This window comes from Cloeon dipterum, chromosome 2 (genome assembly GCF_949628265.1).
Source record: "Cloeon dipterum chromosome 2, ieCloDipt1.1, whole genome shotgun sequence".
NCBI lineage: Eukaryota > Metazoa > Arthropoda > Insecta > Ephemeroptera > Baetidae > Cloeon > Cloeon dipterum.
In genome coordinates this window covers 31,252,180-31,310,490 of record NC_088787.1, presented here as the reverse complement: position 1 = coordinate 31,310,490, position 58,311 = coordinate 31,252,180, and the positions used below count along the sequence as shown (strand labels likewise).

At 41.3% G+C, this 58,311-nt stretch overlaps 1 protein-coding gene across 1 annotated transcript; it reads right to left on the bottom strand.

The window, feature by feature from the left end:
- Positions 1–10,625: 10,625 nt before the first annotated feature.
- On the bottom strand, positions 10,626–31,567 carry LOC135935911 (polycomb group protein Psc-like). The gene is made up of 9 exons (XM_065478540.1): positions 31,390–31,567; positions 17,714–17,879; positions 15,678–15,774; positions 15,506–15,609; positions 15,271–15,391; positions 14,199–14,271; positions 14,029–14,130; positions 13,836–13,916; positions 10,626–13,246 (listed from the first exon to the last, which is right to left on the bottom strand). The coding sequence occupies exons 2-9, from the start codon at positions 17,832–17,834 to the stop codon at positions 11,093–11,095; spliced, it is 2,853 nt and encodes a 950-aa protein (XP_065334612.1). The 5' UTR covers positions 17,835–17,879; positions 31,390–31,567; the 3' UTR covers positions 10,626–11,092.
- Between the last annotated feature and the right edge of the window lie 26,744 nt (positions 31,568–58,311).

Genomic DNA, 58,311 nt, shown 5'->3' with positions numbered 1-58,311 from the left:
GATTCGCTTTACAGGAAATTCTGTAAATTGACGAAAAAGCAGAAAATTTGTCAGGTAGCCGGTTATAGATTTGTGAGAAAATCGGCTCAAGTTTGCATGCTAATCAAGCATTATGTCTTCCTACTATAAAATCACGATTTACTACACAATTTGTGGAAATTTACCACAGAACTCGCGACGAGAGGGATAGAAATGAAGCGAAAAATCATTCTATTATCTCTTCTCTTTATGCGACAGTCACTTGGCGACTAAGTCTAACAGTATATACAAGGACCTTTAAACAGAATTGATAATCGACTTTAGAATTGACAATTTAAGAGATTTGACTTGAAGAACAATTTAAAATTAGAAAAGAATTTACCCAAATGAGCCGGGTCCTTCTCAATTAAATGCTCGGAACAATTAAGATGCGACTCGTTGGCTTGTGTGTCCAGCGAAAACTAATTTAAATTCAAAATCTCTCTCTGTTGCATTAACGAATTTCTAACAAATAACGTCTAACAATCATTAAAAACAATACCCTAGACCAAAAATGAAAAAGGAGTAGGAGCTAGGCTCCGCAACCACTACATATCTAAGGGAAAATTGGCAAAATCTGAAATTTATTGCTCCTTGGTCCTGCCAATTTTATTATTGTTAGTTCGTGAGGCTCTAATTATAAATTCGATCAGCTATTCACTGCCTAAAATCGAAAATTATAATCAACTATTGCGATTTCCCCGCTCCCGCCCGAAAACCTTCCCTAGAGTGCGAATCACCGAGGGCGGCGGCGCAGTTTCGGAAATCGGAGCCTGAGCATGACGTGTCTTCCGCTGCTTGATCAGCGCAAAGCAAAGTGCACCCTTCGCTCGCTCGCGGCACCCCCGTCGCAATAAAGGCGAAGAGGCAATCAGGAACATCGCCATCATATATCATTAAAACTCCCCTCCCTCCCAGCGAGGCAGACAGCGCGTTTACAACTCCCCCGTGCTGTCGCTCTCTCCCACAATTTGCATCGAGGAGGAATCGGCCGGCCGTCGGCGCATTCCATGCTTCCGCGATCGATGCGGCGCGGCGCTGCTGCTGCTGCTGCTGTTGCGGCGGCGGCGGATTGATTGCCACCCTGTCTGCCTGCTGCACGCCAGTGGCGGCGCTGGCGTCGCGCCGACGCTCGCCATAGCGCTGTGGAGGGAGAGAACTGGCAACGCCGCTGCCTCCATTAGTAGTCGAGGGCCGCGAAGCAGGCCAGCGAGCGAGCGAGCGAGTGAGCCGCTTTTTCAGCTCGTTCGACGTGGCAGCCACCGACCGACCTAGCTGGGGAAAAAAAGAAACGGCGTCGTCGGGCCGCTGCTGCTGCTTTTAACAAATGGTGGAGCTGCTCGTGACGGTTGCACACACAGGCAGGGGACGAGAAACGGGAGACACGATAAAATAATATGAGCGAGCGAGCGTGCTCTTCGCCGCAGCGATGCGGAGTTAAATAAAATACGCGGCGCGGAGACGCGGTTTTTGGCTCAGGATTTCGGCTCCGTGCCCGTCTGATAGCGGGTTTCCAAAGCCCACGTTTTGTTTTATGGGATGGTATATTTTTTAAATCGACATCTTGCACGGGATGGGAGAAAATCAAGGTTTTACGTCGCATTTTTAGGCCGACATCCGCGCTAAAAGCCCTTCCAAACTTTTCAGATTTCTGGAGATCTGCTTGAGATTTTTCATTGAAATTTCAGTACTCGGTTCTGAAATGATTTCAGTCAAGGATGGCTAAAGAATTTTGACGAAATCTTCAACACACCAATCTAAAATCGGATTCTAATGCCCGCCTCTTTTAGAACGAAGCACAACTAAATTTAAAGCGTATTTATGACATCTCCAAACTTAGTCTTCTGGAACTTCTGCATCACATTCTCCAAATTATTAAATACTCGACCTGAAAATTTGACACCTCTAGCTCAATTAGAAAGGCCGATTTTGGAAAAATACTACGCCGCTAACCAATCCCGAGGCGCCGCGTGTTTTATGATGTTGCACACAGACATTTTTTCGTGATGTCACGAAATGATTTCGAAATATATAAACTCACGTGCGTGTTATCTCCATGGGTATTTTTAGTCAAGAAAGCGGATGCGCGTCAAACAATGAAAGCGATTACGCCGGTTGAAAAAAGCTCTTATAGAAGAGGCGCTTTCTCGAATTTTTGGCCTACGAAATGTGCCGCTTTCTCTGATATTTGGCATGATTTCCACTTCCAGATTCGTATCACGCGGACGCTTGTCGTTTAACTGTCCAACTGCGCAGTTGTCCAAAGACATTGGACGCACGCCCTTCTGGACGCAGCACCTTCAATAAATAATTAGCTTGATCCATTTCTTTGATTGTGCGAAATCAGTTCATAGTTAATGCGCCTGTTGCTAGTTTTGAACAAGCACGCAAATATAAAACATGAAAATCCCCATTAGCTATTTTTTTAGCTGCGTGGTTTTTCCCAAAAGCCATGATATTGTGGTTGTCCGCAGCGTCCAATTGTTTCCCTTTTTAAAAATGTAGTTGTCATGTCGCTTGACGGATTAAAAAGTTGCTTTTCTCAAATAAATTTTGAATTGGTACAAATTGCTCGGGGTGTATTATGTGGAATACACTTATTTTTTGTTATTGATTTTACTTTACAAGAATTTGTTGAGAATCCTGCTTAGTCCAAACAATTCCATCCAGCATAGCTTTGGCCCTAGATTTCACTGCAGAAGACATTTTCCGTTATCTATAGATATAGTATCAATCGCCAACGTTGACTTTTGGATTAACAAATGGTGACACTTTGTGATGAAGTGAAGTCATTGGGTATGGCTGACCCCGGGATGAAGTGTCTGACAACCTGGGAGACGAGCCCGGTCAACGGCTTGCTGTCCCGAAGACAGTTTTGAAGATGTCGTTTGATTGTCTTGTTGTTCAACTGCCTTTCAATCGTTTTATACGTTCTATTTACATTTGCACTATACTTTTTGCTGTTCTTATATTTGTTTAATTGCAAAATATTGCGGTTTCCACTTTCAAATGTTTAAATATTTCAAAAACCTTGTCTATCGATTAAATTATCAATATTATTAAAGCACCGTAAAAATTCGGCAGCGAAAACGAGAAGCAACACATATGAAAACAAATATAGTGAAAATTGTAAAACAACTTTTGAAAAGTACATATACAAATATGGAATTTTGGTATAAATCATTCACTCTCATTTCTGTAACTTTTAAGATATTCCAAAGCAAAATTGATTACATAAAAAAAAACCATTGAACGTTGCGAAATTACACAAAATGTCAATTACATTTTAATTTTTTTAATCGATCTTGAAGGGACAAAACGTTGAAACGTTGAGGTGTCGCGATTTCGAATAGAGAGATAACTGGATGATCTTTTTTTAACCTCGCTCTACACATCCTGTGGCCAATGAGTTTATTTATGTATAAGTATTATTTTACTTATTTATTTATAAATTGCACTAAGATGTAATCACTTAGTGAAAAGAAACGATTTTATAATTTCTGGGATAGTTTTTTAACCGTTAGAATTCCAGGAACTCTTGAATGGGAATACTCTGTTAATGAATGTTATATATAAACTCAATAGATTAAATTTAATCTTCTACAGGGCTTGACCAGCATAGTTGCGGATTCACCGGACCTTTTATTTTAGCTTTACTGACTCCATCTCCTGCATGACGAATCCGCGCAATTTTTGATTTCTCGGTGTATCAAGACAGTTCAGAGTCGATCCTTTCATACGTTGCGTACTTCCCTCACAGCTAAATTATTTATAAAGCTTTTGTTTTGTGGCTTTTTCTGGGATATTTCTTCAAAAGTTATATCGGATATCTCTGCTCTCATTTTGGACTTCTTAAACAAACTAATCAGTCCACGGAGGGTTTGAAAACAAAATAATATGCGCGCGGGAGCGATTTCTCGTTTACTTTTTCGCAGCATTTAGAGATCGAATTTCTCAAAGCGTTTAATTTTGTTTCAATCAAGCAAACAAGCAGGACGAACGAAATGTTCATAAGTTGTTCTTTTCGCGCAGATTGGACTGGACTCATTATTTCGTCAGCTGTACATAAAACCGGTAAAGTGCATTCGGGCGACCTTTGAATATGGCGTCTTTTATATCAAAATTCATTTAGTATCACTTTTATTGTGTTTGAGCCAATATTTTACTAGGACGACTCATTAAAATGAGTCAAACTTATCCTAAATATAATAAAAACTATAGAGAGAGTATTAATAAGTTACAATGTTAAGTCCGAGGAAATTAAAGAACTCTGCCACGGCGTATAAAATTGGAAAGTGTACCAATTATTTTGACAGCTTTTAGACACTCTTGGTCTTCATCAACTAATTTAATTTTGACTATAGCAATTAAGGTATTAAAAATCCCCGGTGCCACACTAGCCGGCGGGTTCTGGGCGCACATAGTGGACAAGGTTTCACGCGAAAAGGTCCCTTGGGGGAAAGATTTATATTATGGCTGCATATCTGGTGCAAGGGCCAGATTCGAGTTTATCACGCGCCGATAATGGAAATTTATCTCTATTCTTTTGACCAAGTATTTCATTCATTCGTAAATGTACAGAGAGTATAGAGCTAGAATTTCATATTTAGTAAATAATGGTCTGCAAGATTTAAGAGCGGTGTTTTTCCTCCATATAGACGAATCTATATTTATAGATGTTTCGTTTCGTTATTTGCTCTCAAAGCTTTTTTCTTAAAGAACCTTGCGTTGTCTTTTAATTTGTTAAAAAGGCAAATCGAGTTGAGCATTTTAAAATTGATCATATCCAAGAAAATAAAAAAGGGATGAGTTTCTTACATTAAATATTCACAGCTCTCAGTATAGATCATTTCTAGATGTCTCTCAACCTCAACTGCGTAATTGTAGGCGGCGGAGCGTATGGCTTTTAATATGGAACACAGATCGCTTCGATATTTTTCGAATATTTATTTTCATAACATATCGTACGTACTTTGCAAAATGGAGCTGTTTTATTATTAGATAAACTTGTTCTCTGACATGAAATAAATGAAATTTTAAGGGTGAAATACATTGCGTTGGAGAGTGATCGGGAAATAATTTATTAATTTTTAGTACGTGTTCTGTGCGCTTTAAGAAAAGATGGTGGGTCATGCCATATGTACACTCCCCAATTATTATAATCATTTTCGAGTCTGGTTACAATAATTTAGAAATACTGCAACAAATCTTAGTGTTGTACACTCTTTGGCCTAATACTGACCTTAGAGGCGGCATGACCAGGCGCCCGTATCAAGAATCGTTAAATATACAGAATTGGCATTTCTTTTCAAAGCGTGAGACGAGCAATATTTAAGTTGAACGTAGTTTTCGCGCCCTCAGCGGACAAATTGTCAGAACCAACCACTGACTGACGCGTATATACAACTGGCAGCCAAATGCACCCTCTCCCCCGAGTTATCGGGCTGTTTCTCAGAAGGTTTTCCGACCTCTGTCGAGCAGCAACCCCTGTGTGCGCCAGCCAGTCTGTATAAGCATTTTTCCAAGTTTTTTTTTTGTCAAAGTCTCGTCTGCGTTTTAATAGTTTAACAGTAAATATAGCCAATTTTGCGATTCACTCTCGCCAAAACGTCGCGAATTTAATCTTCTTTCGTCAAGGTCGCAAAATTTCTACTTATTGTTTGTCAGCTCGCATGTTTTTCTTGTCAGTTCGCAAATTTTCTTGTCAGGTGACCCCCCAAAATGCCACAAATTAGCAAAAAACAAAAATCAAATCTCAAATCTGTGTTTCGTTGTGCGGAGAGTACAATCGCCGCTGCCATGGCACCAGCAAATTAATAAATGTTCTCGGCTCATTCCGACATGTTCCGTCGCAAAAATAAATTTGTTTCAGGATTAAACCTTCAAAAATTGCTGCCCTGCTTGTATAGGACTCGCTCGTTTCGCTTTAAGTGAAAAGAACGATCCTGCTTCAATTTTACTTTAGCGCGTTTGCGTACATCTTCAAAGAATATAACGCAAACGGCTAGCAATTAAATTATATTTTGGCTCGTTTCACTCTATCAATGAAAAAGAAAGAAATCCGGCTCGGAGGACCATTTAAGTATTGAGTTTAATTTATTATTAGTTTTCCTTCGATTTAATTACCTATTTGATTGCACCATTTATAGCGAAATTGATTTTATACTATTTGCTGGTATACATTACAGTTCTTTCTGGCTTTTTGAGAGTTCAAAAGTGAAAAAAATCCTTTAATTTTTCTAATATATTACGCTATCTAAAATTTAGGGAAAAGCTAAAATGTTCCCAGTTTGCCGTTTCAATTTTGAGAGCCAAATGATATAGGCGGACGCAACACATTGTGAAACGGAACGGGAAACGTTCAATGCCAACTTTTTGCTATTTCCTCCTGATTGTTTCCGACACCATGCGTGAATTGAATGAGGCTCGTGCGCCCATTGAATGTTATTAGGACGCGAGTTGTCCGCTAACAGGAGGTATACCGATCAAAAACGTAATTAAAATTTTATAATTGACCGTAAAATGCATTTTGAATTCCTGTTCAGCAAAACTCTAAATTCGAAATTAAAATACAAATCATCGCACAATCCACATGCATTGTTTTATAATGCGTGTTTTGATGGATAAAAGCGTGCGTTCACAATATTAATATATTTGATTAGAAATAAGGAAAAAACACCGGCGGCCTACTTAATGTGTGTGTATTTGGGCGCCGTTCATTATAGCTACTATTTATAAAAGGAATTAGACCTTTTCAAATGAAAAACAAACAACGCACGCAAGAAAACGGCTCTCATCGCGATCTATCGTGATGTGTTTGAGGACGCGCGGAGTTGCGCGCTCTTTAAAAGTGACTCGCTAATTGAGCCACACGCTTTTATGGTCCAAGCTCTTTTGTCCTTTTATCCACGATTGGCATTGGCAGCCGCTTTCCTCGCGTGAGATTTGAAAATTATTGATTGCAACTTGAGCTAAATCGATATAGATATTGGACAGGTCGAATTTTGTATAATAAATAATTTGTTTAACACGCGCGGGAGTGTATACATATATTACAAATGAAAAATTGGCAGGCATGACCTGGCGTTGTTTGCGAAAGAGACCGACTTCCACTTCTTCTGGTCAACCATTGCAGGGGTGACAAAAATTCACGATCTACTTGAAACATCACAAAACAAGAGATAGAAAATTATTCAATGCGCATAATCGACAAAGAAAAGCTCAAGTCGAATTATTTTTTTTAATGGAATGAATTGTATTTGCACAACGCAGCAAAATTGTTTCATTTATAGTAAAAACTAGAATTAAAACAAATTTCTCTATCTAAACGCTGCAGTAAAAGGGAGGAAATAGGTAGTATATATTAGTGCTTTAAAATAATTGCTGTGCCTTCAGAATTTTTATGATTCTGGTGAATTCTTTGATTTTGTAAAATATAAAGCTTTAATTTTTGTGTGTATTTTGTTTGTACTTTGCAATTGGGGGGGGGGGGGTGTAATTAACCATATATTATCTGATGTATGACCTCACCAAAAGACAAATATATAAAAAGATATTATTACTATATTCGAGCTTAGAATTATATATAGCTCCTCAGCGCCATTTTTACCGTCATTGGCTATGCAATTACATTAAATCCACAGCAAAATTTAAGCATTAAATAATTTAAAATGAGGCTTTTTAATCTCTATTTTCTCGTATATGTCCCCTCTAATTGGTCGACTTAAATTTCAACACGATTTTCATTAATTTTTGCTGTTAACATTAATGAAAAAAATTCTTTAAAGGTGTGGGTAAAAAATGAATTAGTAATAAAAGTTCTTTATTTACCAAAGTTTAAAGTATATGACGCACTTTCTATGCGAATAGTTGTGCGGCAGCGAACGCAAAGTTCTAATATTATAAGGAAAAAAATCCCCATTCAGCAGATTTGGCGGGCTCTCCTTGCGGTATAGAAGTGCCGGTGTTGCAGAAATAAGACTGGCGTGTCGAATTCGCGAACGTTTAGAGAAAGACAGCGCTTATATATTGAATCGCACATTATATATATATATATATATACAGCCGCGGCGAAATTTTCTTTCTGTATTGTGTGAGTGAGTGGTGCGCGCGAGGTGAAAGTCGCTTTTAGCTTGGCCGCTCGTCGGCGAGTCGAGAGCGCACCAAAATATTTCTCTTTTCGCAATCAGCGAGTGCTGCGAGCTAGCTAAAAGAGCAGTGTGTGTGTGTGTGTGGTGCAACCTCAAATGAATGCCCACCATTATGCCGTCCGAGCAGAGCAGAATAGCCGCAGACAGCCGCGCGCCGATACAAAACCAGAGTAATTGTGCGCGGTCCTTACAGCCTCGCGTGCGATCCGCATCAGCATTTGCATTTTATTATCAAATATCAGCCCGAGCACGATTCCCATCCTTGTTAACATAAAAAAGGCTCTACTTTCGAGTACATATGCGCTTCCTGGCGCCAATAAAAAGGCTTTCAAATGTTTTTCAATAGTGTTATTATTAATTTTTAATTTACAGGGCAACAATGAACAGCATTTTGCATCATTTGCTCTCATAAAAAAACACATATACATATTTCAATTTCAGAATTTGTCAAATTTATCGAAAGATTAAGTGATTTTTCGTTTGATTTCGATTCCTCTCATCGCGATCTATACAGCCGTGAGCGAATTGAAAGGAAACATTCCCTAAATTGTGAAATAAATCATGTTTTCACAATAAGGAGACAACTGACGAGTTGCTCACGCCGCTTAATTAGTCGATTTTCTCACAAATTTAAATGGCAACCTGGCAAAATTTCATCTTTCGTAATTTTGAATTATCAACAAAATAATTTGACACAATGGTTACTTTTAAATCACTCAATTAATCTAAATTCAACAGTTCTTTTTTGCATTTTTAATACTTTTTTAAATTTAAGATTAAAAAGTAAAGCCTTGAATGGCATTTTCAGCTACATATAGAATTCAATTATTAAATAAAAGGTTCCACATTATTCTTCTCATTTCATTGCAGCTATTAATGGCTAATATATATCATACTTTCTTTATTCCAATAATTGATGATATTATGGTTTGCGCAGTTTAATATCCGTGCGCCTTTTCCACAGCCGGTTTATTTCATAGAAAAGAAACACCAAGAAAAAGAAACTCCGTTTTTTATGGGGATTTTCTGAAAATTTTCTCAGAAAATTATCTAACTATTTGCAAATTTAGAATAATAGCTATGGATTTTTAAAAGTAAGGCATGCAGTTCATTTATTTCTTCAGTTATGGAATAAGCATAAACTCTATGGAAAAATTCATTCAATAACGTTTGTTAACTAATAGAAGCGCTATAATTCGTCAGTTTCAATTCATTCTTGTTGGAAAAAATATATTATACCATGTCAAACTATTAAAAACATGAAAGCATTTCTGTACAATGCAAAAAATCAAAACAGACGTAAACTAATTTAAATATTCTATTGCGTTTTTTGGTCATTTGAAAACCGATATCGATATTTGTGGCATCTCTTGTATGCCCAATGTAAAGTCTAGATATATTTCTCTTTGAAAACTGACGTCAAAGAAATCGGCAATTTTCTATGGAGCGTAATAGTGGATGGTAAGTTATTCCTAATTATTTTCGGAAAAAACCACTGGACAGTCTTTTTGTCAATTGTCCGCCCTTTTGCCAAAATCTGGTTAGTTTGTTTCATGTAAAATAATAGAGGTAACTTTTTTACTCTCGGCTATAAATTACCTTGCGGGTAGAATTGTAATTCGAGCTTTTCATTAATTGTAACCGAATTTACAACCGCAGCTTACCTGCTTTTACACGCCGGTCGGCTTCTTGAATTGCGCTGGTTCTCCTCTTAACGATATAAATGGAAGGTGTATAATATTTCTAGCGTGCCATTTGTTTCTTAAATGTTCGTAATGAATCTGTTTTTATTTGTTCAAATGATAGGTCTGTTCCATAAGAGTTTGCAAAAGCCCGCCTTGAGCACAAAATTCGTTTTCAAGAGGCCCAAAAGATATAACTTGAATGATACACGCTTCCGTCTTTTTATTTCTGACCATTTAGTACATTAAATCGGAAATTTGGCTAGTAGGTAAAATTGGAAAATTACGTTGAAATCGATCGACGTCAATTCTTTGATGGATAGGTCTCACTTGCAGCACAGCAGGGTAATTCTTCTGTTCTGGAGTACCATCGCACGTCACTTGTGCACGCTGCTGGACACGCTTTTTTCCATTATGACTAACAAATTTCGTGTTTTTTCTTCAAATAATGATGGCTACTATCAGTATGAATTTATAATTTAATTCCTCTAGTCCTGATTATAATTAAATATTAAGCAGTGAAAAATTAATTATCTTTGGTATTCAGGATACAAATTTTATTAAAAATTGACCGTTTTCATATATCCTCCGAGGCCAAACAAAAATTCAACCTAAGGACTGATATTAATTGATCATAAGAGAATATTTTTTTTGAATTATGCTGTTATCATTTGAATCTATATTTAAAAAGAAATATATTTTGATAATATTATTTCTTAAATTATGATTTTCACTGTTCAGCTCGTGTGGGAAGAGGAAGTGAAACATGGCTTGATTAATTTTTCTGTCACTTTCAGCAACTGTTTATTTATTTGTACGCTGGATACATTTAACGACAAAAAACGAATAGCGCAATATTATTACACAGTTACAGATATTAAAGTCAATTTACATTTTGGAAATTTACAAAAGCAAACACATACATAATAACAGGCATAATGAAGCGAGAGTGATTTTCTGATAACATGACACTTTACATAACATCTACATTCTAGGATGACTATAATTGTTTTAGTTAGATAAATATCTACATTGACTAAACTGTCCCCTTGCGAATTTTTTGTACTGTTCAACCGCTAATCCGATTCACTGCGCGCACAGAGGGTTTTTTTTTATTTACAGAGAGGGACGATTCTTTGGTATTCAGTTGCAGTAGAAGTGCTGAGGAGGGTACCTGCCAGGGCCGAGGCCGAGGCCGGGGCCAGGGCCAGGGCCGGGGTAGAACACCGAGAAGGCCGGATGCTATTGCGCCGCGTCAGAGGCGACGACGCTCATGCCAGCGGCGGCCATCTTGCTTTCGCAGATGCTGCGCTGGAGGCTTTGCGTCAGCGTCTCGATCTTGCGCAGCGACGACACGTGCGTCGGGCTGGCCATGCCGGTGGAGGCGGCCGCAGGGTTGCGGGCCGGCGTGATGGTGATCTCGTCCTTGCGCACGGCGGCAGGGTCCATGGCCGGCGGCTGCTGCATGCGCATCACGTTCTGCCGGCCGAGCAGGCTCGGGTTCGGGATGTGCCGCACGGCCTGGTTCGGCCCGGGCTTGGGCTGCGGGCTGGCGAACAGGTCTTGCATGCGTCGCGTCGCAGAGTCCGCGCTGGCTTTGCCGATCATGGGAATGCGGATAGTGTCTCGACCCTGAGCCTGGCTGCCCGCCCTGGGGCCGTAGGTGCTCGGCTTGGCCTGCTGAGGACGCACCGCCCGCTGCTGTTGCTGCTGTTGTTGCTGGTGCTGCTGGCTCAACGCCTTGAAGTGCTGGTGCTGCTTGGAGCGCATCTGGGCGTCGTGCAACAGGTTATGGTAACTAGTGATCTTGCTCAGGGCTGCCGCGTCCATCGACTGGGCCGTGGCCGCGGGCGAGTACTGCCGGAAGAACGAGAACTTCTCGTTCAGGCTGTTCTGCGCGATTTTGATGATGTTCTGGTCCTTCTTCAGACTGTGAGTCGCAGGCTGCTTCGCCGCTGCAGGCGGTTTGCTGTGTTGCGGCTGTGCCTGCGGTTTGGGTGGAGGGGTGGGCGTCTGCTGCGGAGGGGGAGGTGGTGGAGGGGGCTTCTGCTGGGGAAGGGACTTGCGAGGCTCGGGGGAGGGGATTTTGGGCGCCGGGGGCGAAGGGGAGCCGACGCTGCTGCGTGGCGAGTCGCTCTTGCGGGAGGACTTGCCCGACAGGTCCAAGGCGCAGTCGTCGCCGCTCTTACCTTTCGGCGTTTCCCCTCCTGCAGGTTCGGAGGGGGAGGCAGCCTGCTTGGGAGGCTCAGCGACCGGCTTTTTGGTCGTCTCAGGGCTCGGGGTGGGCGTTTTCACGATTTTCACCTTCGTGGCGGAGTCCGTAGGGGCTGTCGTCAGGGTGGTGGTGGCCTGTGAGGCTTTCGGGGTGCTCGACTGTTCTGGGGCGATGGCTTTGTTGAATTCCCTGGACATCTGCTGGTGCAACTTGAGGGGCGAGGGCACCTGCTTGACCTTGGGCCGCCCGTTGCCGTGCCGCTCGATCACCACGACGGGTCGCAGCTTATTCTTCTCGATCATGTCAGTGGTGAGTCTTCGTTGCTCGGCCGTGTTGATAGGTGGTGGCTCCGTCTGGCTCGACTGCGCCGGCTTGGAGCTCTGGGAGCTCGGCTTGGGCGCAGGGGCCGCCTCGACGGTTTTGCTCACGATCGGCAGGGACTGCGTGCCGATGCTGGCCGTCGTTGGCTGCGGCATCACCGGCCTGGCAGCGTTCTTGGCCACCGGCTTGGCCGCCATTTTCTGCAGCTGCGGCATCTGCTTCACCATCACCACCGACTTATCCTGCTGCTGATGCTGGGCTTTGGGCTGTCCGGCGGTGCTGGTTTTGGCCTGCTTCATCAACTGCTGCTGCTGGCGCTGCAGTTTGAGCATGTGCTGCTGCTGCTGTTGCTTCATCTGCATTTTCTTCTGCTGCTCACGCTGCTGAGCGATTTGCTGCTTGAGCAGCAGCGACGTCTGACTAGGCGGCTTGAGGCCTGGCTGAATGGGCTTGGGCGGTTCGGACGCCGGTTTCGCCGTCTCGACCACCACCGGGGCCTCAGCCAGCTTGGGCTTCTTAGCCGGCGGAGCGTCCTGCTCCTTCTTCTCCTCCTCGACGCTGCGTTTTGGCGACGGCAGCCGCGCCACCGGCGACTTTTCCTTGACGGGCCGTTTCTCCGGCTCTTCCAGCGGCCCTGGCGAGCTGCTGCGCGTCGACGTAGCGACTGGCTGCGAAATTTGCTGCTCGGCGCTGCGCTCGTCGGCAGCCTGCGTGCCGCTCGCCTCTTCTGAGCTGACGCGCGGGCGTTTCACCTCGTTGTCTGCATTGTCCGCGATCGGCCTCTTCACCGACTTGACGGCGGCCGCCGTTTCTGACGGGGGCTTTGAGTAAAACCGGAAATAGAACTTCAGCAGCCTCTTCTGAAACAGAAGGAAGCGGCATTTAAGGAAAATGATCGCTACTATTATCTTTTGAAACTAATCTGCTGGCCTGGACAGTTACCAAAAAATAAAAATTACAAAAAAAACTTCTTTACGTTGCAAACTAGAATATTTTTATCAAAAAATCTTTTTACTTTATTGTAACGAAAGCATTTTTTAGGATATTTTCGTAGCAATTCCACGCTTCAAAATTTTAGAAGTCTTATCCTACAAGTTGAAATTTCAATAAAAAAAGTTATTTTCCTAGGCGTTAGTGGTGCACCAAATGGTTTCTTATAATATGAAAAATTAATTATTTCTGTGTTTGTTTCAAACTGATTTTTATTCTTTTTATACGAGTTGAACAAAACCGATAAGGCAAGAGTTTTTTATTCCTTTTGAGTGAAATACGTTTTTAAAATATTTAAAAGCACAAATTTTACCCCAAAGAAATAAATATTGACATAATATGTCTAAAAATTGACAGCGAAACTGAATTTCGCTACTAATAAAAAAATCATTTCAATTTAAAAAAGTTCCACTTTTCCCCAGAAATTTTGCAAAAAAAAATGAGAAAAATTGCACTTACCTTTTTGTAGGTAAAAATGTAGCCAACATCCATGAGGGTGAAGTGTTCAGGCAAACACTCTCCGTTGTAAATAATGTCAACCTGCGAACAGAATAAAAAATCGCCTAATTAGCCAATCTGAAAAATTAAAACTAAAAATAAACTGGGGCACGATAAAATGAGTCGATAAGTATATATTGTGTGTCTGTCTCACCTTATCAGTTTCTCGTAAGCTGTACTTGCTGCGCAGAAGCTTTTTCAAAATCCTGATGCACACGGCGGCGGGGCATTTGTAGTAGCGCCTCGTCGGATTTGGCTGCGAGCACGATTAAATGCAAATCAGTTACGCACGCTGCTCTCGGGGTTAAAGGCTCGTCAATTTACCTTTTCCTCCAACTCGGCGTCTTCCTCCTTGTCTTCGTTCTCTCGCGACTCGTCGTTGTTGCTCTCGTCATTGCTGCGAACAGAAAGCACGGCGTGCGTTATACATAAATGGCCTGGACGCTGATAAATTTCCTCCAATTAAGCTTTAATGTATTCAGCAGTCACGACTGAGCAGTCGGCGCGCTCTTTCCAAACAATCGGAGCGCGCAGGTCTTTGCACCTTTGCTCTATGCGGGTGTAAATACGCGCTTTATTGCGTCACCGCACGCCAAGTACAGAAAATGTAATGCGTGCCCTTACCTTTTAAACGCACGCAATTCATGCATAATACATGAATGGATTCTTTATTTTTATACTATAAACTCGCAAGGGGAAAAATTGATGAAAGTTTGTCAAAGGAAAATTTTCCTGAATGTATATGTACATAAATAATTTTTTTCTACTTTATTATTTTCCCATCCTCAATTTCCCGGATTTTTTTTTTAATTTCCAATCAAAGCTTGGTTATATGAAAGCTGATTTAAAAAAATTTAAACTGGCACAAGCCGTTAAATTTCTGCAACGGAAAAATCACAAACTTTTCCAAAAATATGATAATCGCCCATCATTCGATTAGATTCGTCTTGTTGATTCCAAAACTGTAAATTTTATTGAAATCCGACTACCTTCAATTTTTCCTCACCAATTTCCCTGAAAAGCAGTTTAAATAAATAAACCCGCATTCCCTGTAAAAATTTTGAAACATCCGAGAATGAAAGCCATCTCAGAAAAAATTAAAACCCTACCATAAGCCGTTAAATTTCTGCATGCCATTTTCCCAGAGCAGTTGGAATATTTTGTAATGATTCTGAACTTAAAAAATATTTGAAATTGGCACATAATGCAATTCGTCTCGCGGAGCTGATTCCTAAAATGAAAATTTAATCAAAATGTTACCACTTATCGATAAATGATAGCAGTTTGAAAATTCTTGCTCTATACGCCGTAACAAAAAACCTATATTATGTCAGGCTCTCGCGAGTGAAATAATGATCCAAACTGGTAATAACGATAAAAATGCAATCTCGCTTACTGTGTGTAGTACTCGAGTGACAGCGAGATGCTCTCGTCAGGAGAGAAGTGTTGCGAATCAGCGTGCAGCTCGCCTCTCAGCTCGGGGGTCATCAAGCTGTCAGCTTCTGGTGTTAACAGACCTGGCAGACAAACAACAAGTCGTGTTTTATCGCTTCTGTCACCTCGATTTATAAGAGTGACGTGCTAGGTAACGATTAACAACTCAATGGCTGATTAATTGGGGCAATTCCTACCTTTTTCTTTGGCATTCTCGTAGAATTCGCGTCTGCTCTTTACCTCCGATGCGTAAAAGCCGGGAACGACTTTGTACACAATGTCTTGTAGAATTTTGTCTGGCCTGCGAACAAGAAATAAAAAAAAGAAAATGTTACGAACAATCATAGAAATATATTAATGAAATAATACCTGAGATTTTGCAGGGGTTTGGATTTGTGGATCTGCACGTCGCACATTGGGCAGTAGTTGCTTGTATCCAGATACTTGACGATGCATGATCTGCAAACTGCAACAAGCCAAATAAACAAATTAACGCGTCTGATGATTATTAGTGACATTTAAGACGCTCTTCGAGAATTTTTAATGGCTAAAACGTGTCTTCGGGACAATATTTATTTATGAGCCCGCCCGCCAAGCACATCAGAGTATATATAAATTTAATGCTCCTCTCCCGCGCACGAGGCAATAAAACGCGCTGGATATCCCGCCTTTTTTACTTTTATGCGTTGAGTAAATCAAGCCAGAGATATTTTATTTGCCCCTTACAAATCTGCTGTCAACACAAGCCAGGTGAAAAGGTGCGGAGGAGTCTCGTTTGATTAGCTTTTTGTTTATTGCGCCAAGGTCGCGCTTCGGAGCGGCGGCTTGTTCTGCTGCCGTGATTTTCTTTCAGCGCGCCGAAACCGCAACAGTGACTTGATTTACCCTCGGTTACAAGTATAGTAGGAGTTAACGCACGAATACATCTTGTTTACTCGAGGAAAATTAAATTAAAATATATAAAAATAAATGTCAAATAGTACATTTTAAAATTTGCAACAAGCACCACGCCTTCTTTGTAATTATTAATCTGGAAACCACGCCCCCATTTGATAATTCCTGTCAGTTTCAAGTTACAACGTCAAATTTAACGATTTTCCCGCGCTTTGCGGTACGTGCCACGCCTCTTTTATAATTTTCCGTGGAACCACGCCCTATTTCCACAATTTCCGCGAGTTACGCCCTCCTTTAGTGGTCACTATTTCTAGCAAACCCGATGTACATGTTTTAACTCTCATAAATTGCAAATTTTCAAAAACCCGATAATTCTGTGCAAAAACAGTTATTTTTTTAACAAGCTGTTGGTTATTTTTAGAAAAATAATTAAAATAGGGTGTTGATTAGAAAACACAGTAGCTAAAAACTAAAATTAGAACCTGAAATTGGATGTGCCTCTTTCTGATAAATTCTTTCTTATCAATTCCATAGCGGAAGCAGACAAACGCCAAAAAATATTGCTACGACTTCCCACCCACCCAACACCCAATGCGTTCATTTCCTGACGGCTCGCGGAGCCTGTATAAATGGCGAGTGTCTGCCACCCTCACCCTTGGTGAATTGGTCCAAAATCCGGGAAGCAAACCCCGCAAGTGCCGGCGCACCTCCTCGCTCGCGTACCCAACCCCTGAGATCGATACACGTGGCAGAGTACAAAGAGCTGCATGAACGTCGGATCAAACACACGATACGCACACACGTGTTGGCGCAGCAAGCGAGGCGCGAACATATAGTCGGCACAACTCTCGTGAATAAAAAGAATGAAAAACGGTCATTTTGAAGACTAATAAAATGAATTTCACGAGGTTAGTCTGTCGCAGATGGTGTCGTTTAGGACGGCGTTTATTTTGTTGTATTTCGCTGACGTCGAAAAATTGTTTCCTGCAGGACAATAAAGCGAGCCGCCGCTTTTTTCTTTCACTGCTTCTTCGGATTTCTAAAAGGACGTCTTGGTGCGTGAGTGCGTGGAAGGAAGCCACAGGCATTACAATAATCATGAAAAATAGACGGTCACCAGGCTTTTTCTTTTCCTTTGTCGCTTCGAGGAACTGCATGCATAATCAAAACACACGTTGCTGCAGCAAAACAATATGCGCTTTGAGCTGCACATATACATAAGGCTTTGGTAATCCCCAATCCCCGGGAGATGCATTCCGACATTCAGATTAATTGTCTTGAAGGCAGCAAAAGCGTTTTTCACTTGTCGATATATTTGAAGAAAAATAAATAAATGCTGTCTATATAGTAAAAAAATTAAAGGCACAACCATCAATCATCAGCTGGGCAACCTTACTTGCCGCATCGGAAAAGTCAGCGAGCGGTAACACCGGAATAAAAAAGTGCCGACGCACGTGAGCTCCCGTTTTAAGCCGATGCAGAAGGAGAACGTGGAAAGCAATCAGACTTACACGTGTGCAGACACTCATTGATGGTGGTGGCGTCGACGAAGTATCCCATGCAGATGCCGCAAATGAGATGCGAGCGCAACTCTTTCACGCGCGGCCTATTCTGAACCTTCGATGGAGACATTTTTTTCAATTTCTCGCGGTGTAGAATCCAATCAATCAGCGCAACCTGAAACAAAAGGAGAGAGATTATTAGACTTAGCCGAATTTCCAAAACAAAAATAAACGGTTTGTCAATGAATTTTGCCTGATTTCGTTTTTTTAATTAGGAAAATTCCCTAAATTGCGAAATAAATCGTGATATTGAAATAGGGAGACAATGCTTAATTAGCGTGCAAATATTTAAACCGATTTCCAGAATATAGAGAAATTATTTTCCAGAATTTTGCAGATCGTATCCATGAAAAGTTGCAAGCAGAGAAAGTGCAGAAACAGTTGGGATTTATTTTTTTTTATCTCGGCGAGTGTGCTGTTATCGCGGGGGCAGCGGTTCAATGTGCATCAGGATAAGCAATGGCCTCCAATAATTATCAATGGCGCGTTTGTTTCCCTTCGAGCACTTGGAGCAGTCGTGATAAATAATGTGTTGTGAAGACCGCAATTATAGAGGAGTCATAATAATTATCGAAGAAATTAAGAAATGACTTGCTCGTCGATTAATCCGATTACACCACGCGCTGCATGATTTATTACCAGGGGTGGTGTAGCGGGGGCAGTTCGTTGGGAAAACAAACAGGTGGAAATACAAATTCGAGAGGGGAGGAAAAACGGTCCGATTTTCAGAGCTCTCCGTCCGAATATATAGGGATATTGATTGCCGCTCCTCTAGTCGCTGGATGAACGGCGCCTTTGCTTTTGACAAATCGCATTATTCGCGACTGCTCATCCGGCGCGAAACGAGTGGGGAGTGGGGGACGTGATTTCGGGACTGTTAATTAGTAATTATTTCGGGCCGCAGACGCAGAGGCGGCGGCATGCGTAATCGGGAGAAACTCGTTTGTGTTTCTCATTAAATCTTTTACGACCACTTTAAAATTTCTACATCATCCTTCCGATGGGAATTAAGATTTGGCGACTTCTAATGGGAGTGCAGAGGAAAAGGTTCTTTTGACTAGTCAAAAATGATTTTAATTTTATATTTGTGTAAATAACGATTTTTTGTATAAACTACGACTTGCATAATTGTTTCTATTTCAATTAATTTTTTATAGAGTCAACCTTGGAAAATTACTGAAAACATACGTCCACGACGTCCACCAGATTCTCTGTGAACAGCTAATTTTGAAAAGGAGGCGTGGTTCCCTGGAAAATTAAAAAGGCGTTGCACGTGTCACAAAGCGCGGGAAAGTTACATTTTCTGATATTTCCAGATTAAATCCTAGTCAAATTATCGATTTACTAGCTTTGCTGAAACACGATCGATTTTAAAAATAATTCGTCCTCATTTGATGATCCTAACATCAGAGAAAAATTCTTAGGGAACATCTGAATAACTTATTATTTTTCTTCTCGATTCGACCGAGTGGTTGCAGCCTAATGGACCGAATGGGGAGTTCAAAGAGCGAGGCTCGGCGTTGGAGAAGTCGCATCTGGCCGAAGCATGGCATGCACAGCTCCCGTGTACCCTCCAAATCGATCGCACTTATATTCTTTTTGGCATTCGGCGCGGGGCGAGGGCGCACGGAGCGCCGCGAAGGCCGCCGAATTTTTTTCCAGCGCACATAAAAAAGACATTATATGCCCGGCTGCCGGCAGTTACACACGTATAAAACATAATCCGCGCGGCTGAAACAATACGCCGACGACCTTGCAGCAAAAGGAGAAAGAAATGCTCACAAAGGACTTTGGCACCGGTTTCATTCTCTCTCCGTCAGTCAGTTCGTTTTCCTATGTGTGTGTAGCGGTGGTGGTCTCTCACAAACACAATAATTGCGACGTGGCTGGTTGCGCACGGCCGCGTGACGTCACGTAATAGAGCGCATCCATCAACATTCGCGGAGAGATAGATGCACCGCCGCCGCCGGTCTGGTTGCATCGTGGGAGGAGTCCCGGATTAGCGCCGCTTAAGCCGCTTATTTGCAGCTCACGAAATATAGAGGCAGGCGTCTGTCAATATTGACACATCGCCGCGTGTAGGCAACACGCACACGCCAATTATCCAAATTTCACAGGCTTCTGCGAGTTATTCATTACGTTATATATCACGGAAAGGACATTGCAGCACGTTTAGATGATAATTTTTTGCAAACATATTGATTTTGCGATCTTCAGGGCGTTTCCTGAGCTCCCTGAAGGCTTCCAAAGGGTCAAATTGCACATATTCTGGGAGCTCTTAACTTGGCCGATCCAACGGTGTGCAGATTTTGCAAATCGAACTAATGAAGAACCCGTCAAGCGTCTTTTAAGTAGCAACAAATAAGAATTTAATCATATAGGACTACCCTGACGCCAGGGTTCGATTGTCTAACAGTTATGAAGGTCTTAAAAGTGACCTCAAGGGCGACCATTAGCATGTTCCAGGGGTTAAAATTTATGAAAATGACTGAAGAAACCATTTTTGAGATATTCAAAATTTAATTATAAATTCAAAAATTCCTCAAATTTGAAAATTCCAAAATATTTTTTACAGTTTTAAAAGTTTATGGTCGTCTAAATAAGGCATCTTTTGACTCAAAGTTTGAGGTTTCAACTTGATAATCTAATTTATGCAAGCTCAAAGAGAATGATTTTCCCAAAACAAACATTTTTTACAAAAAGCTTCACCTTTAAAGGAAGACCCTATTGAATTATTTTAAAAGATTTTTGTTTTCACGACAATCTTGGCTCCTCTCAGTTAGAAGAGACCGCAGCAAATTGATTTCTCATCAGACTGGCCCCAATCAACAATCAATTCCGTGATAAACGCACCTATTCATCATCACGGTGAAAATCGCGGTCCTAGCCGACATAAACACAGATCTCGTCGAGTAGGGTACGTGCTACCGCGGCGGGGCGGAAAGCCATCATTATGATGATACCACATATTAGAAGAGTTCCCATTTATCCGAGAGGCATGAGGAATGAAGACAGCCGCGGCGTGTTGATTGCCGTCTGCCTGTTTGATATTTTTATGTCATTGATCATAACATAAGTCAAACAGCTGCCGCGCCGTAAGGAATGCACTACTACCGATTCACTCAAGGGCCCGTGTCGGACTGCTTTGTCAGCGCGTGAATCAACCTGTTCAGCTTGACAATGACACTAACCTCGAAAAAATAACATAATTTAGTCCCGAAAAGGGTTGCAACCAATATCGCTAATATATCTGTGGCCTTTTCCAGTTTCCAGCAACTAATTCTTTTGTAACGTGGCAAAACATGCTTTAAAAACGGCAGGAGCAACAGGTTGTCTGTAAGGCCTTGGTAGCGGTGCTCAACCAAACTTTCTTAAGCCGCTCGCTCGGCCGACCACCCCTAAGCTCACAGCGAGATAAAGAGCAGGGATGCCACGCGCCCGAGCTAGAGCTTCATCCCGTTGCCATGGTGACAATTATTAGCACAAGAGTCATATATATATCCGACCGGAGGCGTACGTTCATTCAGCACGATGTTATGCAGAAGACGCTGCTGCCAGACGCTTCAAGTGGGCGAGCAAAAAAGTTTTGTTCCGGCAGAGAGCCATTGTCGCGAAGGAAATAAAAAAAGAAAGATCTGTCTTCTATTAATAAAAACAGCAATAAAATCGCACTCCGCGTTTTGAAATTTCATAAATGCACCCCCCTGGCAGCTCTTCTCATCGCGTGGGGTGGCGCCGCGATCTTGATTTCGGCTAGGGCTGAGCAAATTTTATGAATCTCGCAGCGGGAGGCGGCAAACCGAGTTATATTTTCGCGTCAACAAAGGAAGCCAGACTGACTGACTGATTGTGAGAAATGCGCTCAAACGAAATGATTAGGTTCATCGCGAATCGGCACAAGAGGAAATATTATTATTTGTCAAGTTTATGCACGCCGCTTCGCGAGTGGAGGCAAAAAACTGGCTCGCCGTAATTTACAATTAACGGATCATTCCTCCGCAGCTCGCTCTCGCGCTGCCGCACCGCACTCCGATAATTAATTTTTATTATCTCGGCGCTGAAGCAAAAGTACCGCTGAATAAGCCTCTGGTTCAGCCATTATGGACGAAAAAGAGGCGACTTGATCTCTTTTTCTCACTTGCAGCGCGCGCCGAGCAAATAATGAAGCACAGGCCGGCGAGAGGAATGCGCTCAAGAATGCAGTCCGCGACTCGGTAATTTGATCCAAATTAATTCATGACTATTAACCGATACGATCTGCCATTGGATGGACGCGCAGTGACTGCGGAAACAGCTACAAAAAGTAGGTTTATTTCAAGATTATATCTAACTAGCTGCTCTGGACCAGTTGGACTACTTTAAGCCCCTTTTGGGACTGCTCAATTTATGGATCAGCCAGTTGAGAAGGACTTAGGAACTGCTGGAAAAAAATTGTTTCTTCAATGACAAGCCGCATTCTGGAAATCCTATTGAAATTGAAAACAAATCGAGGAACCAGGAGGCTTCCTAACCAAAATCCAACAGAGCAATTTTTTGCGGCTGTTTGATCTGCACAGCGGAACCTGCGGAGAGCAGGCAGCCATCCGCAGTCACTGTAATCGCCACTCAATTGATCAAAGCGGCCGAAACGCGCTGCTGCTGCTGCTGCCGGTTAAATGCCATTATTTCAATTAGCCGCGTCTCTGATCGCTGACAGAGCGAGAGAGCAGCAAAAAGCAGCTTCAGAATTATTCAGTACACACGACGCCGGCGTATCGTCGTTTATAAAAGCAATCGATCACACGCGGCAGAGCTAACGAGAGTCGCCGCGGCGATGCGTTTGTGACCTTGAAGGGCGGAGCACTCGAGTGGGCGGATGCCAGAATTAAATCACCGCGTGGTCCTCCGCAGACTGCGTGCTGGACCAAAGTGAGGTAGCCGTTTGTTTTTTGTGCACGCGAGACGATAATGAGTCGGAGGAGGCCGCACCACACAATTGCGCTCTCTCTGCGTGTGTGGCTGGCTGGGCTGCCGTACACGTCTTTATTAATCATCGCGTTCGCCCGTTGTATCTTCTGTGGCTGTGCTTTTTTCTTGGGTTTGTATATCTCATGGGGGGATGACTTGCGCTTTGCATTGTGTTGCGAGTGTGCATGAAAAATGGGAACGAGCACAGACCTGTCGTCAGTGGAAAGAGCTTGGGATATTGGTCAAAAAATCTCGGTAGTTTGTTCAATGATTTAGACAGCGCCAATCGATTACTGAGGGTCAATTTTCGAAAATTCGATCGAGGGAAACGTAAAAACGGCTTTTTGTTTAAGTCACAAGAAAAGGCAGCTCTGATTGGTTGGTCGTAGTCAGAGACTCGAGACAGCAGCGCCACACCGACAGCCAGCAGAAGCAACAAGGCTGCTGTCTCGATCTGGCAAATCAGAGAGAACCGCACCCTTCTCTGATTGGTCGCCGGCATTCTTGTGGAACTTCCAGATCAAAAATCGCTAAAGTAACGGTTTTATTAACGTTTGAACCGATTTACAGCACTTTGAGTCAAATTGTCGGCTAATGTAGACTAAAAATGTAGCAATAATCCAGCAATAATTTAATAAAATAAATGTTTGGTTGAATATTAGACAGTAATTGTATCGACAGCAAAAGGGCATTAAATTTAATAAGTAAGCTATCCTAATTTTATCGTATAATTAAAAAATAGCTGAGAACAAGTAATTAAAAGAAAAATCACATCCAGTTAGAACAACATTCATTACCAGAGCGAGTCTTTTAATTAACGTACGCTTTCTTCAGAGCGTATGTATATAAAGGGACAATAATTATGCGTTACTCGCTTTTAATTGCAAGCGAAAGCCGTGAAATTGATTGATTCAAGTAAGCAACCGTCGGATCAGAACAAAATATCAATGCTGCAGCGTGATTGCAAACGATCGCGCGGTGGATGCTCGGTTGGCTTGATTGATTAAAAGCTCTCGCAACCGAAAGGAATAAAATGAGCGTCGCCGAGCAGCGTGTGTTGCAAACGAGAGGGTCTCGCAATATTGTGACACTTCATATACAACCACGTGCATATGTATAAATGACACACACACACTCACACGCGCGAGAGCGGCGCGGTTTTGCGCCTGGTTATTATTCAAAAGGAGAGAAAGTTGAATGAGTGAAAAACATACACGCGTTGTGCTTTTTATTTTCTTTATCATCTGGATCTAAATGTAAGAGCTGTTTGTCAATAATCTCCTCCCTCGTTTGTTTGTGTTCGCAGCTCGTTGCTTTTAATTTAAGGCGCGCGTTACTTATGCAAATTACACCCATTCAATTAACCTCAGCAGCGAGAGCGTGAAAAAATTCGCCTCTGTTTGCTCGGCGCGCGCGGCGAGATTTATTTTGTTGGCACATTCGCAGCTGCGAGTGCTGCGGCTGGCTGGTCGAAAAAATGCTAATCACTTGCCAAATGAAAGGGACGAAATCCGTGTCAACGCCGGTGAGCATACGTCAGCGCCAATCTTAATTGAAAATCAGGCTAAAGAAAGAAATTCAGCAAATAATAAAAGGAAACGTTAGTTTATTTAACTCGATGACACTAATTGAAGTTTTTGGAACCCTGTTTGAATTTTGGAACAAATTTTCTCTAAATTTGAACGGCGTCACCATTTTTCCCCCACGAATTATGACTTTGAAGGGAATTTTTCTTTTAACGAAACAAAATCACGATTTTGAGAATTGTGCTAAATATACTCGACCCTTGAAAAATATTCTCGGTTTAAAAGGATTGATACTACTGCTAAATCCTGGAATAAATCCTTGTTGCCAATGCATGAACCAATCCCTTTTTTAGCATTCAGTTGAAGCCAATATTGACCTAAGGAGCAGCGAAATTTTTTGAGAAAGGTAGCTGCATAGTTAGCGTGCATTTTAAATGGCAAGGGCTGTTTCCTTATTTGAAATCCTATTTTCACAACAAAGAATTTCCCTAAAAGTTTTCAAACGCTATTGGACAGATCTCGACGAGAGGAATCGAAATCTGCCAAGAAAATGTGGTCAAGTACTGGAAATTTTGGAGAAAATTTAAAAAAAAATTGGACTTTTACTCTAGCAAGGTCCTCATTTGATTATTGCAAATTGTAGAGCAAATTTTTTATCGATCAACTGCTACTACATCCAACAATTTAAATAGCTTTCAATTGTTGCCCTGTATCAAAACTCACTTTAATTTGCGCTTGAGGCCAAGGAAAGAATTTAAATTATTATCAGAATGAATGTAACAACAGCTTTTCTTTGCACTGCAAAGCTAATTCAAGCATACACAAAAAGATCACCTTTAGAAATCCGTGCGGCCCTCCAATGGAGTCCTATTCTCAGCAGCACTTCCTCTCATTGTGCCTTTTAACACCTGCCGCTTCATTAATTACCGCACTGCTGTGTGCATTTAACAACGGTGACATTCGACGTGTGAGAGCAGTGACGTATACCTGCACGCTTCTCATTCGTCAACGTGTCCAGAAATGCGTTTATCGCTAAAAATTCTTATAAATGACCTAACAGCACCTTTTGGACGTCAAACGCTATATCGCTATCGCACGACGTTCGTTATTATTAGAGCTATATAAAAGGCAGCAAAGCACTGACCGCATCACTTGCGGTGGCTGACCCACGTGAAAAAAAGGCAGAGTTGAGTGAAAACAAACCGCGGCTGAAAGGCAGCCAAAGGAACGAAACGAAACTTGGACTTGACAAGCAAATTCATGGCGCTGCGCTTTTTGCTCATTTTTAACAAAATACACTCGTTCTATTTACTCGGAATTAACTGTCTATTGTCCAAGCACAAACAGGTCTGATTCTTCGCGAATCTGCAGCATCATTTCGGCACTCGAGGTGTGAGCAAGCAGCTTATGGAATATATAGTGAATGTCCGCGCGCGCATGCCAAGTCAGGTGTCGCCCGTAATGACAAAATAACTGCTCTCTGTGGAATCGTTATATTATTATTCGAGCTCGGCACCCGGCCTGATGTGGCGGCAGTCGTGATTCACGCGCGCAGCTCGTCTATTCTGGTTTGCTGAAAGCTTTCGGCGCAAAAGATCACACTGACTGATAGGGTTTCGGACAAATTCACGACTGAACTGAGCTCTGGAATTTCATTTTTGACCGTGCTGAGAGGGTCGACAGGTGCGTAAAATCAGGGGAAACGTATAAAAACTGATGATTTGGCGTTTTTTTTTTGTCTGAATCTTGCCACAAGACGCCAGCGACCAATCAGAGAAGGGATTGCAGCTCTCTGATTGGCTATTAGACCGAGACAGCAGCGCCACAGCGACAGTCAAGCGAAAAAGCAAACCAGTTTTCACTGTGGCGCTGCTGTCTCGATCTCGATCAAATAGCCAATCAGATTCTCTGGCGTTCTTTTGCCACTTTTGTTATTCGATTCAGACCAAAAAAGTGTTTACATTTCTGCCGATTGCCGTAGAAACGTCAGTTTAATAAAATTGTTTTTTTTTACTCTTCTACACCGACAATTGGCTGGAACGATCAAAAGAAATCATCATAAGCAGCAAGAATTAGTCCAAAATCGTAATAATACAGTGGTGCCATCTGTTGGCCGCTTCAAAAATGGTGGATTGATATACCAGACGGTCAATTAGGTGTTTGTTTGGCACACCCGTCGCATTATGTCCTCCTATTTCACTTGAGTCTAATCTAGAGCAGAAATCTCGCCTGCCATTCCAGGCAGTGGATTTATATACTGCAGTTGGCTGTACATATTCGGGGGCGCGCACCTGCCACGCCGTGTGGATGGAATGGAAGCAGCACTACTTAAAACTGCATTTCGAGTCGGCCGAGCAAACATAAACGGGAAGTTGTGCATTTCACAGAGCACAGCTCCTCGCGGCCTTCCAAACAATGCCCGCTGCGAATGTCATTAAAACGCGGCTTGCGAATCACATTATACGGCGCACGAACGGATTATAAAAGAAAAGAAGGACGTGCCACGCAGAACGCCGCGTCATCGTAATTTTAAAATTGCCATTCTAGCCGCCAACAGAAAGAGAGAGAAGAGAGAAACCATAACTCCTTGCTGCTGAGTATGTGTATATTTAATTAGCCGTGTGTTTGTGGAGGATGTTGGTAGGACAACACGGCTTATACATATTCGTCCAGCGCAGGGGAAAGAAGAAAATATGCTGAGCCCCATGTATGGCTGACGTATTTGCATAATTTGCATTTCAAAACGCGCCTTTTGAACGCGTTCACGTTTGAGTCAGCCATTAGATTAACAAATTTTTGTATTTTCCCGTGGAGTTCAAGGCACTTTATATTGTATAGAGATAACTAATCGTGTTTGAATGTTTTCTTGATGGCCTGGAAAATTTAAATCGAACTCAGGATTAAAATTCTTTTATAGACTCGTCAATGTGACAGGATGATTAATATCTGTGAAAGGCTTTTTTCCATGATGGGATGGGTCTGCAACCCAAAAATTGCCGAGTTTACAGGTGCACGAAGGTGCAGGTTTTTAAAACCACTTGCTTCGAATTCGATTATCTCAGCTTGCAGAAGTACAAAAGGAACGAACTCAGCCCCATTTGTAAGCCATTTTTTCGTTTTTGTGATATTAACAGAGAAAGCCTTACAAAACGTGGTTTATGGGCATCAAAATAAAGGGCAAATTTAAAATTTTAGATATTTGACGCGATTTCGAGCAGGTATGACTTTTTTGTAAGGATCGGAATTGACTATCCTCCCTCAGAGTCCCTCAGGTGTTATCCCCGTGGGTGGTGCCTTTTGGGCTTTATATAGCCGAAATTAGCGTTTCTGTTTTTCCTCATCAGAACCTCGAATCTAAAGTAATAATAATTGTTAGTTCAATGATGAGAATACTATGAAATGAGATGATAGGTGAAAATAAAATTCTTCTACACCTATCTTGATTTTTTTCTTTTTAATTTATAAGCAGAAATTGGCTTCCTTTCAGTGTGCAGCCAAGAGAATCTTAAAATTGCAAATCTGGTAGGCGGAAATGCAAATTGGATAAGTCGCCAGCATTCAGCATACGCCGGCGGAGGCTTGGCCCATTGATAAAAGTGCGCGTGTTGAATCAAAGCTGAGGGGATGATCGCTCCAGCGGCGCAGATTGGGTTGCCCGGCCCGGCCCGCAGGCAGAGCAGAGCAGAGGCACCCCCGACCGGGTTACGAGAAGCAAATAAAACCACCCTTGCGACTTCGGCGCAGCGCAAAAGAAGCGAAAATTTCATTTGCATCTCTATCTGCGGCGGGACTCTCTCGTGCAGCGCGCATGACTCGAACACGTACGCATCGCACTCACACACACACACGGCACCCCTTGCTGCCGGCCGCGGAGGCCCGGACACCCCTCCGGTCGAGCAGAGTGAACTCGTCCGTCCGTAAACGCGGGCTGTTTAGCTATTTGTGAGAGGATCGGCCGAGCAGTGCCAGAGACGACTGAGTAAAGAGGTGCAATTCGCGCCGCTGGCCTGCTGCGTGCACTTTGCGCCCGGGGTTGTTGCAAGGGGTGAACCGGACGCCGTGGACCAACCGGTCGTCGGCAAACGCTTCTTTATTCGCACACACGTGCGCTCGCGCGCGCGCCTTTTCTTCTGCTAATTTATCTGCTTTGTTTTTTGCCGTGCAGCTCGGTCATTCGTCACGCTTTGCTTTGCTCGTCGCTCTGCCGCAATAAATTTCAAAGATAAATGGCGGTGCCCTTAGAGTCGAACTTTGACGACAGAAGCAAATTGTGCCCCACTCAAGATGTATAGACCTTTTCTAGAAATTTTAAGGAAAGATGAGAAAAGCGTACTTTATGACCATGACCTACCCAACATTTTATTAAGATGGTTATAGGGAAGGGAGGGTCATAAACTCTTGAGCAAGGTACTCTTGTCGAAATAAAAATGGGCGGATTTCGGATTACAACAGATTAAATCAATGAATATAAATATTATCTCCCTCCAAAAGAGAATTTGAGCAATCTTTTTAATGGTGGTTAAAATAACACGCAGCTTACCTTACCTCATTCTCAAAGCAAGGTAACAACCAACTAGAGAGCCCACCGGTTGGTAAAAAAAAAATGTTTCACATTACTTGTTTTATTTTAGACCGTCTCAAACATTGCCCCTATATTACGTGGTTGTGTTGTAAGGTAGACATGATTGGACAAAAAATATGAGAACGTCCAAGGGAATGGAAAACAGACCCACGACAACCTGAATAAATTGAAGCATTTTCCCAAATTAATAGAAAAGATTTCAAGTAAAAATAATTTTTGGAATCAGTCTTCGTTGTGATGTCATCAGGAAGCGTGCGTCAATTTTAAACAGTATTAATTTGTTGGAGTCTCTTATTAAACCAAAAAATTGTTAGGACGTCATGAACGGTCACTTCCAAAAACCAGCACTGGAATTTCATTGCCAAGAGAGAACCTCTCCCGTCTCTGATTGCTTGCCGGCGTTCTAGGGCATCTTTTGCAAAGGTTCAGACCAAAAACAGCCGCTCGTGTCGAATGGAGGACCAAATAATGATTCTGCTGCTCAACATACATTGCTCAACATACATCTTCCCAAAATTGTGCATCAAAAGCCCTACGCTTTCCTCTCACTTGCCTAGAAGCGTGTTAAAACACGTCCAACCCACAAGAAGTTGAGTTCGTTATGTGCCGGCACTACTTTTCATTATTTGTACACAAGAGCAGATGACACAGTCATTTCTCTACCCTCGTCGTCGTCTTATCTGCCATGTTATACCTGACTCGAGTTGCGCTTCGGCAGTGGAAACCATGACCACGGTGACGGAGTGCTACGCTTTTGCGGTTCCTCCCCTCCCGCTGAGATATGCATACCCCATCGGAGCAGGGTGGCAGCTGCTAGCTCTTTGTTGGCCTGCTTTGGCTCGCGCCGCTACACTTCAGAACAAAGCCAAAGCACGCACCTTTGTGCACTTTACTTTCACTCTGCACCGATGGATCATATTATGTGTACCTATCGTTCGTTTTATTTTATTGTTTATAGTACCGCGGCGATTGCGCACGTTTTATGATTTTATTGGGCTTGTTTTTTTTTAAAAAAAATTCACCTTTCACTTGGGACGATTGAGATTGAGAAGAACACGTCCCTTGCTCAACTGTCAGAGCCCATTGTTTACGTTTCATTTTGCTTCTTACCCCCTTTCGTTTCTCGCATTGCGACGCAAAAATATATATGAAAAAAATTCTCCCCGTCTCGCTGCAGGACGTGTTCCTCGCTGTGCAGATATCTCTTATCCCCTCTAGAAAAATTTCAATGGCCCGCAGGGGGTTGCTAAACAACAAAGCAAATGATAGTTCACTTTTCTTAGAAACCTGCACCCTGAAATATATATATAGTAAAAATAGCTATTTTTTTCCTCAAGCCTGTGAATTCTCGCCAATTATGTTTAGAAATCCGTGGATATCCATCAAAAAGGATGGAAGGTCTAACACCCTCAATGGCGCTCGCACGCAGCATTACACAATGGAGCTATCAAAAATGAAAAGAGAGCCAAACAAGGACCGGCTGTTCAGAGGCATGGGACGTTACAACGTTAGACGCAGAAATGTGCCTTGTACATATTCCCACTTCCCAGGCAGAAAATAAAGTCAGGAGTCAGTGATGAAGGCTCAGCATCAGGAGTAGGGGAGGAAAATGTATGAATGTATTCTTCAAAAACAGATAAATCATTCATTGCTGTTGGAATGTCTGCTCCGATAATTGCAAAAAAAAATATATTTTTTTTTAATCATTTAAAAAGTTTAATTATATTTTTCCTAAAGAAAAAAAATTAAATTAAATTAAAAAAAATTAGATCCGAAATACCGTACTATCTACGATCACGACGGTGGAAGCCGCGAACAACAGTTTACGCTGACAGCACAAAACAACGTGCCTTTCATCTGAAATGCATGGATGGCACTTTATCTGTGCGCAGCACATCGGCGTTTCATACCGCGAGGCGGTTGTTTAATACTCGTCCGCGTTGCCACATCTCCGATTCTCCGCGCAATGCAGCATAAACACTCTCTCACACACACTCGGCACGCAGACATTAATTCCTTAATGCGTCCCGGCTGGGTGAGGGCAGAGTGTCCCGCGTACGCGCGCGACTCATCTTTTATTCCTGCGCGGCGCGAGGAATTAATATTCCGTCTCCTATCCCCCTCGCTCCCCGCTCCGCCCTCTTTGCATCCAGCACAGCACAACACACCGGGCCGCGCGAAATCGCGAATGCTGGGGCCTTGAATCGCTCGGAAATTAATTCGCAGCATTTTAAAATCGGGCTGAAGAAAAACAGCAGCCGTGCAGAGTGGCAATATTGACATTCCGGCTGCCCAAGGGGATGTAGATACGCTGCATCAAAATAAATTTAATGCTGCTCTACTCTACAAAGCTTTTTCCAATGCATGTATTCGACGAGAAGAAGCAGGCGACGGTGCTGCCGAGGTTGCGAGCAACATCCGCCTGCCCGTCTATGTGGAATATTCCCTGTAGGGTTTCTGGCATCGAGTTTATCCCCTCCCCTGCATCACGTTTGCTAGCACACGCGAGAGTTAAGAGCCGATTTCGGACCCAAAAGGGCCCGTTGGCGGCAAAAACATGCGGTACGCACCTTGAAATCAGTCGGGCCGACTCAGTGCCGACGCATCCTGGGTCCGGTCGAGGGTGAGAAGGGCCGTGGGCCGTGTGGAAAGTGTGCACTCGGCAAAAGAGCGCGGTAGCAGAAACACAGTGTTCTCCTTCCGACCGCTGCGGCAACTCCCGACTTTCTGTGCCCTTAAAAGCGAATGTTCGCTTCGAAAGTTCCATATCTCGCGTTCGGGCCGGCCGTTCGGCTGCTTCCGCCGCCGGAGCGCCGCCCTCGCTAGGCCACACCAGCCAAATCACTCCGGCAGCCAATCACAAGGCCGCATTTTGCGTGACGTCAAGGCGACCCCCTCCCGCGCAGACCCCTACTCGCTTCAAGTCTATTTCCGCGCCGCAGCTATAAATGAGCTTGCACTGCACGCACTCGCCATAAAAATTTAATGAAAAAGCCGGCGGGAAAGTCGGGGGTCGGTTGCCGCTTCCCCTCCGCACGGCGCAATCGCCCAATGGACCCTTTTTGTCCACGCTGCAATCGGACAAATCGACGCCGGGGCCGCCAACACGCATGCCAAATAATAATTCTGCTTGCTCGCTCAACCGCGACTTGACCTCGGCTCGCTCTCTGTGTGGGAATGGGAATTTTCCCAGGGCAGAGTGTTTACCTGGCCAGGCACTCAGGGCTCCATTGAGAAATTTAACACGGTTCCTGTTTCTGCGTCCAACGCGAGACAAGAGAATGCCTTTTGTTTCGTGTTAAATTTTGCTGAAATAACATCGCGCTTTATGTTCCAATTGCACGCGCTCCGTTTCTCTTGTGACAATAAAGCCGAGAGTACTCTGTTTTATACATCCTTGACAATTAAGAATTCTCACCTGCAAACGTACTAATATTAAGGCAAAAATCGTGTTTGTAAGAGTCGAATTTCGTCTATATCGGTTCATTTTTCTTTCACCAGAAATCATCACCATGACGTTTCTGTTTGTAGTGCGGTTTGGTTATCGGCGTCGGAAAGTTACCACGATTAAACAGCCTGAACTTGAAGGGGAATGCCTTTTAATGAGTAAAAATCTAAATACTACGCCATGCGCATGCCTTTCCCATTTAATCTCAAATGGTATTGCGTCAGTCGTTTGGGGCACAATCGCAGTAACTTGAAAAACGTTTGATCTGACAATGAGCCGTATTGCAAGGCGCGATGACGCGCCATTGTGATCTGCGAGACCTCGGACAGTAGTTAGTAATGGGTCACAATTGACCTTCGCAGTTGTATCTAGATAATTTACGACTACTATAGATAATATAAATGGGCATTGAGCGCACAGACTTGCGATGTTGAGGATGAATTTTTACGCGAACTTGCTGTGCTTTTGGCACCTTTCCAGTGGCTTTAGTGACGAATATCTGCGGTGTTTCAATAAAATACCTTGTGCGGAGAGGCGAAAAAATATCCACAATGGGCCCAAAAGCTCGTCTTCGGCCACTCGCGGGTTCTAAAAAGCTTCTTTTCTTTAAAGACAGTCAAAATTCCAGAGGTCTGAATTTCAAGGCTGTCGACCAATTTTTAATTTATTGCCCAATATTTTTCCTTGTACATAATTCTTGATAAATCTGCTTTCTTATATTGATACGCGTAGCACGAGATTAAATTGAACTAAAAGAAATAATCACAATCACAGTCGCGCGCGGTTAACCCCTTGGATTTGAGATTAAATTTTCGTCATGAGCACAAAGAAATTTACACAATATCGGGAGAAGGAGGAAGGAGATAAAACTCGTGTAAAAAGGGACAAAAGCAAAAGACCCTCGAAGCTGACAAAGAGGACAAATCTCCCTTGGAATATATGAGGGTTCGGTCACAACAAAAGGTCCGCTCCGCACCCATTCAATGCCGCGACCATTTAGTTTTAAACATGAAAGAATAAGCGCATATTTTACAACCGAAACCCTGCTGTTTTTAAAATAGAGTGACCGTACCGTTACAATAATACATTTTCCTGATCCACGTGAGGAAATTCTTATATGTAGTTATTAACAGGAGATTTCCCGCATATCCTGCAGATTCAGCCATTTTCAAATTTGTTTGCTTTGTCCTTTGTCTCTTGTCAGCGTCATTCTGCAACTAATAATGGCTTTTGGCGAGGTATATCGTTGCGTATACATTCTAATTATTTTCCCCAAATTGCAATGCACCACAAACAAAATATTAATAAAAAAATCAATCTCTGGAGCACAATGTATACAACGACGCGCCCAGCATCATATATGTGCACGTCCCTGGTCTATTTGAAGTAGGCGGAGTGTTTTTTAACAAACTGACAAGCCTCAAACCAATAAATTGAAAACACTGAGCTCAAGTTTCTTGGCTTGTTCGTCCAAGATGATTGCGCGTGGACCGAGCACTCCCAATACGTTGTCGGCCGCCTGCGCACAACAGTCACGGATGTTCAACATCTTAAAAGACGCGCAGTTTCCGATAAATTCCTTTTGATTGACAGCGTATTAGGCTCACACCTATATTCAATCATCTCGTAGGGCACTTGTGCGAGCAGGGCAGCTTTGGATGCTGCGTTTGTGCAGGCTCATAATTGTTTACGTTATTTAGTCAGGGCGCTGGCAGACGAGCGTTATTATGGTGCAGCTTAATCCCTTTGCCTTCTGCTCGCGGGCACTTTGAGCGACTTGAGTTGCTGCGCCTGTTTCCTCCATCTATTTGTTTGAGGCCTGCAAATTTGTGAAAAAGTGTTATATAGCTCGCCTATATATACTTCCAAAGAACGAGCTGGGACGTTCACGCGCACAGCAACTGGAAAAAGAAGATGGATTTGTACGTTCCAACGCAAACGACAATGACGTCCAAACACAACCCGCTCAATGTTTGCCAAAACGTTATAACGCTCTACCAATGTCTCTGCGCCTCGGGCCCCGGCTCAAAGAGTTTTTGTTACTGCTTTGCGTTCATTTGTACGTGCATTGATTCTACAGAGTGCTGTGATGGGGGAGTACTCTTTGATTTTGTTAAAGAGTTGTAAACAGCTTTAATTATAGTGTGTTGATATTTGCAATTGGATGGTGGGATTTGATGTCAATTTGTGTATACATTTATATGCCAAATGCTAAAATATAGATTTATAAATATACATATCATTACTTTAAACATAGGTTACCGCTCAAAACACAGGTTGTCTCGCGGAACACCAGCGACGTCAACCCCTCCAGGTTCCTCTCTCGCCCGCCAGGGCACGAATCAGACGCTTTTCTGGGCCTGGAGAGGGAATTAAACAATATCTACTCAATATACACACGCAAAATAGAATAAACAACGCATTTTCTACAAAAAAAAAGGTGGCCGCGTAAATTTAGTTGTAAAAATGGGAACTACATATATTCTGAGATTTCAGAGAGTGCGTTTTTGAACCATTGCTCGTCAGAACTTTCCGTGCGTGTCCCGAATTATACACCGCCGAGCGGATAACATATTATGGGGCTTGAAGTGACCACAAAGGAGCTTTCGCCCCATGTGGCCATATCTTTTTTCGCTTCCCCGCTCCAAGATCTTTGATTCAAACTCCAGAAATTTGTCCCTAAAGCCACTGGAAAGCTGCGGAAACCAGCGTGCAATAAAATACATACAAAAATTCCCCAGTTGCATAAGCCCTTAATGTTCGAAGCCGCCAACAGATGGCGCCACCGTACTTTCGATTTTAATTCACGCTACTTGCGCTGCGATTTCAGACTCAATCCTGCCATTATGTGCGCATTCTTCACTTATTATTACGTTTTCTTTTGACGTGCTGTAAACCAAAATTGGTTAACGCCAATCACCGTATAGAAAATGGTGAAAAACTATTTTTTTGAAATCAAAAATCTTTTCTGACGTTTTCAACGGCGAATGGGTGGACTGATTTTTTTTCAGCACCTGCTATAAAGAAACAATAAAATTCTAGAAGCAGAATGCACGTCAGCAGCAGGATTGAGTTTTAAATCGCAGTGAATATTAAAAGTTTCATTAAAATCTAAAGGAACCACTGGCGCCATCTATATTGGTGGCTTCGAACACAAGGGCTTAAAGACTGCTGGTGAATTGGATAAAATCTGGTCAGCCATTGCTCCAGAAAAGGATCATATATATATAATCTTGATTATTTACTCTTTACACGATCTTTTTGTGCTTCAAACTATTGAAAATATTTCCCCTGCTTTAGCCGCGCAGACGGGCGCGTCTCAAAAACATCTCAAACAAATCATATGACAGCACGCATCACACATCAGGTCGTCACAGGGGATCAACCGTGCGAAGGAGTGAAGGAGTAGCATTATTCAATCTAAAAAAAAACTCTATTGACATTTCTCTCTCATCGTTTATCATTGACAAATAAATTCTGGAAAGGTATACCCACAAGTTGTTAAGTCCCCGCGACACTGCTTCTCAATGTATTCCTCCCATAAATATGTATACAATTAATGTGCTCATGCAAATGAGTCACAAGCATGCAGGTTTGGATTTTCGCCCCATTGATTTAGTTCTCGAGGCAACCGCATCAACCAGGAAAATTCCTGCGCATTTTTTTGGCAATTGTTTGTCCTTCTAAAATACATTTAAATCATCTCGTTCTTTCAAACAAGGCTTTATTAAAAGCGTATAGAGTAGTGTATATAGGTCGAAAAAAGCAAAACATCAAATCGGTGAGCGCGCTTTGAACTAGAGCGTATTCCAAGACAAGAAACCGTAACCAGAAACCTGAATCTTGTCCTGTTCCGGTTTTTCACACGGAACCGGAAATATTTTAACCGGAACCGGACCGGACAAGATCTTATCTCCTAGTAGCTGAAACAAGAACCGGAAACAACCGGAATAACTTTTTACCGGAACTGGAAAGACAAGATGGTAAAATCTGTTCTTGAATACGCTCTACTTTGAACGCCAATCGAAAGTTACTATACTTTTGATATTTATCGGCGACAATTTTGAAACGCACACGCTGAGGGAATTTAAAAATAAAATTGGTGCTATTATTAATATAATATGTGTGTTATTATAATATTTTAATAATTTAAAGTAATTCATAACTCCCGCTATATGTAATGGCGGTACAGATATATGCGTATATATGGAGGTTATTTTTTTATGACATGCAGATTTACATACATTTTTATCTGCTCCATTTCTTATTTTCATTTACCTTGCAAAAGATCTCAGTATAAAAGTCATGACACGATGTGTATGTTTATTTTGGCACTATTTCGGTAAAAATGTTGTTGGCTATAGACTAACAATTTTAAAATAGGTTAATACTGACCCATGTTAATAATTATAGCCATAAATATCCTCTATGCTGTTTGTGTTCCATGGACACTGCTATTTATTTATATTATTTGGGGAGAATGCGAGTTTCGGCAGCTGGAGAAGTGTCACCGCGTCACTGCCCAAAATGTTTGGTATGGGCGAGCGCGGTATTGGTGAAGTAGTCCGACTCCTCTGTTCGGCAAGGCCCCTTTTTGCTCAATATAACCTGCTGCCATTTTTCTCGATTTACGAGTATGAATCGTATAAATTCGTGGGTAAGTACTCTGGATATATTTTAACAAAAAATCAGCGATGTTCGCACGCTCATAACACGTTACACATTGCTATATAGTTTTTGCTGTTATTTTTGTTGCGTTGCTTTGTATAATATTAAATATTGCACATTTTATGTGTGAACAAGTTTTTGCAACATTTAAAAGTAAAAACCGCCAAAATTTGGCTCTTAAACAAATATGTATGATCAATCTTCAACAGCAAAAGTAATATGTGCATATGCAAATATATAGGATTTCGTCTTAAACGATATTCTCCAATTTGAAAGGAGTCAACAAAGAGATTATCTAGTGTCTTCCTGATGGCAAACCGTTGTACAAGAAACGTCTCCAGGTTGTCAAACACTTGATCCAGAGGCCATCCAATACCATTGTCTCATGGATTGAAAAAGTGTAACCATTTCTTTAAACATTGGTCAACGTTGGTTGTTGATGGTGGCTATATATGTCTTCAGCCGCACAATCTGTGAAGCTTAGCAAAGCCATGCTGCTGGGATGCTGTGACCTATTCAGAATGAAAAGATTTCAAGTTTTTGGCAGTGGCTGTCGCATAAACAACTGACGAAGCTTGGCTGCCAAAGTCACGGCGCTAATTAGGCATTCATACTCTTTTGTAGTCCTCGGCGGAGCTGCGAAATTTAAAGTAAAGCTTTACCGAACCTTTTATTTAATGTGGAAAGTTTACATCTTACCTTTACTAAAAATTCTATCTATTAACAATGATACAATGATGAAAAAGCTAAAAAGTTTCCTAAATTATTGTTAAATTTTATCAGAAAATCGGCTCAAAAGTTTGCATGCTTAATCAGGTATTTGTCTCCCTACCGTAAAACACGATTCATATCACAATTTAGGGAAATTTTCTCATAGATCCCAACGAGAGGAATCGAGATCAAGCGAAAAATCTGATGATTTTTCTAGAAATTTGGCTCATTCTGAAATTTAACTGTGCGTTCTTCGGTCCTGCGATTTTAGAGATAAACTGTTGCTAAATTTCACAATAATAATTGTCGGTCTGTCAATGTCAAGCTCTAATTTAAATAAAAAAACTGAATTAATTGCAATTAAAAAAAACAGAATTGTTTTTATTGGTTTTATATTTCTATTTTCGTTCTGCGCCTTCCCACATGATGATATATAAATTAGGGTCTATAGTTTTTATTGCATGCCTAACGAGCAGTGGGGCGCACCTGCTGAAATCGCGCGCGGTCTCCATTTTTTATCCGGCCGTAAATTAATAGCTCGCGCGGAAGGCAATAAAGAGCAGCGCGAGAAGCGCGCGGCGTTTTTCGTCTCATCTCGGCGGAGCCCGCTGCCGAGGACGCATCGCACATCGCAGAAACTAGCGAGAGAGAGAGAGAGAGAGAGAGAGAGAGAGAAAAGCAAAGCGAACAACAGCACACACGTTGCACGCATATCGCGGCTACGGCGGCGGCGGCGGCTTCGCATCGACGGCGGCACTCAACCTTGGGCCCTAATGGTGCCTATAACATTATTATGTGAGAGTGCCGGCGGCGGCGTCGGGAATTAAGCAAAGCCTCTCTTCTCGTTTGCTGGGTTGTGTGCATGGCTGTGGCTGCGCGGCTGGAGCGAGCCAAGCGGCCGCACCGTGCGTCCGTCGGATCGGACCGACTCTCTCGATGCATAAATCAACTAGGCGGTCGCCGCGCCGCGCCGCTCTCGCAAGGCCACTTGTTATTTTATAACCCGATCTCGTACCACCAGAGGAAACATAATCACGACAGACGCACTGCGCTCTCTCGCTCTCGCACTCACTGCTTGTATTTAATCCGGTGTGTGTTTGTATACGAGCCGGTATAAATGAATAGAATTGGTGATTAATTACGTCCTTGCAATTAATTGCCCTGCTGGAGCTGATTATAATTTTCGCATAGCGTTCAAAAGTCAAAAGGTAGACAATTTAATACAAACTTTAGATTGGCAGCCGATTTTTTTTATTAACGCTTCTCTCTTAATTTATTTTTAATTAAAATTATCAACGCTGATTTAAAAATAATTTCTAGCATTTTTGTCAATAGATATTTGGATCGTGCAAACAGAGGTATGTCTAAAAAGGTTTTGAGCGGAGTATGAACAGAGACAAATGCAGAACCGAGTGTCAGGACCATAAAGAAAGTGCGATCATAAAAGTTTATGGTCTGCCTTCAAGGATGATGAATGATCAATTTGCTCAATAAATTTTCATTAGTGTAAAACATAATCTAAAAATTTAGCTGAATTTTGTTTTATACAAATCAAATGATCGGTAAAAAACACAAATAACATTATGGTTCAACCCATAAAAAACCCAAGAAGTGTGTATGGTAAAGAACGTGGCTCAACCCATATAAAAAGCAAGGAATGTGACACTTCATTTTTGTGCTAATCCATAAAAAAGTCATGTTGTGTGCACATAAATCTAACATGAGTATCCACCCTTAAAAATTTTTTGGCAACCGTTAAACTGTAAAGATTTATATGGTGCACCTTTATTATAATATTTCTCTCAGTGTGCATGCTGGGCTTTTACATTCAGCGTCAATGCCTGTCGCGCCATTGACAGCGCGAACCCTCATATATTTTGTTAGGTTTTTCATGCGACTTTCTCTTGCTTTTATTTGCTTGCACACCAAAATTTTAAATTCATAAAACGTTTCAGGTTGTGTGAGTTTTTAAGACAAATCTTTCGGGGTTTTCAGGGCCATTTTTCTCTTTCCATGTTTTTTTGTCCTTTTGCTACTGATTGTTCACTTTCCATTTCTTTTCATTTAGCATCGATTGAATGGCTGTTATTTTTAGACAGGTATTGTCGCGCAGTATAGCAGTCGACTATTTTTAGGACGATGTGCAGTTTCTGCAATTCAGACGGTTAGAATCTGTTGATTTGGTGGCCTGGCAATATAATTTATTTACCAGAAACATAAAACTTTCGATTTTAATTTACAAAACATATTGTCATCACTCATCACCAATTCTCTGGTTTGAGCCATCAGAATTACAAAAACGGCAAACCGTTCGACTCGTCTTGGCCTCCTGATAAGGTATGTTTATTAATTGAGGAGGATTTTGATCAGTGAATATATAATGTTTCTGATATTCCAAAGCGACACGCGATTTCACCGTTTTAAACAGTGTACGGAAGGGGATGAGGGTTGATCACCCTAAAAACCATTTGGCTATTTAAAGGAGGTCAAGACGAGTCTATTGATGTGTAGATTTTGCAATTCTGACTGTTAGAAACCGGAGATTTCGCGGTGACAATTTAGACGAAAATTTAATAATTTATGTGCATACTCCCGCTCTTTTTTCGGGAATTTTGAAATACTTTAAAATAGGGCATTTTTTACCTCCAACTTTAACTTTCATTGTCACCTCTCAAGAAAATTTGGTACCACTTCAATAAAACCCAAATCCAATCTCTCAACGTGGAATATATTGCTCTCATAATATATTATCTATACTGCAGCTTTGGAGCACACACAAGTTAAACAGCGGCGTGTACTTTTTAAAGATGCTTCTTTGTCTCAAATATATAATCAAGCAAATTACTACTTTCAAGGGAGAGAGAGAGAAGAGAGAGCGGCGCGCGTATAATTTACAATCTTGAATGCCGCGCGCGGCACTTCTCTCGATCTTGACAAGAGAGGATGAAAACATCGCGCGCTGTATAGAGTTAATAATAAATTTCCGTACCATTTCTGATTTCTGCCACTCCTCCACATTTTTCCAACCCGACCTTTGGTATGAGGTATGAATTTTAATTAAAAATACGAACGGCCTGATATACCAAATATTTTATGAGCGCTTAAGGCGTGGAGTGAAATATACACCTCCGCCTTTTCATTGCATATAGATAAAAAAAAGGTTAAACATCTAATACAAATGCCAATTATTTCTGCTTATAGAGTCTCAGGCACGTAACGGAATGTTTATTTTATTTTAACGTTATATGCCCGTGACAAGTCAATTAAATCAATTTGTAGCGGTAAAAACAAAAACAAAATAATTTCTTTCGATGCGCTGAAAACCAAATTCATGCAGTCTAGCCTCAGTATTATAGCCAATCACTGCACATATATAGAAAGGCCGGGTTTTTATTGTTGTTATACATAATATATACGGTTCTACAACAATTTGCTCAACCGATTTTTTGTTTGAGCGCACTAAAATAAACAATTTAAAGTGCAGAAGGCACAGCAGCAGGATTGAGTCTGAATTCGTACCGGAAGTAGCTTAAAATCATTAATTATAAAGAGGCCATCTGTTGCCAATTTAAGGCTTTCTCAAAATGATTTTGTGTATAATATATGACAGCAATATGATATTATAGCAAACAAAAAATCCTATATAGAGAGATAGAGAAAAAATTAATGATTTTCGTGTTATGCGCCTAATTGAGTTTGCCCTTTGATTGAAAGGGCACTGCTGCACCGGACCGTCATTATTTTAAATTAGCATAAAACATGCCGGCCAGCGTCACAACATCAAGAGCGGAGAGAAGAGCATCTCATAAAATCCCGACCGGCGAGGCAACAAATCACCAGCATGTACGATAACAAAAGGGAGAAAGAGAGCGACGCCTCTGAATTAAGAGCGCCTTTGTTGCGGCTTAATAAATCACCTGCTACGCAGAGCGAGAGCAGAAAACAAAGCAAAGAGAGGGATCGGCAGCATAAATTCAGCCGTTGTTCCGACCTTTCTCAAAGTGACTTTTGAGGGACGTGCGTCGAGTCCGATGCGATAAAAGCTGCTGCGGCACCTTAATAAAAATAATACGTAAAAAAAACGAGAAGAGCAGAGGCAGCCTCCCCTTTTGGAACGGCCTTTTAAGCGCCAATCAGGTTTCTCCCTCCAAAAAGTTTTCGGTACATAATGTACCAGCGGCGGCAAAACCCTCATTGCATGTATTCGGGACTGCAAGCGCAAGAAGCTGCTTCAATGTTTCCCCCTCGCTATGATTAAAATTTTACACCCCCGGGGCGCTTGCTTCGGCGGGCGAAGGGGAGCCTGCCGGCGCGCTGTCGTTTTGCGCGAGGGGTAGAAAATCAATACCGCAACCCCTCCGCGCATCTCATCTCATTTCATCCCTCTCGCTGGCAGTCAAGCAGCAGTCCACTTGTGCAGCGCGCGGCTGAAATATGCTCGGCACGCAGTCAGGGCAATAACACCGACGCACGCGGCCTCAGGGGATGTTAATAGGGGATGTGCACCCGCTTAATTATGCATGTTGAAAAATTTCATGCAAATCACGACGAGGGTGTAGCCTGATTTTGGCGCCAACGGAAATGTTTCTATAATCTAGTTTTTGAAAATTAGACGCCGGCTGAGAGGTAGTGCCCCCTGGGAGCAGACGCCAAGCCGTCTTGTGTTGAAAAACCCCATAACCGCACACCATACCGACCCGACCGGCACTTGGACCCTCTATACCAGCCAATAATACTGCTCCGACTACATGCGTGCTATGCACCGCACCCTCTCATGTTGTATGTAAAGCTATTTTTAATTTGAACTATGTATAAGACTATAGAGAAATTTAAGACCGCAGTTTGGATGATTTAAACGTAAAAGAATTATTAAAAACTTACGGAATAAGATTGAGGAAAGAGCTCAAATTTGGCTAAATTGGCGAAAAAATATCTAAAAATTAGCAAGCTAATCAAGGGGCGAGCATATATGAATTGTCTCCCTGTTGAAAATCATTATTTCTTTCGTCAGGAGGGAAATATAGCTCATACTTCACACACCTGTTGCATAGGTCGTGACGAGAGGAATATTAAAATCATTCGACATTAAAAAAACTCCTAATTTGTCAAGAAAATAGGCAAATTTGGAAACATAATGTAGTTTTTTGGAATTGCCATTAACTCATTCTCACAAAGGGTTGAATTTTAATTATTATTGCAATCGTAGAGCAATTTTAACAACACTCGAATTTGTGTCTCATTAACTGTATAGCGCTTTGGAATTTAGATTATTCTTAAGTAATGAAGAAACAATATTATATCTCCTCAATTTCTCAAAAATGCGTGCTTAAGTTGGCGAGTTTGCTTTATTGAGGAGGCTATTAAAATCCCACGCATACATATTATTATAATTTAATTTGATTAAAGTGTGTAAAAGAACACACTTGCACTCACGCATATTAACATTTATTATGCAAGATGGGGAACAATAAGGAAGAATTAAAGTGGATCGTTACGCAGGGTGAAATTGGAAATTATTTGAATTGTTGGATGCAACAACCAGTTGATGATCAATGAACAATTTTTTTTTCTACAATTTGCAATGATAAAAATTCAAAATTTTCAAAATTTTCTCCCAAATTTACAGCGCTTGGCCACAATTTTCTTGGCAAACTTCGATTCCTCTCGTCGAGATCTGTCCATAACAGCGTATATATTATATGAAACCTCTTTGTTGTGAAATACAAATAATATTTCAAGTATATATATAGGAGACAGTTTTGTCACCGCATTTGAAAAGCATGCTAACTTTGCAGCCACTTATCTGAAATATTTACGGTGCTATTGTTAGTTCAATTTTGGATTAAACTGAGTGAATCCTAAGAGATGAGTTTTCATACATTGGCAACAAGCTTTTCCCACGATTTTGCAGTATCAATCCTCTTTAAATGAAAGAATGTGGGCAGGGCTTTGTGCGCTACCAAAAATGGACACCGAGACTGTTAATCTAATAAAGCATTTCAAAGCCTTTTATAGCGAAGAAATTTTAATCGTTTGGGTGAAATAATGCACCTCTGAAAGTGTTCGGGGCAGTATAAAAGATATTTACAGAGGAATGCTGCGAACGCCCTTCAAACTTATATGTTCTTTGCCCATCAACGAAAGTGCATTGCGCATTCTTAAAAAAACGGCACAACTACACAGAAACGTTTAAATTCGTGTGAAAATCGTTTGCGAGGCAAGCAAAATTTTCTTCTTAATTAACTAGTCATTATTTAGGGAAACTTTATTCAAAATTCGCACACCGTGAGAATATAGATCGAAGACGAGAGGAATCGAAATAAAAAAAATCCTAGATAAAGCGTTAAATTTTTCGAGAAATTGAGAAAAATTGAAATTTAATTGTTTAAAATTCTTGGTCATGAATTGCTTCGTTATTAATTGACCGCTTTCTAGAGCTCAAAATGCAAAATGTTGTGTATTCCCTGCAAAGATCCATTATTTAAAATGTAAAAGTTTTGCAACGAAGCGCAATAAATTACGTCTTTTTCTTTCCTTGAGCGAACGTCGAGCCGCCGATCGAGAGATAATATAAACAAGCTGCTGCGGACAAAAAGCTGCCCTTTTTCCAGCACACATCTGGTTGACCTTGAGATGACCCAGCAGAGCAGACGGAGGAGCAACCATTTTGTACCAATGACGTAGGAGGAAGATCTGCGAAAAGCAGGAAAAAGGCTGGTGCGCGCAGCGCGCAGTAATTATATCACGCACGCGAGATAAAAGCGCGGCCGTCGCGAATAAAAAGCGGCATTCTTCTCTCTGGCGCGAGAGACCTTGATGGATTATATACCATTTGGCTCTCCTCGCGTTCGGCTTATAATGAGCTGCGAGTACGCGTTTGTCTCTTTATAAGGTTGACACGTCTCTCTCGCACTTAACAAGGACCTTGGCGTTTTCTTATATTATTTATATACTCTTTGTGCTTGTCTGCCGTGCGTGTAGTGAAAAGGGGCGACGCACGCGGAACAGCGGCACATGCACAGCGACGAGAGAATAATAAATAAATAAAAGCATCAGCAGCAGCAGCAGCAGCAACGACTTGTTGAATGAGAGAGCATCTCTCTCTCTCTCTCTCTCTTTCTCTCGCGTGCGGATGGGTGGTCCCTCGCTAATTTGCATACGCAGCTTAGCCTCTCCTTTCTTGCTGGCCCACTGTTCAGTTTACATGGCCCATTTGGTGGTAAAGTTTATTTTCTAGCGCGCCAAGAGTGTAACACCTTTGCCCATAAACTTTGAGCTAAAAGAAGAAAAAGCCACAATGGATAAAAGAAACAAAAGTAAATACATACACTCAAAAAGTTTATTTTTTTGTAAATCTTTGTAAAATATTGAAAAGATTAAAAAGATGCACCTCTATATATAGGAAGCAAAATATAAAAAATTGCCGAGTGGTGTTTTCACCCTTTCTCCCTTAAAACAATATTATATCAAGATAATTTGGGCAAATCTTCTCAGCTATAATTTCTTTAAAACATTCATTGTGCATATTTTTCTTACAAAATGCTATAGATTTTTGCCATTTTTATAAATATATCTTGATAAACATTGCTCCAAGAGCAATAAAAAATGTTTACTGGTATTTATTTTTATAGCTCGCAGCCTTTTATGACTAAAGCTGTGTCGTTTTGTTAAATACTGCTGGGGTTTTAGGTCTCACCTGCTGATACAAGGTCCCTTGCCGCTCCTCCCCCGCAAAGCCAGCTATTACTGAATGTACGAAAATGGCTGACAGATTTGCCACCACTGGTATTTCATTGTTTAATTATTTCGGGAAAGATTTCCACTATTAAATATTACGGCCCTATTACAAAACATGACTGTCCGCATATATAATCTCCTTTTACGAATTGTTTTGTTTAGAGATGATGAATTGATAGGTAATTAATGTGATATTTTGATAAATTTTTACTTCTAAACGGTTTTATTATTTTGCATTAAAAGGATTGTTTAAAACTTTTAAATTATTTGTAAGGATTTATAGTAAAGAGGTGGTTTTAGAGAGAATGCAAAATAGTTATATACTCTTGTTTATTCTACCTTGTCATATGGTACATAAAATAATTTGAAATTAAATCACATAACGTTTTTGGACAGAATAGGCGAGCTGGCAAAATAGAGCTAAAAAACGGTGCAATCTCGCGCCGCGCTGAGCCACACATTATTATTGAGGTGAACGCGATTTCCCAAGTGTCAAACCTAAAAAAACGAAAAAAAATCGAAAACCAAACATTTTGGAATCAGCCCTTCATGAGAAGACCTTAAATGTTCAATTTGACAATTTCCGGACACTTTTAGGCTCAATTTGAGAAAAAACAATTTCTGTGTGATTACTATATATTTATTTGACGTGTTTTTGTCGAGGCATCTTTCTATTTGCACGCCAAATTAAAAGCAATTAAAAGTCCTATTTTGAACAAATCAGTCATTCGTGAATACATACAATAATAATCTTTATTGAAATTTGGCAATGTCATATATATCATATCAGATTTGGTTACATTGTTTTGCCACCGAATTGCAAATGCATATACACAAAACAAACATAAATCACAATTATTATTTAAATACTCAATAAATTAGAAAGAATCGTAAAATTTCTTGAGGAATACAAAAATTCTTACAGAGCGTAACGAAACTGGCAGGCAGAAAGCATTATTCAAAATTGGCGCGCGCACATGAAAACGGATTTTGTCAATTTCAATTATAAAAAGGATTTTACACCGTTCATTTGTACCCGAACTACACGATGCTGTAAAACCTTCGATTTTCGCGCTGCTGCCAGGCAATTAGTGAAGCTACCCCTTCAATTAAAAGCAGTAAGCAACCGGCGCGACTCCCCGGCACTGCGCGGCTGCATAACTGCCGCGTCGACGGCAGCGGCGGCCGCGTGTCTCTCCCTTGGGGGCGCGCTCTCAATTAAAGAGCTGTTCAAACTTTTAACGAGACCATCAACGCAAGAGCGTTTGCGGAGATAAAATTAAGCCGCGCTGCTGGCTTGTTGAAACAAAAGAGGCGCAGAGCGGAAGGACGGGCGGCGGCGTTTTGATTTGTGGCCAAAGACTTCAACTTGCGGATGTGGCGAAACAAATTTCCGACGCCAGAAGAGAACAAGTAAGTAGTGGCCGGCGAACACACAAATTTATATCGCTGCGCGTGTTGTTTAAACGAGTGAGAGGAAACAAAATATAAAAACTTACATCGGTATGAGGAAAATTTGGTGAAATTTTTGTGGTTGCGACAAAGTTATATATAATATAATACTCAACCATCCACTTTTCCTTATTATAATTTTTGTGCGTAAAACCATGCAAGCCGCGATGTCTTTTTTGTCCTTTTGCAGAGCTTATCCAGCCGGTTTCTTGCATTCTTGCTTCCCAGGCTTTGTGGGGTCGAAATGGTAGCCGCTTTAACGAGGGCGTATGCGTGTGCGATAATAATTTTACTGCACGCGCAACTTTCCAAAATGTGAGCTTTCCATGGCCTGATTTTGCTCGCGGGAGTATAGCCATTGTAAAGTTGGTAGAATTAAAATCGCCCTACATATTTATGCGGTTTCTTCTTTCGTAAATAAAAGATAATCTTATTGCCAGTTAAGGCAGAAGCACGCGAGCTGGTGTCATGATTGTCAGAAGTGCCGAAAATAAAGTAAAAAATATAAAGCTTCTTTAATTTTTCAAAACCAAAAACATGAATAAATTTTTGTTCTGGTCATCTTAATAACATATTTCCCAAATGAATTATTAAATTCACAAGGTAAATAAAGCCTGCGAGCAAGATAATTTTTATTTACCCCTTATTTTAATTTGGTAAATGCTTTTTTAGAACCTCATCCGCACTGCACTTCCCGTGCGGGCTTTGAGCTCACTGACACTGCTGGGTCCTAGGCCCCAATAACACCACCGAGCAGATTAACATAGTGGCCCGAGTGGCCGCAAAGGAGTTTGGGCCCAATGTGGCCATCTTTTCGCCTCTCCGCACCGAGGTCTTTAATTGAAACGCCAGAAATATGTTCCTAAAGCCGCTGGAAAGGTGCGAATACAACAAGTGGCGAGTCGGCGCCGGTGCGCCTCCCAGCCCGTTGAGCAATTTGAGCAATTCGAGTCACTAAACTAACCACTTTTTGCCATCTCTGACATTGGGTAGCCAGTATATTAGATCCCCGAACTGCTCAAATATCTGCCATACTGCTTTATTGACACTCCCGAGAATGTCTTTTAACAATGCGAGCCAACGGACTAGTTTAAAATTTCAATTTCCATTATCAAGCAGAAAAATAAAACGAAAGGAATATTTGTCCATAGAAAACCACCAGAAACAAAAATAAATTTGGAAAAGTGGGATGATATATCCTATATGTTCCGGCTCTATATATATTAACACAGTACTATGTAATCCTCAAATTAAATATCGATTCTTCACCTTTAAATTAAATTTGCCAAAAGGGTGTCTATATAGGAATCAAATTTTATTTATAGTTTAGATCATCTCATCGGTGCCAGTAATAAAATTACTCTCTCAAGCGCTTAATTATCAATCTTCTTTTAATTATTGAACTCTTCTCTCAAAATCATCCGGTACAACCATAAAATTATTTGGTTTATTCAGTTTGGCCGATTGCCAACTACGGCGTTCAAGTATAATCTATAGCAAATGATTTGAAAAATTTACGATAATTTTTAGTCAAGATTGTTTTATCTTAATATAGTATTGAAAATATAATGTATGGATCATAGGTTTTTGCAATATTTACAAATTTAAAGTGAAAACCGCAATATTTTGCAATTAAACAAATATGTATGAATAATATTGAACAGCAAAAAGTGCATTATACAAATAGCAGGTCTAAAACGATTGAAAGGCAGTTGAACAACAAGACAATCAAACGACATCTTCGAAACTGTCCCTAGGGACAGCAAACCGTTGACGAGCTCGTCTCCCAGAAGTCAGACAGTTCATCCATGGGCCATCCGTGCCAATGACTTCAGTTTATCTCATAGTGACGCCGTACGTTAATCCCAAAGAAATCTTTCGGCGACTGTACCGGGATGACAGAAAATGTCGTCTGCAGTGTAATCTGGGGCCTGTATAAATTCAGGATCTATGTGGTATACCAAATAGATCCTGAATTATTTTTCATTACTGCAATGGCTGACCTTTTTCACAAGCAGATCACGCCTGGCTAAGCCTTCCAATTTTTAATTTGTAAGAGACGAACGATGGATTTGTAGTAACTTGTGCGATTTTGCTATTCTTCAACTGTGAAGCCGGAAATACACTGAAGTGTTTCTCATTCATGTTTAACAAATGATTCATTCATTATTTTGATTCAATCAATTTTAGAGTGTAAATTATTTATCCTTGCGCGCCAGGATTGACGGGGACGGCGCAAGATGGCGGTAGACACCAAGAGGCAAGCGGTGCGTGCAGCTTATTTCTTGTTTGTTATGCTTATCCTATTGTAAAAATAATGAGCGATTGGTAAATCACGTTGGTTGGCATCGGGCAAAGTCTGAGCGAGCGCAATAAACAGCTTTCGCAATGGGCTCCGGCGCCGTCAACAGTCGGCGGTCGGCGCGTGATGCTTTTATCTAATAACGTTTTGATAAGCTTAGTGATCGAGGGTGTGAGCCTCGCGGCGGCGTCGTCGGCGTCGTCGTCGTCGTAATATATCGGGAGGGCAGATGCGATCGCGTAATGAGAATGGGGTGGCTAATTCTCCCTTTCCGAGGGGGAATAGCAGACAAGTGCTGCACGCCGGCGGTGGCGAAAGGCGAAATGTCGACGGATGGACACCCGAGCGTTTTTTTGTTACCGCACATATATATATCCTTGCCTGCCTGCACGAAATGAGTGAGGAGAATTTATATATAAAGATATATACGCAGCGCGGCTCGCCTCGCTCCGACCCGACAGCATGTGCTCTCGAATTCCCACGCTATGCGCGCGGCTCTTTAGGTGTGTTTTATTTTCCTCTCGACACACAGCCGCGTCGGCTGTATAGAAAAGATGCAGTCGCAGCTCCGAGTCGGCTGGCGAGAAATTTGAATCTCGGCTTTTTGTTTGTCAAGCATGAGTGCACGATTTGTCTGGCAAATTTGTGTTTACCTCTCTGTCCTTCAAATATATATTCTTTTAAAATTTAGATTTACTCAGGTCGTCAAGTAAATTTCTGAGAAATCGGCTCACTGCTTTGAGTGCCTTCCAAGTGGGACATCTAAAAAGAGACCTCTTTCACAAGCCGTTTGAATGATTGCGACGAGAATAATTTATATTTAAAATGGATTGATGGTGCAAAATCCTGGAAAATGCTTGATTAACATAGCAATGCATGAACTCATCCCTTAAGAGTAATCAGTTGAAGCCAAAATTGACCAAAGTAGCGTGTAAAGTAAATTTTTGGGAAAGAGGCTGCAAATAATTAGCATATGATTTTCAAATGGTGAGGACTGCTGTCTCCTTATTGAAACCCTAAAATTTTATCTCCCAACAAAGAGTTTCCTTTAAAGGTTTCATATTATACGCTGTTGTACAGATCTCGACGAGACGAATCGAAGTCTGCCATAAAAATGTGGGCAAGCGCTGGAAATTTTGGAGAAAATTTGAAAATTTTGAATTTGTATTGTAGCAAAAGCTTCTCTTTTGATTATTGCAAATTGCATAACAAATTGTACAAATAATTTTCAATTGTTGCGCCTTGTATAAACCCACTTTAAAATGCGGATTGACTACATTATAAGGATATGCCACACGTCAAGAGTTAAAATTTATTTTAATTAGTTGACTTAAATTAGCAGTTGATCAAATCATGATACTCCATGCGTGCAATAAAATTTCCGATTTTTTTTTTAATTTCTCGTATCAAATCAAAAAAGGTTTTATGTTTGTTTATTCTCACAATTAGTCAGTACATTCATGTTATCACAGGTCAGTTAGCAAATAGGCAAAAGCATATGTGAGAAAGGGCGCGACACTTCTAGAAGTTGCTATTAAGACTCTGTCCGGGAGAACAAAGCCGAAGTGAGCCCAGACTATAATAGTAAAACGGTGTCGATGCCTCTCGTAACGGTGTGCAAATTATTACCTAAATTTCCCTGGTTTATGAAATAAATAAATCGTGTTCCTACAGTATATAGGGAAAACAATGCTTGATAGTACATATATGCTTATACCGTACAGAAATTTGAACGGCTACCGGGGAAAAATAAAAGCATAGCTTACGGTTCAAAGAACCTCTCAGAATTTACTTCACTCCATAAAATTTCGACACTCGAAAAAGGTTTTTTCATAGATTTTAAGTACAAAAAATGACTTCAACCTGACGATTGCTTCAAAGTTCCCTTATTTTATTTCTCATTCCAACAAGTTTTGGCGTCAGTGGTTTATGCCATAAGAATGTATATACACTAATTGTTGCATCATAGATTTTATTAAGGAAACAGTTCTGTCTAAACTTTTCGGGGTGACAAAGAGAAGGAAATTGATTCTCAGACGAACACTAATCGAACTAAGCTGTAAAAAATTTCATGATCAATCGGCTTTGTTTTTTTTTCAGCTGTCAACATTATCAGGTCTCTCAAAATTGATGCCACACACCATCACGAGTGCCGGCCGTTTGGAAAACAACAAAATGACGCCATAGATTTGAAATTGCGTATGTTAACATCAGATTATAACACAAAAGAGTGGTTTTAGGAACCAATTAAGAGATCATTTTGTGAAAAATAATATAAAAAATACGAATAATAACACATTCTTTACGTTTGAAGCAAAACTTTAAAGTTGCGTAAGGGTTTTCTTGTCCACAATGCAAGGGGATGTGCGTGTATATTTTGAATTGATGAAGGCCACAAAATCGGTATTAAAATATTACAACGGGAATATGCCTTTCCCGATCGCGAAAACTCACGTCCCAAGTAACGAATAACATTGAGCCTCATCTTTTGGAGGAAGAGCCCATGCAGCGAGAAAATAACCAGCTCGTCGCAGTCCTCCTATCCGAATGAACTCTATATATCACCGCAAATAAGAGTGAAAATCAGCCGGCAATCGACCTCCAAACATCACTTCGATTAATTCTCTGCACGCAAAGCAATTGTGCATTTGCGGTCACATCTCAATAAAGTGCTTTCATAGATAGAGGTCGAACAAATGAATCTTTTCTAATCAAGACATTATTATCTGATGCTGTCGAAGCGCTCGCTCCAAATATTCCGAAAATGGCTTTTATTCGATTCAAACGTATATTTATAATGTGTATTTATTCTACATAGCATACCCTTCACACTTTTAAAAGGCTAAAGGACGATTCCAGCTAATGATAAGTGACTAGGATGCCGCATCGGACCACCAACATGCAGCCAGACACGAGAGATGCATTGGAAACCGAAGACGCGCCGCCGAGTGTGTGTGTGTGTGAGAGAGAGAGAAGAGAGAGAGAGAGAGAGAGAGAGAGAGAGAGACGGCATTATTTTATTATTCGGTCTGATCGAGACACATCCCTCTAGAAAAATAATCAGCAGCAGCAGCAGCAACAACAACGGCGGCGGGAACTGGTTTTGAATCCGCAAACCCTGGTGATATTTTATTTTATCCTTCGTGCAATTTCGCCGAGCAGCAGGCAGGCAGGCAGAACCAGCCTTTTCTCTCCTCCTCCTTCGGTTCTCTCTCTCTCTCTCTCTCTCTCTCTCTCTCTTGCTCTCTCGGGCTGAGCGCATATGGAGAGACGCTGCTGTGATGCTGTGTTGGTATTTTTTTATGCGTCCTTGTTGCCGCTCTTTATCTCGCCTTTCAATCAGAAACAGCAGCAAAGGCAATTTATGCGCCGACCGGCCTCATTGAATTTATTTTTCATGCCGCATTTATGTATTTTAAAAGCAGCAGCATCAGCCGTTTTAACGTCAAGCGCGTATAAATCCGAGTGGCGACGCGACCTCTTTTCATGCTCGCCAATTTCTGTTACCAATTTCCATTTGCATTCGCCGGACGCTCAAGAATTTACAGTTGCCCCTCATTTAAATAGATTTTTTTCCAATTTTTAAAGACCGTCTTTGACGAAAGTTTCTGAGCACACGAATTGATTCTTGAGGGTCGAATTATAGGTAAAGTGGGTATTTTTCCGACCAAAACGTGCGTAGAACAAGTAGAACTTTTTTACCGCCAAAAATATGAACCTATTTGTGAGAAATTCGCATGCATCAGTGCTGGCACTCGCCAACCGCCGGCTGTTAGCGGCAGACGTGAGACGCCTCTCCTCTGCCACACCAGCTCTAACGCATGCGCAGTTCTCGCATAATATAGGTTCATATTTTTGGCGGTAAAAAAGTTCTACTTGTGCTATGCACGTCGCGCTGGACTTTTTGGTCGGAAATAAAATATCTACTTTACCTCATTTGACCCTCAAGAATCAATTATTGGTGTTCTCAGAAACTTCGTCAAAGACGGTCTTTAAAGAAGCACTGGTTTCAATCGAATTCCTGAGGGTCAAATTAGTACAGGTAGCTGAATTAAATTCGACACTGCATGCCGAAAGTCAGCGGAGTTGTAAAAAACCGTTACATTGGCGGTATTTGGGTTTGAACCAAGCAAAAAGTGCCGGAATAATGCCAGCGACCAATCAGAGAAGAGATTGGTTCTCCCTGATCAGCTAGATCGAGACAGCAGCGCCACAGTGACAGCCACTGGCGGGCCTTGTAGCTTAATTGCGCTGCATGGCTGTCGCTGTGTCGCTAACCATCTTTAACATCAAAGAGCCACTCTGATTGGTCGCTGGTCAAACGAAAAACCGCCAAGTAACGGTTTTTACGTTTCCAACGATTTTCGGTACATCTTGTTGTATTTCCGAGCGAGTGATTCGGCTATCTATCCTAATCCGTCTTTCAGGAATCGATTGGAAGTGTCATAAATTATATTCCAGATTTACTTTAAAAAGTGCACTGACAAAATAATAATCTTCAGAAATCAAAACGATTAAATTCTTCCTCCATGCAGTGCGGTTTACTTTTGATAGTTTCACGTGTACGATTTTCTTATAACCTTTCCTTTTTAATATTTCCCTTCTGGGGAGTAATGAAATTTTATTATTTCTCTCCGCCGTTTGTTTATTCAAATGCACGCCCCTGCCGTTTCGACTCGCCAGTTCTGGTATTTTATTATGTAAAGTGTAATTAAGTCCCGCGCGCTCCGTTGCCGCGTAGTCTCCGTGTAAGAGATGCGTGATGCTTGTTATTTCATGCTTTAATGCGCGCCGCTCTTATTTTTCCGCCTCTTTTCCGTTTATTTATTTAATGGCCTGCCTTGCCTCAGAGCGCAAGCAGAGTTTAATGCTTTTGCTGCGCGTTTAATCGACGAGATATTTATTTATGCGCAGCGCCTTTGGAATATTTCACGCGGACTGATTTTATTGCCTTTTACCGCGCGGCTAAGCTAGTGTTACTGCTTTTTAAAAATCCATAACCGCTTCGTATTCATATATAATGCAATTATGAAAGATTTGTGCTCTGTAACACATCATGTCGGAATGTAATTAAATTACTATGAAATGCGCAGCCAAATGGATTTCTCGGGCTTCATCTCATGAGTTATTAACGCTTAATGCACTGTTGCGGCTTTTCAGCGTTTTATTTTTTATCGTAAAATTCGCAAAATAAAAAGATTTGTGCCTATTTTCTGTCAGTGAAAACTACATTTTTGACGGGTGACTGGAGAAGCCACATTTTTCGCATAATTTTTAAGTTTTTCCTCGTTCATTTCAAGATTCCTCAATAAGAAGAAAGGAAAACGGAAGAGGATTACAATAAGCTTTTAAAGGTAAAAGAAGAGAGAAGCCATTGCCAAATATGCGCAAAGCAACTTTTTGTCCTAACTGCATATGCGGTACGAATTAAATATGCCTCTCAAACGAATAAAACAAGACGTCATCAGTAAAATTTAAATCTTCAAAAAGGCTGAATTCATGAAATCTAGGATGTCATATACAACTGGAGCTTCTTTGTGGATGATTTTCGAACTAAATTTTATTTCTCTATAGCATACAGAAAATCATGAACAAATTCATTCAGAAGCAGCCATCATAAATATATTATTATTTATAAATTGTGCCACATGGAAGTCGGTATTTTTCACCAACAGAACACGCCTGGCAATGACCTTTTCTTTTTAATTTGTATAAAAACAAGGAGGTGAATTGCTGGATTTGTATCGACTGTGATAAAATCACAGTAACTTTATAAGAATCCTCACTTAATATAATTTCTTTTGACGTGCTGAAAACCAAAATCAGTTAGGCCAATTGCCGTAGAAACGTGAATAAGTATTTTTGGAACATTAAATTCTTATCCAACGGACCGCTATGAAATTGTGCACGATTGTTTTTATTGAGACATAGATCTGTTAAAATGAACAGATGTGTTAAATTATTCATTCAAAGCTAAAAATTATATTCTGCGATGAATGTGAAAATCAGTTTGTCCTGCCGAATGTGATTAGTATAGAGTTGCTGTGTGGGCGCGTAAATCGCACCCACAAAAGCGAATTCATTGTTGGAGCATTTTCCCTGAGGACTTGAGGAGTGGAAGGTATGTGACGCACTTTGTATGAGGGAAAAAGCAGGGTCATTCTCTTCGCAGAATTAGCCGTCGCTATAGGAAAGAGAGCGAAGCATTATGCTCACAACAGCAACTAATTTTCAAAATAGTATTGTGACTGCATGGCAGTCGTCGACTCTTCGTCAACAGAGAAGATCATGTCTCGCTCTAAATACTTGAAAAGGGGGAGACATTCGTCGTATCGTGCGGAGAATGGGAGGTCAAAACGGTTAAAGTATTTTGACCAAAAATGGCTTGGATCTCTGACTCAATCAAATCCTGTTTTTTTTTTTGTAAAATTCAGTATCGCCATGCTTCCATTTTTTTCTACATTTAGTTATTTATTCCCAATTCTTTATATTTATGTTTTCTTGAAATTGTTATTATTGTTGCTTATTCTCACATTTTGTTAGAAACAAACATTTTAGAGCATGTAGAAAATAAAGTTATAAAAGCATGTGAGAAAAGGAATCTCTCCCGTCTCCTGGCTGTTGCAGTCGGGGGTGCAGTGGGTCAATGCCTCGGTGGACACCCCCGAGTGATGCGAGACAATGCGTCGTATTGTATATTGTCTCTGCTCAGGCAGCACATCCCGCAGGCTATGAGCTTACCAGGTCCCATGGGGTCAGAGTGGCCGCAGAAGAGCTTTTGGGCCCAATGTGACCATCTTTTATCTTCCAGGCACAGCGGTATTTGATTGAAACGCCGGACACTTGTCCCTCAATCCGCTGGAAAACCAGCACGTTGAGCTATTTGAGCATTCGAAGTTACTAAATTACCTTTTGCCATCTCTGCTTTTTGGCAGGCAACAAATAAAATGGAATGATCAAATATCTCCCCCATTGCTTGGACACTCTTGAGAATGTCTTAAAGTGGAGGGCGAAAATTGAAAATTATATGAATTATTGGATGTAATAAGCAGTTGATCAAGTTGCAATAGTCAAAAAAGGACTTTGCTACAGTAAAACTGCAAGTTTTTCAAATTTTATGTGGTGCTTGGCTAAATTTCTGGGCAGATTTCAATTCCTCTCGTCGAGATCTGTCCAACAGTGTATGAAACCTTTTAGGAAAACTCTTTGTTGTGAAATAAAATTAATATTTCAAGCAAGGAGACAGTCGTCAGCACCATTTGAAAGCATGCTAACTTTGCAGCTACTTTTCTACAAAATCATTATACATAAAGGATTTAATTTTTGTTTTTATTCCTCCTATGACTGTACTTAAATTGGCATTGATCAATTTTAATCCCGATTATTTCACCTTTCAGAGCGTGTAATTTCCAATACAACACGACCAAACATACAATTTTCTTGTGTTCATAATATTAAAATCGTGTGTGAGTGTATTATTTGTATGGGATGTTCCCGGCGCAGTGAAATGTTGCAGCGTCAATCTCTCGGCGAGGAGCGGTGGATAAAATACAAAACAAGATTTGCCGACGCAATATATATCACGTGTGTTGAACGTACTGTGTAATAAATGGAGTCGGCTGGGCAGACAGACGTGCCTCTCCATCAGCGCCAAAGCACATATTATGCGCGTTTCGCCGACCAAAATATAGCTCCGAGGGGGATAAAAATACTAAATGCTGCTCTTTTTCCAAAAAAGCGTCAAATGCAAATTAATTAGCAGAGTGCGCGGAGAGGAAGCGAACCATCAAATACACTTGTGCTCGAGGTATTATTCTAGGGGGACCGAGGGAGAGGGAGAGACACCCTAATAGGATGAATTAGAGTATATGCTGAATGGAGGGGTTCTCTTTCTCGCGCTGTGCCGTATGTGCAGTTATTATCGCATTGTTTCGTGCGGCCAATTTTTTCACAATGGAGCCCCTCCTCTCGGCTCTCTTGTTTAATCCCGCCGTGCTCTCGATATTTTCGTTTTATCAGAGCTGCATTTTTGAAATGCCTTTGTGCGATGGGCCTGCTCTCCCTTGTAATTCACGCGGTGCATCGTGTCCCCTCATTCAGCGCGCACGGGATAAATCTCTCTCTCTCTCTCTCTCTCTCTCTCTCTCATTATATTTCAGATTTTGATCGCGACAAGGGATAGGTCTCACTCAGGTCAGCGAGTCGAGCGAGAAAGGGAGAGAAAGACGCGATAGTACACCACTGCTGGGAATTTCAAGAGAGGAATTTATTTTCCATTCATTCTCTATTTCACTTTCTTTGAAAAGCACTATGGGAGGGATGGCTAGTCTCTTTCCCATAGAATTGATAATCAGCAAAGAGGGAAAGGTGAATGTTTGAATTATGCTTGTGTGTATTTGTGTCAAGCTAATTTCTTGCTTTGATACCAAAGTTTTTGTGAGGACTGATAACAATTATCAGATTGGATATTTCTGTTAGATTCAGCAGCAGAGGGGTTGAAAGGGGTGGGTGTGAGGACTTTCTAAACCCTTCAGTTGGTCAGGGGATGCTCAGATGAGTCTAACGGTGGGTAGTTTTTACATTTCTGATAGTTCAAATTCGAGATTTGGAGTTGGAAATAACTGCAAAACACGAAAAAGTCCGTTTTTTCGAGTTTTGAAGTGGATTTTCTAGAAAATAGAGAAACAGCAATTTTTTTATAAGTCCACACAATACCATGGGGCAACTTTTTAGAACATTTGAAAAATTCATAAATCCATAGCTCATTAACAAATTTTAATTAGAAGCAAATGGGGGTTCGTGGAGCCGTGACAGAAATGCGTCTTTTAGTAGTGCAATTATTCGTCTTTATTCAAGTCTCGTGGTTGAGGTATCAGTAATCAAGACTGTGAAATTACATAAATAATCAAAAATCATATTTACAACAAATAATTATAACAATACAAATATCACATTCGAATATTAACAATTATTACAAATTACCCCGTAGTGCGGGTCTAATAAGAAATAGTTTTTATGGACTTTTCTCGCACCAAATCTCATCCTAGTCGGAGAGAGAATATTGTGTTATGCGACTGCTGTCGTGCGAGGCTTAAGGTGCAGTAAGGGAGCACTACTTGTCGCACACCTTTGTACAGCCACCTGGCGATACAGGTTAAATGCAAAGTAGTTATT

Bases quoted from the DNA above. Each gene is read 5' to 3' on its own strand.
- LOC135935911 (XM_065478540.1), bottom strand. From the start codon at position 17,834: ATGTCTCCATCGAAGGTTCAGAATAGGCCGCGCGTGAAAGAGTTGCGC. The intron at 14,272-15,270 runs GTAAGCGAGATT...TTCTGTTCGCAG, and splicing joins TCACTCGAGTACTACACACA to CAATGACGAGAGCAACAACG. The intron at 13,247-13,835 runs GTAAGTGCAATT...CTTCTGTTTCAG, and splicing joins ACATTTTTACCTACAAAAAG to AAGAGGCTGCTGAAGTTCTA.